Source organism: Carettochelys insculpta, chromosome 1 (genome assembly GCF_033958435.1).
Source record: "Carettochelys insculpta isolate YL-2023 chromosome 1, ASM3395843v1, whole genome shotgun sequence".
Classification (NCBI taxonomy): Eukaryota; Metazoa; Chordata; order Testudines; family Carettochelyidae; genus Carettochelys; species Carettochelys insculpta.
In genome coordinates, this window is record NC_134137.1 from 295,131,304 (window position 1) to 295,203,392 (window position 72,089).

General features: G+C 43.4%; 1 protein-coding gene across 1 annotated transcript; it reads left to right on the forward strand.

Annotated features, from left to right (window-relative positions):
- The first annotated feature begins 35,631 nt into the window (after nucleotides 1-35,631).
- On the forward strand, nucleotides 35,632-40,697 carry KERA (keratocan). Its single transcript, XM_074983992.1, has 2 exons — nucleotides 35,632-36,517; nucleotides 40,412-40,697. Exons 1-2 carry the CDS (start codon nucleotides 35,632-35,634, stop codon nucleotides 40,579-40,581), a joined length of 1,056 nt encoding a protein of 351 aa, XP_074840093.1. The 3' UTR covers nucleotides 40,582-40,697.
- Nucleotides 40,698-72,089: the final 31,392 nt, after the last annotated feature.

The following is a 72,089-nucleotide window of genomic DNA, read 5'->3' on the forward strand; positions in this document are numbered from 1 at the left end:
AATATATGGGCAAGATCAGATGTGAAACAATCGCATATAAAAAAATACAACGCGTCTGTGAAAGGCGGACATATAAATAGTGGTAGTTTTTTAACGTGCTTTTACACTAATGCTAGGAGTCTGTCTAATAAGATGGGTGAACTGGAGTACCTCATATCAAAGGAGGAAGTTGACATAATAGGCATCTCAGAAACATGGTGGAATGAGGACAATCAGTGGGACACTATCATACCGGGATATAAATTATATCGGAAAGACAGAACAGGTCGTGCGGGTGGCGGAGTGGTACTATATGTGAAGGATAATATAGAATCAAATGAAGCAAAAATCCTAAAGGAATCAAAATGTTCCATAGAATCATTATGGATAACAATTCATTCCTCTAATATGAATATGGCATTAGGAATATATTACCGACCACCTAACCAGGACAGTGATAGTGATGCTGAAATGTTAAGGGAGATTAGAGAGGCTATCAAAATAAAAAACACAGTAATAATAGGAGATTTCAATTATCCCCATATTGATTGGGTGCATGTCACGTCAGGACGGGATTCAGAGATTAAATTTCTTGATGCCTTAAATGACTGCTTCTTGGAGCAGCTAGTACAGGAACCCACAAGGAGAGAGTCAATTCTCGATCTAGTGTTGACTGGAACGCAGGATCTGGTCCAAGAGGTAACTGTTACTGGACCGCTTGGAAATAGTGACCACAATATAATAAGTTTTAATATTCCTGTGTTGGGAAGAACACTGCAGCGGTCAAACACTCTGGCATTTAATTTCAAAAAGGGGAATTACACTAAAATGAGGAAGCTAGTTAAACAGAAACCAAAAGGTAGAGTAATTAAACTAAAATCCCTGGAAGCTGCATGGAAACTGTTTAAAGACACCATACTAGAGGCCCAACTTAAATGTATACCCCAAATAAAAAAACACAGTAAGAGACCTAACAAAGAACCACCATGGCTAAACAGCCATGTTAAAAAGGCAGTGAGAGAGAAAAGGGCAGCTTTTAAAAAGTGGAAGTCAAATCCTAGTGAGGAAAATAGAAAGGAACATAAACACTCCCAAATTAACTGTCATAATGTAGTAAGAAAAGCCAAAAAAGATTTTGAGGAACAGCTAGCCAAAAATTCAAAAAACGATAGTAAAATGTTTTTTAAATACATTAGAAGCAGGAAGCCTGCTAAAAAAGCAGTAGGGCCCTTGGACGATAAAGACATAAAAGGAGCGATCAAGGAAGACAGTGCCATTGCGGAGCGATTAAATGATTTCTTTGCTTCAGTCTTCACGGCTGAGGATGTTACAGAGATTCCTAAATCTGAGCCAGCCTTTTTAGGTGACAAATCTGAGGAACTCACTCAGATTGAAGTGACATTAGAGGAGGTTTTGGAGTTAATTGATAAGCTGAATAGTAACAAGTCTCCAGGACCAGACGGTATTCACCCAAGGGTTCTGAAAGAACTCAAATGTGAAATTGCGGAGTTATTAACAGTGGTTTGTAACCTATCCTTTAAATCCACTTTGGTACCAAATGACTGGAAGACGGCCAATATAACGCCAATATTTAAAAAAGGCTCTAGAGGAGACCCTGGCAATTATAGACCGATAAGTTTAACATCAGTACCAGGCAAATTAGTAGAAACACTAGTAAAGAATAAAATTGCAAGGCACGTAGAAGAGCACGATTTGTTGAGCAAAAGTCAGCATGGTTTCTGCAGAGGGAAGTCGTGTCTAACTAATCTATTAGAATTCTTTGAAGGGGTTAATAAACATGAGGACAAGGGGCACCCAGTGGACATAATATACCTAGATTTCCAGAAAGCCTTTGACACAGTCCCACACCAAAGGCTTTTATGTAAATTAGGTGGTCATGGGATAGGAGGAAAGATCCTTTCATGGATCGGGAATTGGTTAAAAGACAGAAAACAAAGGGTGGGAATAAATGGTAAATTTTCACAATGGAGGAGGGTAACTAGTGGTGTTCCCCAGGGGTCAGTCCTGGGACCGATCCTGTTCAACTTGTTCATCAATGATCTAGAAAATGAGGTAAGCAGTGAGGTGGCCAAGTTTGCAGATGACACCAAGTTGTTCAGGACAGTCAAAACCAAAACAGATTGTGAAGAACTACAAAATGATCTCAGCAAACTGAGTGATTGGGCAGCAAAATGGCAAATGAAATTTAATGTGGGTAAGTGTAAGGTAATGCATGTTGGAAAAAATAACCCAAATTACACGTACTACATGATGGGGTCAAATTTAGCTACGACAGATCAGGAAAGGGATCTTGGAGTTATAGTGGATAGTTCTCTGAAGACATCCACGCAGTGTGCAGCGGCAGTTAGTAAGGCAAATAGGATGTTAGGAATTATTAAAACAGGGATCGATAATAAGACAAAAGATATCATACTTCCCCTATATAAAACTATGATACGCCCACATCTTGAGTACTGCGTGCAGATGTGGTCTCCTCACCTCAAAAAAGATATATTGGCATTAGAAAAGGTTCAGAAAAGGGCGACTAAGATGATTAGGGGCTTGGAACGGGTCCCATATGGGGAGAAGCTAGAGAGACTGGGACTTTTCAGTTTGGAAAAGAGGCGATTGAGGGGCGATATGATAGAGGTATATAAAATCATGAATGGTGTGGAGAAAGTGAATATAGAAAAATTATTTACCTTTTCCCATAATACAAGAACTAGGGGACACCAAATGAAATTGATGGGTAGTAGGTTCAAAACGAATAAAAGGAAATTTTTCTTCACACAGCGCACAGTCAACCTGTGGAACCCCTTGCCCGAGGAGGCTGTGAAGGCCAGGACTCTATTAGGGTTTAAAAAAGAGCTTGATAAATTTTTGCAGGTTAGGTCCATAAATGGCTATTAGCCAGGGATAAAGTATGGTGCCCTAGCCTTCAGAGCAAGGGCAGGAGATGGATGGCAGGTGATAAATCACTTGATCATTGTCTTCTGTTCTCCTTCTCTGGGGCACCTGGCATTGGCCACCGCCGGCAGATGGGATGCTGGGCTGGATGGACCTTTGGTCTGACCCAGTATGGCCATTCTTATGTTCTTATGTTCTTATGACATTAACAAGTAGCCATTGTGGTAGCTCACTTGTAAATAAGTACGGTCCCATGAATACTACAGGGTGAAGTCTGGCACTCTAGTCTGGCACTTTTTATCTGGCAACATCCATGGTCCAGCATGATATTAATTAGTCAGATAGCCACTTATGGCGGGTGTGGCCAAGTTTCCTGTAGTTGGTTTACAGTCACGAGTCCTGGCTCTCAGTGTTCTGTGCTGTTATTTAGCTCTTATTTACCCCTAAATGTCTTCTAAGAACCCCGTAAGTAGTGGATGTGTTCCTAATACTCTTAGACAATATTGACCTCCCATAGTTAGACAAATGGTTTGGCAACACTCAGATCCCAAAGGTGCTGAACTAGAGAGGTTCAGCCTGTATCTGTCTTTTGACTTCTTGATTAGCAAACACTTCAATAAAAACTATCCTAATTTTCATGACAGAATCAGGCTTTTCACTACCACCACCCAGAAAGATAGTCCTTAAGTACTTCCAACACTACACATTCAAACGTATGCAACAATTATGCAAAATCATGAATTACACCAAAAATGGGTTCTTTCTGTTTGCCTTCTTTTAAAAGGCCTTTGATGTTTGTGATTTTAAGTTTTTCTCCACAACACTGAGGACTGGAAACTTACTTAAACAATAAAGTGGGATTTGTCACATAATCATAGAACTCCAGGAGTTGAGGCTTTATGAAAACACCATAGACACCAGGATGTGCAATACATTTTCCCTGTGCAGGATTTGAATTGGTGTGTGTTACTGTTTTGATCCCTCTAGTACTGGCCGATCACTTGAACTATTTCTGTTACGCTTTTTTTGATGATCAACAACCTGATTGACACAGGGATCTCCAGGGCAAAAAGTGTGAGACTTTACAGATTAAGTTAAAGGACAATTTCTTGTAGGTCAGAGGTGTAAGATACATACCCTTTGTGGACTGGGCACCAAAAAGGATCTGTAACATACACCAAACAGTGGGTTACATTGGCTTTCTCTGTCACCCATTATTTTCCATATTTCATTTTATTATCTACCACTGTGGCAACCTGGCATCATTACAGCATACCATGGGGTATTGTAGAGGGCACCCTTGCATCAAGCTAAAACAGTAACCCCTACAGCCATTGGAGAATAGTCTCCTCTCCTCTTTTGCAATGAAAAATGGATAACCACCATCATATCAGAGAAGGTGGCTGTGAAAAGTAGGCATTCACCCTACTGCTTACGCTCTGAGCTTTGGAACACACTCTTGCAGATCTCCAGCACAAAAGTTCTCCTGGACCCAAGGGGGAGGGATTGATGATGCAGCACCAGAAGTCACTTCTCACTTGGAATACATGAATACAATCAGCAGACCCATCGCTAGTGAAAGAGAAAGGAACCAGAAGCCTCCTTGCTTTCACATTCTGGTCCCAGTCTTCACAGAATGAAGAGCCAAAGTCCATATCAACTCTCAACTGTCTGTTTTTCGTTGTACCCAGATAATTATGCACAGTTGTTTTAACTTAAGGAATGTTATCAGCATCCACTGCCATTGTTTTCAGTAGCAATAATCAACCCTGAAATAACATTTCCATTACAAACTTGTATATTAAGGAAGTAATCAAGGAATTAAGGAATTCATTTGCAAACATCTGGAAGAAAATAAGATGATAGGTAACAGTCAGAATGAAGAATAAATTATGCAAGACCAATCTGATAGCTTTCTTTGACAGGATAACAAGGCTTGTGGATAAGGGAGAAGTGAGGCAGGTAGTATACCTAGACTTTAGTAAGGCATTTAATACAGCCTTGCATGATCTTCTTATCAATAAACTAGGCAAATACAGCTTAGATGGGGCTAGTATAAGGTGGGTGCACAACTGGCTGGATAACTATTCTCAGAGAATATATATTAACCGTCCACAGTAATGCTGGAAGGGCATAACTAGCGGGGCTCTGCAGGGGTCTTTTTAGGGACCAGGTCTACTCAATATCTTTATCAACAATTTAGATACTGGCATAGAGAGTATGCTTATTAAGTTTGCAGGTGATGCGAAGTTAGGAGAGGTTGTAACTGCTTTAGAGGATAGGGTCAGAATTCAAAATGATCTAGACAAACTGGATAAATAGTCTGAGGTAAACACGATGAAGTTTAATAAGGACAAATGCAAAGTACTCTATTTAGAAAGGAACAAGCAGTTTTATACACATAGAAAGGGAAGTGACTGTCTAGGAAGGAGTACTGGAGCAAGGGATTTAGGGTCATAGTGGACCATAAGCTAAATATGAGTCAACAGTATGATGCTGCTGCCAAACAAACAAACAAACAATGATTCTGGGCTGCACTAACAGGACTGTTGAGAGCAAGATACATGAAATCATTCTTCTGCTCTACTCAGCTGTCACTGCACCTCAGTTGGAGTACTGTGTCCACATTTCAAGAAAGATGTGGAGAAATTGGAGAAGGTCCAAAGAAAAGCAACAAGAATAATTAAAGCTCTAGAGAACATGAACTATGAAGGAAGACTGAAAAAACTGAGCTTATTTAGTTTCGAAAAGAGAAGACTTAGAGGGGACATGATAGCGGTTTTCCAGTACCTAAAAGAGGGTGACAAGGAGGATGGATAAAAATTGGTCTCCTTGGCCTCTTAGTATAGAACAAGGAGCAAAGGGCTTAAACTGCAGCAAGGGAAGTATAGGTTGGACATTAGGGAAAACTTCCTAACTGTCAAGGTTGTTAAACACTGGAATAAATTGCCTAGGGAGGTTGTGTAACCTCCATCACTGGAGGTATTTAAGAGCAGGTTAGATAGACATCCATCGGGGATGGTCTAGAGAGTGCTTGGTCCTTCCATGAGGGCAGGGGACTAAACTTGATGACCTCTCATAAAATCATAGAATTCTAGGCTTGGAAAGGACCTCAGGAGATCATCTAGTCCAGCCCCCCCTGCCTGAGGCAGGCTCAACCCCATATAAGTAATCCGAGCCATGACTGTCAAGCTGGGACTTGAAGATTGCTAGGGATGGAGAGTCTACCACTTGTCTCACTAATGCAAACTAAATAAGACCAAATCTCTCAACCTCTCCTCATAACTCATGTGCTCCAGCCCCTTAATCATTTTCGGTACCTTCCACTGAACCTTCACCAATGTGTCCACATCCTTTCTATACTAGGGGGCCCAGAGTGGCTGTAATACTCCAGATGTGGTCTCACCAGTGCCAAGTAGAGGGGAATAATAACTCTTCTGGAACTTCTGGAAATGCTTCTCCTACCATTAGCCTTCTTGCATACAAGGGCTCACTGTTGACTCATATGGTGTCAAGTATCGGAGGGGTAGCCGTGTTAGTAGTCAGCCTCTCATCCACTTTAATCTCCAGATCCTTTCCTGCTGTACTTCTTCTTAGCCTGTCAGCCCCCATCTTGCTACAGTGCTTGGGATTCTTCCATTCCAAGTGCAGGACTCTGCACTTCTCCTTGCTGAACCTCATCAAATTTCTTTTGGCCCAATCCTCCCATTTGTCTCAATCACTCTGGAACCTATCCCTACCTCCTATGTATCTACCTGACCCCCTAGTTTAGTGTCATCTGCAAGTCTGCCGAGGGTGCAATCCATCCCCTTATTCAGGTCATGAACAAAGATGTTGAATTTCACTGGCCCTAGAATCAGTCTCTGAGGCACTGCACTTGAAACCAACCGCCACCCAAACATTGAGCTATTGACAACTATCCATTGGGCCAATCCATCAAGACAGCTTTCTATCCCTCTTAGGCTACGTCTACACGTGCCCCAACCTTCGAAATGGCCATGCAAATGGCCATTTCAAAGTTTACTAATGAAGCGCTGAAATGCATATTCAGCGCTTCATTAGCATGCGGGCGGCAGCGGCGCTCCGAAATTGACGCGCCTTGCCGCCGCGCGGCTCGTCCAGAGGGGGCTCCTTTTCGAAAGGATGCCACCTACTTCGAAGTCCCCTTATTTCCATGAGCTCATGGGAATAAGGGGACTTCGAAGTAGGCGGGGCCCTTTCGAAAAGAAGCCCCGTCTGGACGTGCCGCGCGGCGGCAAGGCGCGTCAATTTCAAAGCGCCACTGCCGCTCGCATGCTAATAAAGCGCTGAATATGCATTTCAGCGCTTCATTAGTAAACTTCGAAATGGCCATTTGCATGGCCATTTCGAAGTTTGGGGCACGTGTAGACATGGCCTTACAGTCCACGTATCCAATCCATACTTCCTTAACTTATGGACAAGAATGTTGTGGGAGACTCTATCAAAAGCTTTGTTAAAGTCAAGGTATATCACACCCATTGACTTCCACGGGTATATCTCCTCAAGGTATATCACATTCATTGACTTCTCAGGGTCCCTTCCAGTTCTAGGCTATGTCTACATTGGCCAAAAACTTTGAAATGGCCATTCAAATGGCCATTTTGAAGTTTACTAATGAAGCGCTGAAATACATATTCAGCGCCTCATTAGCATGCAGGCAGCCACGGCACTTCGAAATTGATGCGGCTCGCTGCTGCGTGGCTCGTCCAGACAGGGCTCCTTTTCAAAAGGACCCTGCCTACTTCCAAGTCCCCTTATTCCTATGAGCAGATGGGAATAAGGGGACTTGAAAGTAGGCGGGGTCCTTTCAAAAAGGAGCCCTGTCTGGACGAGCCGCGCGGCGTCGAGGAGCGTCAATTTCGAAGTGCCGCAGCCACCCGCATGCTAATGAAGTGCTGAATATGTATTTCAGCGCTTCATTAGTAAACTTTGAAATGGCCATTTGCATGGCCATTTCGAAGTTTTTGGCTAGTGGCGACATAGCCATACTTCCAGCTGTAGACACTGTGGGTGCTCTGATAATCCTCTGAGCAATATTTGAATCTCTCCTGTGTGGCCGCTGAAGTGCTCAGCTTACATGGAACACTTATGTATTGTAATAGCTCCTTGATAGACAGATCTTGGTAAGCCTAGCCTTGATCCAGAAATTAATTTAGTTTGTAAATAGACCAATATAAACAGTTTCAGTTTTTAAAAATGGATTAAATTATAAAATGATGCACATATTTGTAATCAATTTGTGCTTTGTGATGTTCCCTTCAAGAGGGAGAGGGTAACATTAAGTATGTGTCTACACTTGCATTCCTCTTTCGAAAGAGTTATGCAAATGAGGTAAATTGAAAATGCATATAAGGTATACATCTGCAAATCTGAAACCTCATTTGCATATTCTAATTTCAAAAGAGCTTCTTTTGAAAGAAGAAAGCCAGTGTAGATGCTGCTCTTTTGAAAGTAAATCCATCTTCAAAAGAATCCTTTTTCCCCTTATTTAATGGGAAGAAGGATTCTTTCCAAGAAGATGTTTACTTTCAAAAAAGCAGCATCTACACTGGCTTTCTTCTTTTGAAAGAAGCTCTTTCAAAATTAGAATGTACAAATGAAGTGCCAAATATGCAAATTGATAGCTCATTTGTATTTTTGATTTACCACATTTCTATACCTCTTTCAAAAGAGGAATGGAAGTGTAGATGCACCCGAAGAGACTGGATTTGTTTCAATGAGGCAAAGCTCCAAATGCACAAAATGTTTCTATTTCTGTTTAGTAAAACAGATATCCTTTGGCTTTAAGGACAGATGCTCCACTTTTTTGTATTATATAGGAATAAAGAAACAGTATAGGCCACTTGTATCCAGTACATACACAGCAGCTGCAAAGAAAGATATGAGGCTGAGTGGGACAACAGAAGTATGCCACCTGCACCAACTACAATTATTACCTTTCAAAGGGAGCAGTGAGCAGGAAGGACCATGGGCAGTATTCCCTGTAAACTGTCCAAAGCATTTGGACAACCACCCAGGAGAAATTCTGAGGCTGCCCAGCTAATTATCAGAGAACCCACGGTGCTCACAGATGCCAACATATGTTACTATAGGTGGTGAACATCTGAACATGCCTCACTACACATAACAAAATGCATTCTGCATCTGGATGGAAAAAATAGAGAGAACAACGGCCATGGGCCTACTTTTCCTCTGCACGAACCAGAGGCCAGGGTCAGCTGAGGGGAGATCACGTATATGGGTGGTTCAACGGTTGTGTTTTCCCTGGAAGTTCCATAGGGACTTTGCGCATCTCAGATACTTACTGTCATGCCACGTATTCTTCCAGCAGATGAGCACACAGATATGCACAGATATTCTGATCATTATGGGCAATCCAAAGATCACTAAAGTCAACACAGTAGCTTTCGGCTGACCTCAGTGAGACCTGTATTAAGCCAAGTAACAAAGATGTCAACATTTTACGTTCACTTCACCATCTCAGGGGGTTTGGAATTGTGCAGCGAGCTGCTGGCTAACTTGCCACCATGGTTCTTTGGCCTCCACCACAATATTTGTCTTCTGGTGCAGGTATCAGATGTCTGGGGAGAAGACTTAGGGTGTCTTCAAAGAACCCTATGAAGAAGGCTTAGGTTGAGGCACACATAATAGTTATGTCTACAGTACAGCAATCTTTTGAAAGAGTGCATCCAGACACAAAAAAGTGGATCAAAATTGTGATCTGTTCTTTCGAAAGATAGCGTCCACACAGCCCCCACTCTTTCAAAAAAATGGGCCAGGGATCAAAAAAATCAGGCACCATGAGGACTACTCTTTCAAAAGGAAAAAAAAAGAAAGAAAAAGGAAAGGTCTGTGGAGTGTCTACCTACATTTTCTTTTGTAAGAAGCTTTCAAAAGAAGGTGCTCTTCCTATAATGGGAGTGGAAGAACTCTTTTGAAAGGAGCACTGCATTCTTTTGATTTAACTTCAAAAACACTTTTTGTGTATAGACGCTCCACTAGACATTTCAAAAGAACCCCTTTTTTTAAAAAATATTTTGAAACAACTGCTAGTGTAGACTTGACCAGTATTTGGAATTACCTTTCTTGTCTTAATACTTTTTTGACTCTACAATGAATTATGTAACTTTTGCATGTAGTCTTGTGGTGTGTTGACCTATTTATAGTCATTTGTTACAGTTTTTCATTTAGAAAATATCCACAAGATATTTATGTCAATATAAGATTGTTATTGGAAATATACACTTCAGATATCTCATTTGTGTCTCTTTACCCTTTACATCAGAGAAAAATTGAAAAAGAGATGAATCTATCTACTCTGCCTGAATTTTAGGAAACAATATTGCAAAATGTTATAGAGCCTCTCAAATCCAAAGCAACCTAACATTTCATCTGCATTTTTTCAGTTCCAATGCTTACCCGCGTAGCTGTTCCCAAAGATGAAGGAATAGTTGCTGCTCAATGCAACCCAAATCCTTTGGGAAAACAATTGAGTATGTACTCAGCACATATCTATACCTACGTATAAAATGCTTAGGGAAAGGCACTCCAGCTGGCAATGATTATTGTTGAGATCATGGAAAATTTAAGAGGTTGATAAAACAGCTATAAACACTTTTGCCATGTGTATCCCAGAGTCTGTCTACAGCTCTGTCAATTAGTCAGTTGCCACTTGGCATGATTCTGTACACTGTACAGAAAGCTTGTTTAAGTCCAACATTGAACAAAACTGTTCATTTAAGCAAATACACTGTGGGGCCTTTGGTGCTGGAGAAAATGGTCTGGGAGAAAATGAACAGAGCACATTTAACTAGAAGGCAAAAAACTGATGCTGGTTTAATTGCACAATCTCTTATTGAAAATGAAAGAAACATGAGTCTCTGTAGAAAATGGCTATTTCTAAAAACAGCTGGTAATGTAACAATGGTACACACCAAGACTGATGTAGCCGTTTTAGCTTGTATTGCCCAGGGGCTGATTACTGTGATAGGGAAAATATGTTTTGCACATTTAACCATCACATTGATTACTGCAGTGCAAACTGTTCAAAGGCAATCTGAAACTGCATTCAATTCCACCTTACATCACCTAAAACCATTCAGATTATTGATTTTGGAATGTCCATTTTAGGAACTTCAGAGTGATTTGATATTCAGAAAGTGATCGCTGGCTTCTTTTTCTCTTTATTTCTTGTGGTTCAGATTCTATCATTCTCCCAGGGAAAAACTAAGTCCTTCCCCAGCCCATAATTCCCCTCCAACCATACTTACAGAGATGGTTATAGATACTTAGATACTTATAGAGTTAAAACATCATGTTTGTTTTGCAATGAAAAAAGTAATTTTTTTATACGTAATCTCTAGCTGTGTCTACACTACAAATTAACTTTGAAGTTAACTTCGAAGTAAGGGGCTACTTCAAAGTAGCACGCAGCGCACCGACACACGCTTTTCGTTACTTTGAAGTTAGCACTGAAGTAAGGGCAGCTAACTTCGAAGTCACTACTCCATTCCCGGGAATGGAGTAGTGGCTTACTTCGACCTGTTACTTCGAAGTTAATGTGTGTAGATGCTCTGCATTCCTTACTTCAAAGTGAAGAGTCCTCCAAGGAGGGCCTACCCCCCCGGAGAATAGAGACAGTCTGGCCAGCCCAGGAAGAGCTCTGTGGTCCCTGTTGGCTGCCTTAAGGGAAGCAGGTCCCTGGCAACCCCAGGCAGGAAGATGAGAGTGTGTCACAAGCAGGAGCAGCATGAGCTCTGCCCCAGACTGCCCATGCTCGAAGCACCCACCAGCCTCCACAGCCCTTACCCACCATGGCTGCATGACAGGACCCGCCTCCTCCTCCAGGGGCTCCAGAGCAGGGGTCCCAGGAATCACAGGGCACAGACAAGGGCAATGCCAGGAGGGGATCCCTCTGGACAGAGGCAGAGCTTAAGGACCTCCTCACTCTGTGGGGGGAGGAGGAGGTCCTGTAGCAAGCAGAACCTGCCAGCGCAATGCCGAGGCATTTGACCGGCTGGCCAGCGGTCTCGCTGCCCATGGACACCCCAACTGGCCTGGTAGCAGCATCTGAATTCAAGTAAAGGAGCTGTGCTGGGCATATATCAAGGCCTGTGGTGCTGCCATCCGTCTGGGGGCACAGCCCGTCCACTGCCTCCGCTACCAGGAACTGCACAGGCTCCTGGGGCTGAGGGAGGTGGCCAGACTGGAGCACATGGTGGACACCTCCGTTCCCCCTGCTGCAGAGAGCGGTGAGGAGGCAGACCCCTCCAGAGCTACCAACCGCCCGCACGGAGACCAGCCCGCTGAGACCCAGAGCGATGACGGGGGCTCCAATGACGGGACCCTCATCATCACCCTCCCCTGCGGAACACCAAGCCAGGCATCATTGAGCCAGGCCTTGCCCAAGCCCCAGGAGATCACAGCTGGTACATTTGGGGTGAGTGGGACATCACAAGGGATGGGGATGGGGCCCCTCCCAGAATAGCCCCACAGTCCACACACTGGAGGATGCGGGAGGGGGAACACGGGCTGACCCTTGCCAAGCAGGAGCCCCTGCGCATCTGGGATCCCACAGGTCACCGGGCAGCAGGGAGGCAGGGCAGGGGGCAAGGGAGTGAGAGATCCAGCACCCCCCGAGTCTGGAGCCAGCACTCATTGTATATCTTCCTGTCCCCTCTTGTCTCCACGGGTCCCTCACCAGCCGGCCATCCCTGAAGTCCTGAGTGCACCGCGGTTGCAGAAGGCCAGAAGGCTGCCCCATAGCCCCAGCATGCATCCCCCCATGGCCATAGATGGGCTGCTGAGGGGGCAGGAGTCTGGGCAAGGCAGCCAGCCAAGGCCTGGAGCACGGCATCCATGCTGTTGCCCAGCCACCTGCCCCTTCACCAGCCTGTCCTGCAGATGCCCCTCCAGCCATGGCCACCCCTCCAGCTGCAGCCACCCCTCCAGCCACAGCCGCCCTTCCAGCTGCTGCCCAACGTGTGGCGGACCTATCGCCATCTGAGCGGCTTGAGCTGGCCCGGTGGCTGCTGATGCAGGCTGGCTCTCCTGGCCCAGCCCCAGTGGCCCCTTCTGTCTACCCTGTGGAGGCAGATCCTGCAGCACCCCCACCCCAGCCCTACCTCCCTGTGGTCCTGGCCCCATCACAGACCCGCAGGGAACCCTGGTCCTGGGGTAGTAGGGGTGGCTGTGGCCAACATGGCTTCTGGCCCCCCATGCCTCAAACCAACTGACCCAACCCCCATTCCAGCCCTTCTGTCCAGTCCAGTCCCCCACCCTAGTCCCTGAATTCCCACTGCCAACCAGTCCCCCCGTGCACACAAAGGTTTCCACATTCCATTCAATATTACATGTTAGTTTATTTCTCCCATTAAAGCTTCCCGTTCCCACTCTAGCCCGTGTCTGTGGTGCTTCCTGCGGGGGTCGGGTTTATGGGTGGTGTGAGGGGTGCAGGGTGATGTGGTGTGTGGCTGGGGGGGTCAGGGCTGGCCCTGTGTGAAGGCACAGCACAGGGCATCCTGTACGCTCACCCCATCCCTCTGTGCCTCACGGCACAGGGCAGTGGGTGGCTGCTCATAGCCAGCCCCCCCAGTCTGCGGCCCAGCCCTGCATGAAGGGCTCCCGGTGGCCCTCCACAAAGTTGTGGAGGGCACAGCAGGCAGCAATGACCACGGGGGAGTTCGGGAGGCTGACATCCAGCCTAGTGAGGAGGCACTGAAACCTCCCCTTCAGCCTCCCAAATGCCCGCTTGATGGTGCCCCGGCATGGTTGAGGCAACCATTAAAGATGCCCTGGGATGGCGTGGTGTGGCTGGCATAGGGTTGCACGAGCCACGGGTGCAACAGGTACGCGGCGTCGGCCATGAGGCAGGGGGGCATCGTGATGTCCCCAAGAGGGAGCTCCTGTGGGGGAACATACGTGATCTCCTGCATCCGGCGTCCCAGCCATGAATTCCAGAACACCTGGGCATCATGGGCCCTGCACGGCCACCCCATACACTTGTCCAGGAAACAGCCCAATGTGTCCACCAGGGCCTGGAGCACCACTGATTGCCTTCCTTTTTATGTAGGCGCCCCCACTGTGGTCTGAAGCCTGGATCGCAACATGCATCCTGTCCAGGGCTCCAGAACAGTTGGGGAAGCCCAGGTCCACAAACCCAGCAAGGACAGCGTCCAGGTCCCCCAGGGTCATGACATGTCACAGGAACACTTTGTTGATGGGTCGGACAACATGTAGGGGGAAGGGGGGGACATCCATGACCATCAGACTGGGGGCCCCACACCCCCCCCCAACTGGGAGCACCCTGACACCTGCCTGTCGTCCACTCCCCAGGGTGGGTCCATGGTGAGGGCTGGCCATACCTCCTTTACACTGCTCGAACGGTGGCCTTGCCTATGCCAAACTGGTGGCCAACAGTGGCTGTTAGGGGTGGCCAGCCACCAAAGTGCAATGACCACCCTCTTCTGCACCGGGAGCACTGGGCGCATATAGGTGTCCTGGTGCTGGAGGACTGGGGAGAGCCAGTAGCAGAGATCCTTGAATGTCTGCCAGGTCATCCTGAAATTCCTGAGCCACCGCTTATCATCCCAGTCCTCCAGCACCAGCTGGTCCCACCATTCAGTGCTGGTTGCATATGGCCACCGGCTCCAGGTGGGGGGGAATGGGAGAAGGGTAGCATGAGGGTGGCAAGGGCCTCAAGGCTGGGTCCCGTGAGAGCGAGCCGCCTGCGCTTCTGGTCCTCATGGTGAGCAGCATGGCCAGCAGGCTGAGCAGGACCATAATGGCATCATCCTTGCCGAGGCGGGGAGCTGGCATGGTCTCCTGCTGTTCCCCTGTGTATGTGCTGCTGCTGTCTCCAGCCTGTCAGCCTTGAGCATGTGCAGGCTGTGGGTGCTGGGAAGACCCCTTTAAGGGGTTGGCTGGCTGGGAGCCCAGAAGGGCTTGTCGGCCTTGCGACCCCAATGCCTTCATCATTTCCTGTCTCTTTACTTCACAGTAAGGAGTAGTTGTGTGTAGATGTTTAACTTCGAAGTAGGGGAAAGCCTACTCTGAAGTAAGGGAGGGTGCATTTTGTGTGTGGATGCTGTACTTCGAAGTTGCTTACAAGCAAGTAGGCAACTTTGAAGTCATTTTGTAGTGTAGACACAGCCTCAGAGCAGTTACTGAGAAGAAACCTGCTAGAACTCCATTTGAACTCTCTTGTTTGTGAAGCTCAGGAGATCAGATCAATAGGGTAATATAAATCCTCCCTCACCCTGCCGCTCCTTTCCTCACAGAAAAACACCAGATCCTAATGGCATCACGTGGAATTTAGTCTTTTTTTCTGATAGCCTCCAAAAAAATTACTCTTGCATTCCCATGAATTAAAGCTGCTTTATCTCATAATAAAAATGGGAGAAATCTGTCAAAGTACATTTATAAAAAAGCAAGAAAAAGTCATGGGATGTTTCTTTCCTTATGAGAAAAGCTTTGTCACATACAACAGTAGTATAGCTTCAATCTCTGTATTAAGCTTTATAGCATCACTGGATCAAAATGAGAGAAATGCAGCAGCAAGCATACAAATAGCAGCCAAAATTTCAGTTGGTATAAAATAATGTGTCTTGCCTGAAGTAAATGGAGTCAAGCTATTTGAATACAAGCTGGTGATCTGGCCTTTCATAAATAATGAAAGCTGCTTTTTCATTTACTTTTTAAAAGTCTGTCAAAGGACAGAGTGATACTTGTAACAAATGTATTGATTAATTTACTTAATGTGTTGGACCAAATCCTGAGGGCTTTACACAATTTTAATTTAAGCAATCAGATTTTGCCTCAGAACTCAATAAAATCTGAAGAAAGATTTCAAATATGGTCTATGCTTTTTTCACTTCACTGTGTATTTTTAGCAGAGATAATCAAAAAGTGAGATTTCCACTCCATGGACAATTATGAGATTTGAAATTTAATATCACCTGGAAGCAGGATGAAAAGTGCTTCCATGTGTAGGTCTCCTTTGTGAAGCTAGCTGCATAGGCTGAGTTTGTTTGTTTGTTTTTTTTTAATTATTTAGGTATTTCAGTTTATCGAACTGATTTAGAAGCGTAAATCCCATTTTCAGAAAAGACATTAAGGCCATATCTACACTAGCCCCAAACTTCGAAATTGCCATGCAAATGGCCATTTCAAAGTTTACTAATGAAACGCTGAAATGCATATTCAGTGCTTCATTAGCATGTGGGCGGCCGCGGCACTTCGAAATTGATGCTCCTCGCCGCCGCGCGGCTCATCCCAACGGGGCTCCATTTCGAAAGGACCCCACCTATTTTGAAGTCCCCTTATTCCCATCTGCTCATAGGAATAAGGGGACTTTGAAGTAGGCGGGGTCCTTTTGAAAAGGAGCCCCGTTGGGATGAGCCGCGCAGCGGCGAGGAGCGTCAATTTCAAAGTGCCGCGGCTGCCTGCATGCTAATGAAGCACTGAATATGTATTTCAGCACTTCATTAGTAAACTTTGAAATGGTCATTTGCATGGCCATTTCGAAGTTTGGGGCTAGTGTAGACACGGCCTTAGATGCACAAGTGCCCGAAATCCTTTTGAAAATGAGATTTTGTCTCCTAAATCACCTAGGCTTTGTGAAGCTGAGCACAGCAACAGCTAAATACCTTTAAAATCTGGGCCTAAAGATTATGTCGCTTTTTTGAAAAATGTACTTATGGACAACATTTTAAAAGTATTTAGGTCCTAGGGATGCAGACAGTTACTTTGACAGTCCCTTTAAGTGTCTGTGTGTACCTTAGGCACTTTAAAATGTGACCCTTGAGCTCTTTTGAAAACATTACCCCAAGCCTGGTAAATGTACCATAAAGAATAACGGAATTAGCAGAAGAATTAAATAATAATATATATTTTTGCCTTACACAATGTCTTTGTGGTACAGTATCTGTATTCTGAAAGCCTCTCTATTCTGTCTCACACACAAAACAAGCAATCAGAAGTCCACAGCAATCTCAGAATCTACTGAGATCTTTTGGGGAAAAAAACAAAAAAACAAAAAAACAAAAAAAAACAGGCAGCCCTGGAGAAGGTCCTTGTGCTAGTCTGGTTCTTCACTTTAGCAAGGAGGTGGATTTCTGAAGAGGTGGGGCACGCACCCTCAGTGACAGAAGAAAATGCGTGTGTTATTCAGCAACAAACCCATAGCTAACTGTGCTGGAAAGGATCATTTAATATTTGTAGCATCATACTTGAAATATTCAGAATCCCTCAAACCACAAGGTTTTAAGTCCTGACAGGACTGACTCACCCCTTATACTTCTGAAGTAAGGTATTCTGCATGTGGGTCTTCTGAATACTTATAATGCAAGGACCTATTTGGCATTCATGAGAATTAAAGAACACACCAGATTCATCATACAAACATCAGTGCCAATATATTTGTTCACCAAGGCCGTGTCTACACTAGCCCCAAACTTCGAAATGGCCATGCAAATGGCCATTTCGAAGTTTACTAATGAAGTGCTGAAATGCATATTCAGTGCTTCATTAGCATGCGGGCGGCCGCACCACTTTGAAATGGACGTGCCTCGCCGCCGCGTGGCTCGTCCCAACGAGGCTCCTTTTCGAAAGGACCTTGCCTACTTCAAAGTCCCCTTATCCCATGAGCTGATGGGAATAAGGGGACTTCGAAGTAGGCAGGGTCCTTTCGAAAAGGAGCCCCGTTGGGATGAGCCACGCGGCGGTGAGGCGCGTCAATTTCGAAGTGCTACGGCCGCCACATGCTAATGAAGCGCTGAATATGCATTTCAGCACTTCATTAGTAAACTTCGAAATGGCCATTTGCGTGTCCATATCGAAGTTTGGGGATGGTGTAGACGTAGCCCAAGAGTCCTCCTTCCTCTCTGTTCAGCAGTATAAAGTGTTCTGAATAGCCGCTGTCCAAAGAGAACAAATACACGAAAAGGGGGTTGCCCACTCCACAGGGTACGCTCTATGGCTAGACCCCTGCAAATCCATAGATACTCACTTTGTAGCCACTAGTGTCTCCACTGGCTGATGTGGGTGTGAATATCTACAACTCATTTTTGCAGATACCAATTTTGTGTCCGCACTGGGTTCTGCTTCTGGTATGATGTCATGATTCTGTGGATGCAATGGAGCAAATAAGGGAGGATTCTGCTCGGGGTCAATAAGTCAAATGTCAAGGCATAGAGATGTAGTGATAATAACCCTGCTTCTGGCCCTTCAGGAGAGCTTCATGCTTTGTGGATATAATACCCTTCCCCTTCTGTGGAGAGGCAGAGAGGAAAAACCCACATTCCCATAAAGAATATTGGTCAGGCCAATGAAATTTCTTGTCTCATGAGTGAGAATAACCCATGTCGACAACCCATTGCCCTATAGTTTCTAACACACTTTGCAATGAAAAGTGTAATGAACATGTTAGACAATACAAATCAATGGAGCCCCTTTGTTAGTGATCTCCCACCACTTTTCCCCACTTTTCAACAGTGGCTCCAGGGAGGAAAAATCTCCCCTTAAGAACTTTTGAGTTATTAGTTTGTCATCAATTGCTGTAATAGAAAGAGCTCCACTCTACTTAAAATGGCTAATGGAGGTTGGCAAGAAAAAAAAAATCACACAATTCTTTTAAACGAAAACCATCTAGCAAATTTTCCCTGGAGTGGGAGAGAATAAAATGCCAATGAGAAGCCACAATGAAGATTGGGAAATCAGTGGGAACTTGACCATCAGGCCACTTATTTAACTGCCTCAAGCCATGTCTACACATGCACGCTACTTCGAAGTAGCGGCACTAACTTCAAAATAGCACCCGTCACGGCTACACGTGTTGGGCGCTATTTCAATGTTAACATCGCCGTTAGGCAGTGAGACGTCGAAGCCGCTAACCCCATGAGGGGATGGGAATAGCTCCCTACTTCGAAGTTGAACGTCAAAGTAGGGCACGTGTAGACGATCTGCATCCCGCAACATCGAAATAGCGGGGTCCGCCATGGTGGCCATCAGCTGAGGGGTTGAGAGACGCTCTCTCCAGCCCCTGCGGGGCTCTATGGTCACCGTGTACAGCAGCCCTTAGCCCAGAGCTTCTGGCTGCTGCTGCTGCAGCTGGGGATCCATGCTGCATGCACAGGGTCTGCAACCAGTTGTCGGCTCTGTGGATCTTGTGTTGTTTAGTGCAACTGTGTCTGGGAGGGGCCCTTTAAGGGAGCGGCTTGCTGTTCAGTCTGCCCTGTGACCCTGTCTGCAGCTGTGCCTGGAACTCTTATTTCGAAGTGTGCTACTTTGGCATGTAGACGTTCCCTCGCAGCGCCTATTTCGATGTGGTGCTGTGCAACGTCGATGTTGAATGTCGACGTTGCCAGCCCTGGAGGATGTGTAGACGTTATTTATCGAAATAGCCTATTTCTATGTCGCTACATCGAAATAAGCTATTCGATGTAGGCTTCACGTGTAGACATAGCTTCAGTATGGATTTTTTTCAGCTTCAGATGCCTATTACTGAAAATCATGGTCAGCGATTCAGTGGTTATTTAGAGATCTCCAACTTTTGTGTCCTTTGAATATGTGTTTGGATTTATATTTATATGGCAACTGGTTGCAGACCCTGTGCATGCAGTATGGATCCCCAGCTGCAGCAGCAGCCAGAAGCCCTGGCTAAGGGCTGCTGCCCACGGTGACCATAGAGCCCTGCAGGGGCTGGAGAGAGAGCGTCTCTCAACCCCTCAGCTGATGGCCGCCATGGCGGACCCCGCTATTTCAAAGTTGCGGGACGCGCAATGACTACACGGTCCCTACTTCAACGTTGAACGTCGAAGTAGGGCGCTATCCCCATCTCCTGATGATGATAGTGACTTGGACATCTTGCTGCCTAACGTCGAAGTTAACTTCGAAATAGCGCCCGATGTGTGTAGCCGTGACGGGCGCTATTTCGAAATTAGTGCCGCTACTTCGAAGTAGCGTGCACTTGTAGACACGGCTTATAAGTGTTTGGATGTATATTTGCATAAGACAGACAGCTTTATTGGGGATGTTTTGGATGGAAAAGGAAAGCTGGACTTGCGGGTTTTACATGTCAGTTTCTGCACAGTTGAATTGTTTATCCAGAATGTTCTTATCTACAGATTTCCACTTTCAAGTTTTTACCCATAATTTATTTAAATAAAACCATTCAGGGTGACCTGCCCACATTCTGAGTGCTTTCTTTGTGTCCTCTATGGGCTCCTTAGATGTTAAACATTATTCCAATTAAGGTACATGTGTTATTCTTGAGTGTCCCTGTAAAGATTTCTGGAGCAATTAATGTCTGCACTCTGGGAATATGGACTATTTCCCAGGTAAAGTCATTGAACATCCTTCAATCTGGACATACCATCTCAAATAACCAACTCCTCCCGCAAAGTCACTCTGTCGTGCCCCTTAAAGCCTGGGGACCTCAACACAAGAGACACAGAAGCCCTTGCTCGGAAGGATGTATTATATGAAGGAGTGGCACTAATATGCTCCAACGACAGCATTATTCTTTCTGTTTTACCTGAAAAGAAGGTGACTGCAAAAGTAAGATGTGAGGAAAACCATGGACTCTTTTAGGCTGTGTCTACACGAGCCCCAAACTCCAAAATGGCCATGCAAATGGCCATTTTGAAGTTTACTAATGAAGCACTGAAATACATATTCAGCGCCTCATTAGCATGTGGGCAGCTGCAGCACTTCGAAATTGACGCGGCTCACCGCTGCGCGGCTCGTTCAGATGGGGCTCCTTTTTGAAAGGACCCCGCCTACTTCGAAGTCCCCTTATTCCTATCTGCTCATAGAAATAAGGGGACTTCGAAGTAGGCGGGGTCCTTCTGAAAAGGAGCCCCGTCAGGATGAGCCGTGCGGCGGAGAGCCGTGTCAATTTCGAAGTGCCGCGGCCGCCCGCATGCTAATGAGGCACTGAATATGTATTTCAGTGCTTCATTAATAAACTTCGAAATGGCCATTTGCATGGCCATTTCAAAGTTTGGGGCTAGTGTAGACATAGCCTTAGATTCACAGCATAAATACAAAAGCACTTGCTGTGGGGAGAAGCATGTGCAAGGGATGCAATTAGAACAAAGGCTCACAACGTTATATTCAGTCAAATACACCTCATGATTAGTCGGACATGTTTCTTTGGAAGATTTCTGAAAATGGAATTCTCAAATATATGGAGAGTTATCCCATGTAAAAGAACAACTCCGTTGTTTCTTGAATGTGAAGGCATGCAGGGGTAACCAAAGATGGAAATGGAGGCATCATTATAATTATAACCTGCACAAGTCCAGTCTTGGTTACCCTAAAATAACAAAGGAAATTTTCCTATTATATTGAATACTGCATGCAGGAACGCTTCCTTATTGAAGATTATGCTTTAGATGGCTTGTAAGACAGCAGATAGAATTTTTGGAAGTTCCATGTCTTGCAAGAAATTTCAGGATTGAGCTCTCATGAAGATAAAGCAAGGCCAAATGAAAACTTTTGAAATCATGCCTCCTTCATAAATTTTCCATTATCAAATCCTGCACATCTGTCTCCCATCTATTCGTACTGGCGCTTACCAGATTTGATAAGGAATGTTTACTGGACTTCATTTTTATATTATTGAGACCTTTTTATGGGGTGATGTAATAAAGCCGCCTGGGCTCATAAATATTTTTAAGGCCGTGAAAGTGAATTTGAAGGCCAGCATTTGCATATCAAGATGCCTAAAGCTAGGATCCTAAATTGTAAAAGCAGCAGTGCCCATTAACTTTAATAGGAAAAGATATGAATTGAACACATCTGAAAATGAATCTAGTTTTAATTAGGTACCTAAATATGGACTTCAAAAGTACCTCAAAAGGAATTTTATAAGGCTCCCAAGTTACTTAGGAGCACCAGACCACTGACTTTCAATGGGACTTCTGCTTCCAAGTCACACAGGAGCCAGTGTCTTGAAAACTGTGGCTAATAGGGGTAAAGTTTTTAATCCTATATCAAGCAGTATGATTTTGCTAAACATAATTTTTCACAAAAAGGATTTGTATTATAAATACTGTGTAAAATGTATCATAAGCAATAGAGAAGATAATGGAGTAAGGAATGGATTTACATAACCTATGTCTTTTTAAACTTTCTAATGGGAAGAGGAGGCTGGGAATAAGCTTTTGATTACCAGAGGACCCTCTTTTAGTAGTGTGTCACCTGTCATCACTCTTGTTTCCATCTCTGGGCCTCATGTAGCTCCCCATACTGTGGTGACCTTTCCTGGTCACAGCCCGCTGTCTGTGCCCCACTCAGTTCTCTTCCTCACTCCCAAGGGACCTCACAGTCACAAGTACATAATCTCTTCTTAGTGACAAACTCTGGTCCATGCACTGGATACTCGCCTCAGTGGCAGTGGCTAGTGTGTGTAGGGGTGCTACCCAGACCTGCCCACTGTACCATGTCCCATCCCGGGAACCATATAGCCACAACCGTGCATGGTATCACCTCCAGTCCCCAATGCCTCTTTCCCTGCGTCATGTCCCCATTTTTCTAGCACCTTCTCTGCCTTGGTATCAGGGCCTCACTCAGGCATCTCTCTCTTGTTCCCTTGACCCCACCAAACACAGCTCTGTCTATGATGCAGTCTCTCTCAATCCTCCGATAAGGCAGCCAGTCTTCCTCCCTTGACCTCTAGGGAGAGACCAACACTGCTCAGCAGTCCTTCTCATATGTGACAGCCTGGCCCTGACTTGATGCTCCAATAGCTCTCTTCTAATTGACTGGGTTCTGCAAAGCCTCTCAAAAGCTGATTTAACATTCCTGCTGACTTTGTGGGGCAGTCTCCCCACAAAAAACTCGTATATGGATCCTGATTCTCCAGCCTTGCTCCAAAGGGAACCGTTTATATCAGTGCTGAAATTATATACCATGCATCCACTTGCCTGGACCAATACCCAATGTGTATGTGCACTCATGGGAAATGAAGGTATTAATTCTATCTGTTGGTCTTCACATCCCAACTATGTCTAAATCTTGCCATTTCCTTTGACATAACTTTCCTAAGATTTGCCCTTTATTAATTCTCCACACTAACCTTCTGATTCAGTAAAGGCACTTAAGTCCCAATCAGACTATAAAACTGTAAAAGTTACTAAGGTTTTCAGTAAATTGGGTGAAGGGGCAATAAAATGGCTGATGTAATTAAATATTGATAAATGCAATGCAATGCACATTTGAAAACATAATCTCAACTGTACATATACAATAATGGGTTCTAAGTTACCTGTTGTTACTCAAGAGAGAGATCTTGGACTCACTGGCTGTGTCTGCACTACCCTTCCCTTTTTGGAAGGGGCATATAAATACAGTCAATTGAAAATTCAAATGTGCAGATTTAAATATCTCATGCCTCATCTGCATACTGCAGTGGGATCTTGCTTTTGAAAAGGGCTGCTTTTGAAACACAAACAGCCATGTTGACAGGGTTCCTGTGAAAGGAAACCGCAGTTTTGAAAGTATCCTTATTCCTCCAAAAAATTGGGAAGAATGGTGCTTTCAAAAGTGGGGTTTCCTTCTGAAGGAACCTCGTCCACATTTCTGTTTGTGTTTAGAAAGCAGCCCCTTTCAAAAATGAGATCACGTGGGAGTATGCAAATGAGGCATGAGATATTTAAATCTGTGCCTCATTTGGATTTTTGATCTGCTGCATTTCCATGCCCCTTCCCAAAGGGAGGGGTAGTGTGTAGATGCAGCCATTAGGGATAGGTCTCTGAAAACATCCACTCCACACTTACTTTTGTTATTCTCCTTTCAAATTTCTTCAATTTGTCCACATTGTTCTTAAAAGCAACGAGAAAGAAGTACTGTGGCACCTTACAGCCTAACAGATTTTTTGGAGCATGTTATGGGAAGAAGGTTCTTTCGAAGTTGGGGTTTACTTTCAAAAGAGCTGCGTCCACACTGCTTTTCTGCTTTTGAAAGAATATGTAAATGAGGCACCAGATATGTAATTATGCACCTCATTTGCCATTTTTGATTTCCCATATTTGCATGCCTCTTTCGAAAGAGGAATGCACGTGTGGACACAGCCAATGGCCATGGCCACACTAGCCTCTTCTTTCAGAACGGCTATGGTAATGTGGCACTTCAAAATATGCTAATGAGGCACTCCCATGAATATGCTAATGAGGCACTTCCATGAATATGCACCACCTCGTTAGCATAATGGCAAATATGCACGCTTCGAAACTGTCACTTTCGAAAAGCATGCCGCCCATGCAGTCAGAGTCTTTCGAAACGACTCCTCTGATTTCAAAAGCCCCTTCTTCCCACCTGGTTTTGGGAAGAAGGGGCGTTTGAAATCAGGGGGTTGTTTCAAAAGGCCCCCAGCTACACAGGGAGCATGCGTTTCGAAAGTGGCAGTTTCAAAGCATGCGCAGCTGCCCTTCTGTTAATGAGGCACTGCATATTTATGGCAACAACTCATCAGCATATTCTGAAGTGCCATATTACCATAGCCTTTCTGAAAGAAGGGGCTAGTGTGACCACGGCCAAAGAGAATAGAGACGACTGCCAGACCCAATATAGACCACCACCCTACCACCCACCATGGGAATGCGCCAGATATGCCCTCCTAGTTTTTAAAAGTGAACCAATGATAACTACTTTCTGAGTATGCTTTTTCAACCATTTGTATGCACCTCATATCCATTTCATCTAGACCACCTTTCCTTGTTTGCTTATGAACAAAGAGGTATAAAGACTGCGTGGAGGTCAACATTGCTCATGTTCGTTTAAAACCAGATCAGCTAGAGCAGCATGCAAAAGACTGAACAGGCTGGCGTGCTCTCGTACGACATGCGTATGATAACTTCGGAGAGCAGCGACACATATGCTTCATTGATGCTCGTGAGAGGAAGAAAGCAACAGCACCAGCGGCACCAACAGAGCCAGGACAATTCCCTTGTTCCCACTGTGAACGCCCATGCCGTGCAAAGCTTGGACTTCTCAGTCACATGAAAATCCACAACCGATGAGCCTGTGCAAGCTCAAGATGTCATCGTCAGACATGATGAACTACCTACTATGAACAATGCCATGTGGGACTGTCTCAAAAGCCTACTAAAAGCAAGATACATCACATCTACTTCTTCACTGCTCCATTAGGCCACAGAAAGAAATTAAGTTGATTTGTCATGATCTGTTCTTGGCCAGTCTGTGTTGGCTATTACTTACCTCCTTATTATCTGCCAGAGGCTTACAAATTAATTATTTGGTATTTTGTTCCATTATCTTTCCATGTCTCAAAATCAAGCTTACTCATCATAGTTCCCTGCGTCCTCTTTGTTCCCCTTGTTGAACGCAGGCACTGTGTTTGCTCTTATCCACTTCTGAGAGCTTGTGTCTTCAATAGTTCTCAAAAGCAATTACGAAATTTTCCAAGATTCTGTAAGTATCCAAAGTAAAATTTATTAGGGCTTGTTGACCTGAATACATCTAATTTACCTTAAAAAAATACCCTCTAACTTATTCTTTCCTTATTTTGGCTTGTGTTCTTTAGTCTACTACTCATATTCCCCTATCTATCTCTTGGGTCTTGTGTTAAACATGATTCTATGTCCCTTTAGGAAAGGACCATCTTTTTGTTGTGTGTTTACTTCATGCCCACCACAATAGGGTCCTAGCCCATTATCAGGGATGCTAGAGAGTATTATGACAATGAAAATAGGAGTTATACGCAGTGCCTTTTTTTTTAAAAAAAAACAGAAGCCACTTCTCAGCCCGCTCCCTTCCCTCTCCCTCCAGCCAATTGCATGGCTGGGGCAGCGGAGGTGCCAGTAATCAGTACTGGCAAGTACCAGTTCAAAAAAACCCACTGATTACATAAATATTTAGTTAGGCAGTTGTATACCTGACATTTTAATAATCAGTCTCATACTATTTTCCATGGATGGTATCTCTGCAATATTGACAGTTACAGCAACCAAGTGCTGATTGCTTATTGCATGAAGGCAAATTGAGGTAACAGATGCATATCAGGTTAGTTAAAACTAGCCAACCAAGACAAATTCCATTCTCAGTTCCAGACCCTGGAGACTGGAACATTTATGAAGTCACCATGGTAAAGAGCACAGAGCAGAGAAGGCAGATGGACAGGCCATAATGAAGCACATTAAGCTGTCCTGAATACTTCATGTAGAGGGTGAGTGCTTTCCCACAGGGGCTAGGAACACATTGATTTGTTTTCTCATCTACTGTGCTGCTAACCCAGAAGAGTGTCCTGCAGTAAAAAGCTCCAGTTCCACTTGTGAGTATCCAGGAGAGGAATAAATGATATGTGCTAAAGATTTTGAACCTATGGATATGCATGACCTTTGCATAACTGTGTTATAATGTATGAGGATAGCAATTTCACTAGGAATGAACTTTGTACAGTAAAAATTTATCCAGCACTCAGATTACTGGCACCCTGTGTTAACTGGCATGGTGGCCCTGAAGCCAGTTATCCAGCTGGGGCTGGCTGCCATGGGGGGCTGGGTGCTGTGGGGCTGGCTGCCCAGCCAGGGCCATCTGCCACGGGGCCAAATGCTATGGGACTGGTTACCTGGCTGGGGTTGGCTGATGCAGGGCTGGCTAACTAGTCAGTGGCACCAGGCCAGTGGATCGAGGCCACCAGCCCTGCTCGACTATCTGGCATATTTGATTATCCAGCACCCCCAGTTTCCTGGGTGCCGGATAATAGATATTTTACTGTGTATGTGTGATAATGCCTAGGCCCTGACTCTTCCAGAAATGTAAGTCACATGTCAACCAAGAGTCAAGTAAAGTAGGCCATTTTCCCCTCTCAGTAACAGTTGTTAAAACACTCTGAGCTCTCTACATCTTCTAGCTACTCCAACACACATGTATTTTGGGTCTTGAGCTTGTCCATCTCTCATCTTAAAGTTATTTTGCTGTCTTCCATTCATATCACTTTTTCTTACTGTTTCATTATCTATGGATTATTATATGTTGGATAATAAAATGCTAAAGCTTAGCCATGGAACAAAATCCTAACATAAGTAGTTTACAGTCTCTAACAGTCTTAATTGTTAAAATACTGTCAACAGCACCTTTTTAAAATAAAGCTCTTTAGCTGGGTTTAGTGCTAATAAAGGCATTCATACGATCTTTATACTTGATTTTCTGCCGTATAGCTGCCTGAGAGCTCCTTGTGTTTATCACTGTTTCCCATCATTGTATAATAAGTTTTTAGGAGAGGGGACAGTGGGGACAATGGCCAAGGCATTTAGAAGTGATTGTGATTTTGAGTTTGTTGTTTTGTTGCCCAACCTCTGACTTGCTAAAAGTTTCAGAAAGTGCTGGGCATCCATATGCTAAAAACCAGGCCCTTTTATGCAGGGTCACATGTTGGCCTCTCAGAATTGAAGTCACTTCATATCATTTGTCACTTTTGCAACCTTGGTCATTGCTTTTCATTGGTGTATACTTTTCTATGTCCATTTTATTATCCTTTTTAAGCAAGAAACAGTAACAACATGAAGGGATGACAAATCTGTCATTAAAATATGTACATAATGGTGAATTTTAGGCTGAGGAAACTATTCAATATAGATTTGTATTTGTACAGCTTTCAGTATCTGCTTCATCCAAATTTTCCAAGTAATCAATAATTTAACAGCTTATATGAAAGATTGAAGCCAAATCCAGTAAAACTGGGAATCTGAAAACTATGAAAGTTAGGGTTTTCAGCAAAGGAGGAAATTGTAACAAGTTGGAAATCTCATGCTGAAAATTTGGGTTTTCACAGCCATGTCATAACCTCTTCATCATGACCTCACTGAAGCCAAGATATCAAACACATGGAAAGGACAAAGAGCAGGGCTTATAATGCCTGGGGATTCACTTCAAATGATGGCTACTGACTGAGCTGAGCTGCTCAACATATTCCAGCTTCATCCCTGCACCAATGACTATGTTACATGTTATGCTACCGTTGTATCCTTCATTCTGGGTGTATATTACTATTTCTTCCAGGCAGAGGTTAATTAGACGTAACGATCCGGAACTGCGTGGACAGCTCAGAAGCAACCAAAAGGCTATAAGGCTACTTAAGGCGTTCCACCAGTGGCTAGAATACTGCCCCAGGTTTTACCCCGCAACCTGTGTCGATGTCAACGGGACCTAGTCCAATGAGGTTTTTCAGGGTGTGTGACGAGCTGCCCCGTTCCCCAGAAGAGACGACAGACAAGGGATCAACTTACCCACAAAAACGTTTTATTTCAAGAAAAGGGTTCTTTTATAACAGGATATTTCTTTCTATATCAAGATAAGCTATTTGTATCTATTTATGTTTTTATACTATGAATACAACTATTTATCTCCCCTACTTCCCTAAGCCTAGCACAGGATTTGAATGCTTGCAGACTAGTAGCCTTGAATATGTTATAATATCGTGATAATCAGCACTGCTCTAAACCCTCCTAACACTTACTTGTGTTCCGGAGATATGCATAATGCTCTTCAGCGTGTGCTGAAAGGAAAAAATTATAACAGAACTGTATATTTATATATTTATATGTATGTATTATATTTAACTCTCCAGCTCTTCCTGTGGTGGCTGAAGTCGCTCAACCCTAAGCCCAATTACTTTGGGGAGCAGATGTTATAACATTTGTATAGAATTTGCCTAAGCTATGCTATAGGACTTATATTAAGTGAGTTGCCCTGCTGGCCAGGCAGGGGAGAGCTCAGTAAATGTAGGGGTTTCCCTTTAAGGTACTCTCCCTTTATTATTGTATTAAATATGGGGTTTTCCTTTTTCCAAGGTTATCCCCTCAATTGAATGATGGAACTGCCTATTTCGACCCCCGACTACAGGAAGCCCTTTATTGCAGAACCAAACCAGTTCTACCCTTATGGGGTTTAAACGTCGGGGTTATCCCTTTAACGGGTTGTCCCACGACTGCTCTTACCTCTACTTAAAGTGAGGGAGCTAACAGTTCTGTATACAGTATCATTAATGACTATAGACTATATTAATCCTATCCTAGTCTTCTGTCTGCATGTATAATATTAAGGCGAGGTCTAGTAAGACCGCCTCCTGTGCTTTACAATATGGCTATAGGAAGTGGGGGTTACAAATTATATAGCGCACCCCAATTAAACAATCTCAGAATCCCTAGCTCTACAATAGACGTAGCAACAACAAGGGATAGCAATTAACAATGTAACTACCAACAATGTTACAGATAACAAAAAGAACACAAAACCTATTTCCATGACTAACAATCAAGGTCTAGCTAATCTGAATGCTCATATGTGTGTGGAGGATTGATGGTATTAAATACGTATGCACTCCTGATCTGTCCATCCGGGCGCTGGGCCTGTAGGTCTCTTCACGGGATGCTAAGAAAAGAAGCCCTCACGGCGCGCTTTTACAGCTGCCGTGGACAGGCAGATAGGAGAGCAGAAGAAAAAGAAGAGAGGCCGGGGGAAAAGGCCGGCGTGGTATACAAAAACCCCCTGGCTAAAACGGCCTGCAGTTCCACCGCTGGCCCGCAGGGGTCGGAGGCTAAAGCAGCAGGATCGCTTCTATGGCTCACCCAGGCAGGGCACCTGCCAGCGCGGTCTGCTAGGTGAGCCTGCCTCAGGCAAAGCTCTGAGGTCTTTGGTAGTGAATTCAGTTCAGTTCTTCAGGTCTTCTGGGCTGTAGCTTTTCAAAAAGGCTTCGTAGCCGGAGCTCTTCGCAAAGACTTCGGCGTCCCGCAGCGGCTGGGGAGCGATCACTGACTCTCAGGTCCGCTTCAGCTTTCTCCGCTCCGAATCTTCAGCTACAAGCAAAAGTCCAGCTCTTAATGCAGTCCTTTTAGGTCTTCTTGGTCCGCTCCTCTCTTCGTCCTCCGGAGGACTGGGTTGCTGCGGGCTGCGCTCCTAAATTTATGGAGCCAGGGCGGACCTGGTTGAACACCTACACCTGTCAGGTCCGCACCTGCATTGCCCCAGCAACCAAGATGCACTTTCCAAATGAATATTTATGAGCATCTTTTCTTACCCTATCAGAGCCTAGAATTTCAAACTTACGCTCATGAGTATTCAATTACCTAATGAATATGTATTTTTAACCGGAAACCCTAACGGCTGCTCCCTATACCTTACATTATACCTATGTTACCTAAGCACTTTTACACTATATTTTAAAATAAATTTCCCTTTATTTCTATTCTACTCTTAGGTGGATTGATAGAGGATATGGTTAAAAAGATAAAAGTAAAAACTTTTTATTTTTAAATTGCTCAATTTCTCGAGGCTGCCTGGAAAGGGTAGTGGATGGCACACAAACCTCACAGCCCATGGCCAGGGACATGTTCTCTTAAAAGAGGAATTTACAACAAGACGGAGCAGAAGGTAATGACTATAGCCCCTGTTATTATCGTATATAAGCATCTGAAGATCATTAATATATATGTCTTCACAGGACAATGCAGAGAAATACTACTGTCTCCATGGTGACAAGTATCAGAGAGGTAGCCATGTTAGTCTGTATCTTCGAGAACAAGAAGTCCTGTGGCATCTTATAGACTAACAGATATTTTGGAGCATAAGCTTTTGTGGGCAAAGACCCGCTTTGTCAGATATATGAGCCCACGAAAGCTTATGCTCCAAAATATCTGTTAGTCTATAAGATGCCACAGGACTTCTTGTTTTCTACTATCTCCATGTTACAGATGGGAAGCAGAGTCACAGAGAGACAAAGTCACCCAGGAAGTCTGTGACAGAGCAGAGATTTGAACAAGAGTCTCCCAAGTCTCAGGTAGGGACCGAGCTATCCTGCCCTTGTAATGTGAAGGGACTCCTAAAAATTGGACTCTTTTGTAGAAAACTCAATCTGGCTACCCACCAAAATCTTTTTATGATCCCAAGTTATAAGCAGAGGGGAATATCTGGTTACAAACTGCTTGGCCGGATTGTGCCTTCCTTCTCACACTGATGGGCAGTTATTCACATAAGTAGCCAAGTCTCTTAAAATTTGGAGTCAGACTTGAAAGACAGTAGATCTGCAGACCAATGTTACAGCAGCACAGAACAGAGTGAAATCGCTGACATAACTGCCCCAGTGGGGAAGAAGGGACCCAGAAACAATCAAAGGCTATGGCTACACTACAGACGTATTTTGAAATAAGCTATTTTCAAACAGCTATTTCAAAATAACACAGCTATGCATGAAAAGCATTTTGAAATAACACCCAGCTATTTCAAAACAGCACTCCTGGACACATAGTGCTATTTCGAAATGGTGCCATTCTATGTTTTAACAGCGCCCATTTCAAAATTCCCCCTGAATTGAGGGTTACTGATTTTGAAATAATACACCCGCTACTTCTACTTTAGTTCAAAATAGATGGTGGGTTGTGTAGATGTTAGCAAAATTATTTTGAAATAACCTCTGTTATCTCACAGTAACTCTGTGGGGTAGACCTAGACAAAGAGGGAAGTATTCCCCTCTCTCATGTGTGCACCAGAGACATTGGTAATCTCCTTTCACTTTTTTTTAATTTGGACTCCCCCTTCACAGAAAAGCCTTGAACTGCTTCGAGGAGGGTGGGGGTGAGACAGGGAGTGGCCCAGAGAGGGCAGCCTGAAGCAGCTTTGGTTGCCAGACCACTTGTAGCCCCAAAGACTCTGAATTGGAGCTTGGTGGAGTGGAAGGCTCCAGGCTCCCCTACCAATAACTGGGCCCACTGGTCCCAGATGGCGGCCTGACCACTAAGTCATGTTTCCCAACAAACCCCCAAGTGAGGGCTATACCGGTGAAACAGACTAAAAGTTTCTCTGCTGTTATGAAATTCTTCAACAATATGTAACGAGGGCCTGCTAGTGTTTAGCAAGTTAAAGGTTACTTTTAGGCCCCATGGAAAGCATAATACAACAGTCAATATTTCTTTTCTTCTACAGTGCACCACATCTGGCATCTGGCAGTTTAGTGACTATCACAATAGATATTTGCCTCCAGGACTCTGTAGTTTACTTCTCCATAGTAAAGAGATGTTGATATTTCCAGTTCAATCGTGAACAGACTTCAATATACTTAAATACATTATGCAAAAGCTTATTATAAAGTCAAAACAGATTTACATTCCATTGGCTAGCGTTGACAATCACCATGAACATACCTTTCACTGCATATAGCCCCAACACACAGCACACTGGTAATAAAATAATGCTATACATACAACTCTATTTCTGATTCCTCAGTTACTTTCTCCCATTCACTGCAAATGTGAAACAACTGTGTTTTTATTCTCTGTCAGAGGAATCTTTGGCCAACATTGGAGATGAGACAAACAGTGTAAGGCATATATATTTAAAGTGACATTCATGGGGATGAGAAAACAATGTGTTATATTCAGTTATTGTAATCTTATTCATCATCCTGGCTGCTAGATGTTTAAAAGAATTTTAATCATAGATCTGCATATACAAAATGGCATATATGAAAGAATACATATTGTTATTAGCTCCAATCTAGACTACACCTGTATTCCCAGCTAGGGGAGTGATTTCCTTGCTCATGTCCATGTTCATGCGCTAGCACCGTAACTGGAGTAGCACAGGCTGCAGTAGTAGAGCTGAGCTGTACCTAGGTGATTGCTATGTGTTCTGCCATCTCTACATCAGTATTTACATTGTCATTAGCTCAGTCAGGTCAAGCACAAGTACTTATACACAAGCAGGGGAAATCACACCTCAGCTTATTGCTCCCTTAGAAAAAATAATTGTCTATGAATTACGAAAATGCCTTTAGGAAATCTGAGCCCTGATTAAGCGAGTCACTTAAGCTTGCATTTAGAATGGTACCTAAGCTTACGTCCCATTGAAAAACAGGATTTAAGCATGGATGTCAATGTTTTGGTGCATCAAGGCCTTAAGCACGTGCTCCGCTTTAGGGATGAACCTAAGTTTCTTTGAAGTTACGTGCATAATTAATATTTTGCTGAATCAAGGTGACTGTGAAAAAGTAAGAGTTCATAATGAATTTTTATTATAAACCTTTGTGTTTCTTTTATTGCTAGGTTTCTTTCTAGTTCACCCTTTTTGTAAGAGCCAAATATTCCATGTTATAAAAGCATTATGTTTTATTGAACTGAATCAGTTGAAAGTAAAACTAAAGGGGCACTGTGTCAGCGAGATTCCTATAAAACAAAGCCCTACAAAGATGGTAGAATGTTTTCTATGTTAGCAGTATTTCACATTAGCTTTTCCTCCTAAAATATTTTTATCATTACATTATCTTTGATAATTATTAATTTTCATGAAATCAGACTGGGACTTTACACTTCAAAAAAATTCAATGAGAGAAGCGTGCATCTCTATTCTGGATAGCATAATGTATGGAGAACACTTATTTAAGACAAATTAGAAACAAAACACTTTATTGGTCCAATAATTATTAAATACAATGCTCACAGCAGGAGGTACAAAGTACAGTCTACCAGACTACTCCATCCCTGTAGAAGAGCATGTAAAACATCTTTGTTAAAGAAGAGGTCAAATGCATTGTCTAATTTGCATATAACTAAAACCATATTTGAGTAAAAAGTTCATAACAAATCCTCTTACTGTCTAAGGAAGTAAGTCTTACCCATGAAAGCTCATGATCTAATTAATTTGTTAGTCTCTAAGTTGCTGCCAGACTGCTTGTTATTTGTGAAGCTATAGACTAACCCAGATACCCCTTTGAGACGTCTTACTATCTGTTTCACCTAATCAAATATTCCTGTCTTTAAATGGCATTCGTGCACCTGGTTTTCAGCAGAATCAAATAAAAGACTTCCATAAGACCAGATGGCATTGGTTTTAATTCTGGAGCCCTAATATAGGTATTATGAAAATGAAGTATGATGTAAGCAAATTTAATATATATAGTGTCACATCACATAATATTGTGAACAAGTACACATTTTCTTTTACTTGTTTCATCTCAATCAAACCTGCTCATTTTAATAAATCTGAGCTCAGACTGAGCAAAAGTATCCTTAGCACTGTTGCTCCTTGATGTTAGAGTCAGGATTTCCTGCCTTTTTCTATCTAGGTGCTGAGGTGCCTTAGTTATTTTAGGGGTTAAAAGTTGTAGGCACTGATGCGTATATATTAGGCTGTATTCATAAAACACAGCGTGTAGTCTGAGTTACAGTCTATTACAGTCTAACAACAGTGACCAATAGAAAGAGAAGAGCCAAGAAAGCTGAGGTAAGCTAGATTCTGAAGCATTGTCAAGTTATAAAGAATAGATAAGGTGTATATGGCAATATATCGAGGATGCTGGTATGTACATTAGCTTTTACAGGCAAATAATTGTCTGGAAGACAGGATGCAATAAATTGCTAGCAGCCAAAGCTTTGCACGGCAAAGCAATTTCTAACAGGCTTCAGATATCTCCAGTAACTTTACTAAAAAGGTAAATTATTTTAATTACTTTTAAAAATATTTTAAGGCTATACATATTTACATAATAGGGGGTACCATTTCAGTGTGTAAATCAACTATGACATTCCCTAGAAATCTTTTGTTTGTCTTCTTTGGAATACTTCCAATATCCAGCAGTTTCTGAGGCTGTGGGAATATTGTACTTTCTTCTTCTAATAAATCGTAATAATAATGAAATAACAATAAATGGTCACATTTTGCATAAAAATAACAGACCCCTCTTGCACCAGTGATATCAGATGTCTTTCAGTCTAAGTTTTAATTTTGCCAAAGTAACTTTTCATATTTCATCACAATTTTGTGCTGCTTTTTGTTCTGATATTCCAAAAACGCTATCTAATCATTGTCAAAAAGCCAAACATACAGTAGAGGTTGTGAGACACGGTTACTATGCTAACCAAACATTATGCATGGGAACAAATTATCCACGATGATGTTTCTTTCATAGTTTAATAGTGGAACATGTCAAATTCAGAATAGAACTGGATACACAACAAGCACATTTGTGCGTTTCATGACTTATTCTTTCACTGGATTTATTCTTTGCATTATCTACCAGGAGGTGAAGTGGGAATGAAAGAATTAAAACTGTAATTTGGGACAGGAGAGAAGAAGGAGGGATGGGATTATTCAAGCAGATTTCTTCAGGCTTTTTTGGAACATCAAAAACAGCTGATCAAATCCTCTTTGATCTTTCTTTTTTTGTGTGATGAGCAAATCTGTATCAAATTACCTTTATAATTGAGGACTGAAAGAAAAACATATGACTACTTTCAAGAAAGATCAGAGTGGAATTGAATTAACCATACTGGCATTTGTAGATGTCTTTACTGTGATGCTGTGTGTAACCTTTAGTTTACATAAAAGTGGTTCTATACAGAATGCTACAAATAAATATTTTCAGATGTATTGGAAGCATTAATGTAATATAAAAAGGACTATCTGCAGATTTTTGGAATGATCATGCAATGTAAAACCTAACTTGAATGAGGAATATATTGTGCCAAGTTGAAAATCTGTAATACTTTAATATTACTGCCAAATTTTTCCCTAGTATACATAGTGATGTTACAAAGGACAGAATTTGGCTCCTTTAAAACAATGAGTAATATTTTTTCAGTAATGATTAAAATAGCTAGTGTGCTGTTCAAGGGTACAATTATTGATATTTGTCTGCAATACATTATTTTGGCATAGGCTACTCTTTTTATAGAGATACCTAATATCTTTTCTTCCTTTGTAAGGCAAACAATGACTGTAAACATCTATCCCAGGCTTTTGGTGCTACTCCTAACTAATACTGTGTGGACTCGGAATGTGAGACAAGTCTATAATGTGATGGACCCAGAGGATTGGTCTCTCTTCACCTTTGAGTGTCCACGAGGATGCTTCTGTCCTCCCAGTTTCCCCAATGCTTTATACTGTGATAACAAAGGACTTAAAGAAATACCTACAATCCCAGCAAGAATCTGGTACCTTTATCTGCAAAACAACCTTATTGAAACAATTTCTGAGAAGCCTTTTGTGAATGCCACTCATCTGAAATGGATAAATTTAAACAAGAATAAAATCACCAGCAACAGAATTGAAGAAGGTGTGTTCAGCAAAATGAAATGTCTACTTTACTTGCTTCTCGAAGACAATGAGTTAGAAGAGGTGCCTGCTCCATTACCAACAAGCTTAGAGCAATTGAGACTGGCTAGAAACAAGATCTCTAGGATCCCTGAAGGTGTCTTTAGCAATCTGGAGAACCTTACGATGCTAGATTTGCAACATAACAAGCTTCTGGATAGTGCTCTCCAGAGCGACACCTTCCAGGGGCTCCACAATCTCATGCAACTCAACATAGCAAAAAATGGCCTCAAGAAAATGCCACTAAGCATTCCAGCTAATACAATACAGCTATTTTTAGACAACAACTCTATTGAAGTGATCCCAGAGAACTATTTTACTGGCATACCCAAAGTAACCTTCCTTAGACTGAACTACAATAAATTATCTGATGATGGCATCCCCCCAGACGTGTTTAATGTTTCATCTATTCTAGATCTACAGCTGTCCCACAACCAACTCACTAAAATACCACCTTTCAGTGCTCATCTTGAGCATCTTCACCTTGATCACAACAGGATCAAAAGTAAGTGTATATTGTCAATGTGAGATCACACCAAAAATTATAATACTTCACCATCACCACCACCAACAGCAACAAAACCAAACAAGAGAGAACTTCACTGTCTGGTTATATTCAAGAATTGCTATTTCCTTAAATTCAGGAGTCTTTCAACTGGTAAACTGCTTTAATTTCCTGAGAGGTTTAAAACATATTTTATGTAATCAGTCTTTGTAGTCAACATGCAAAGACAATGCTTTTTGGAAGTAAGAAGAGTCAAGACAGTGCTATAAAGAAAAAAATTGTAAGAAAGAGTAAGGAGATCCATTGGACCAGTTTCCAGGCTTTAGATTCTAAGCTGTGCCAATAAACACTTGTATACATATGGTTTTACACATATAAATTGTGTGTTTATACATACAGAGTATTTGGCATGCAAATCATATAATTGAATACATTAAAGGGCACCTGTGCACTCACTTTCCCAGTTAGGCAATTAATTAGCCATTTTGTGCAATCATATGCAGAAGTTTACATAATTAAGATTTTTCAAAACAAACAAGCAGACAAACAAACAAAAATTGGAGCCTCATGTGAGGCAGTCAAATACATGTTTAGGAACTTATACAAGCTGCCAGATTTTCAAAACTGCTGAGCATCCAAGAGTTCCCATTAAGGTTAATAAAAGTTACTGGCCCTTGGCTCTTCTGAAAGTCTGTCCACTTATTCAGACACTGCGATGTGAGATAAACCCTGAGATCATGAGTGAATTCTTTCTCATGCAAAACTACCACTGACTTCACAAAAGTTTCGTCTGAGTCAAGATTTTAGGATTTTGTTTCCTTTGATTTATTTAATGGTTTCAAATGCTGGGTCTACACTAGCCTCCATGTTCGAAGGGGTCATGCTAATCTGGGCGACGGGGGATTACATAAGAAATGATGTGGTGAATATGCAGTGCTTCATTAGGCTAATTCTCCCTGTAGCAACTTCTTAGCTTCAAACTTCGAAGTGCCGGCATGCGTGTAGCCGTGGGCACTTCGAAATGCCTGTGCTACTATGAAGTCCCTTTACTCCTCAAAAGTGCCCACGCTACTTCAAAGTCCCCTTAATCCTCAAAATTTTGAGGAGTAAAGGGACTTTGAAGTAGCATGGGCACTTCAAAGTGCCCGCGGCTACACGCATTGCTGGGACTTCAAAGTTGGAAGTTTCGAAGTTGCCTCAGGGGAGAATTAGCCTAATGAAGTGCTGCGTATTCACCACAGCACTTCATTAGTAATCTCCCATCTCCCTGATTAACATGCCCCCTTCGAAGTTGGGGGCAAGTGTAGACAAGCCCATAGCGTGTAAATAATTAACACCATATTTCATTCCCAAGAAATATAAGTTTATCATCACAATAACTTTCTTCCAGCATCACTCAGAAGTAATTAGGATCTGAGGAGCAGTTATGCCATCATGGTTTCTCAGCCAAAGGATCATGAAAAACTAAAATGATCTCACTTAACGCCACAAAATTAACTTTTTTCACGCCAGTAATCTATTTCTTCTATCAAAACCCAAAGTGATCAATTACTAATACCTCTGCAGAAGAAACTAAATATATAAAAGCCTCCATATATTGACTCATTAATACTTATGTCTTACATACTATTCAATTCATTTTCTACCCTTCCTGTCACAAATAAAATCCTCTAACATGGCAAATGAATTAATGAATTAGTCCTTATTACTATGTGATGTCATGTTACAGTATGAAAATAGCACACAGGCATTTTAAATCTAAGAGTTGGAGTTCTGGGAATGAAGATTTAGCAGTCAGTGCACAGTTAACTCAAAATCAACCTGAGGATTAGCAATCAGAATGATTAAACACTATTTCACTATCTGCACTTACAAAACCAAATGTACAAATTTCTAATTGGGTGTTTTGCAGAGCTGGATGTCATTTAAGTGAAATACAAGAAAAATGAAATTTAATTAGTGTTCATGGCATGTGTCATTACTGAGCAAATTTCATCATCCATCATTTGCAAAGGAATTTATCTTTATCTTTCCACTGCTGTGCTCCAGGTGAACATTTCAAAAGTGCCCAAGTGATTTGAGAGCTTAAATCCCACTTACAAGAGACATAACCTACAGGTCAAAGTTATTTACACTGGGACTTAAGCACCTAAATAACTTTAGCAACCTAAATCCCAAATGACTTGTTGTGAGACAGGCTTCTAATTCACATATATCCTTATATAATGTTATTGAACTCTTAAAATTATAAACTGTAACATTACAGTACAAAATCAGCACTGGAATCTAAAGCAATTAACATATGAGAGAAATGTGTATACATGTTACTGATGCTGCTCAAAATGTAAGTGATAAGAACGTAATCTACTCCACTAGACACTCCTTTTGCCATCTAATGTCTCAGCAGACTTTGGATCAAAGGTCAAAAGACAGAAGAATGTAATTTTGTCTGTCAGAAGTGATGAACATCAACATCAGGCTGCAGATCAGATTTTCCACATGCAGGAGCGATTAGTTTAAAGAGGTGATGAAAGAAAAATAATCTAAACTTAGATCTAGATTTGCCATAAAATGTTTCCAAAGTAAGTTAGTGTTTTCACGTACAGAACTTTTCCTCTTCATTACTTGAGAGAGGGCAACTGAATGCTCCCATGTGCTTGCCAGTACTGTCATGCGTTAGGTAGTAGGATCCGTAGGTGCTCAGACACGAATACCATTTTTTATGCATTTGCTTACTTATTATTTATTTACTTTGCTGTTACACCTGAATGTTCCAGACATAGTCTGAGCCCCATTTTGCTAAGGACTGTAAAAACATAAATATCATGGTGTAAAATCTTGGCCTTATTGAAATCAATACAGGTAACTCGTGTGTACAAAAGTAAGACAAACTCAGCATTCAGAGGCTTTCTTAAAAGACTTTGTGTGAAATTTGAGACATCTGTGTTGGAGTAACAGAGGAAGGAACGAAGAGAAATAGAAACCCCGAGGAGAAGGCCAGGCCAGGAAGCGTGGTTGGACAGGTGTGAGAAAATCTTTCTCTCAAAAAACAAAATCTCTGCAGCTGCTGGCCTATGAGTGCTCAGCAGGCCTGCAGCGTTATGCAACAGTGGAGGCCATTTCCTATTCCAAGGGAATACTTCTCCCAAGCGGGTGCCTCCATATTCTCAGCTTAGTCATTACACAAATTATAAAGACCACTCTTGACACAGGCTGAATGGCCAAGTATGACAGCTATGAAAATGAGAATCCAATCACCAGAGACAGACTGTTGCTGATGAATTCTTCAGCAAGGGCAGACTTTTGAAGGGGGCAAATAGACTGACAACATCCCTTGTCAGACAACTGTGGAGTTGTATATTATCACCCTTGAAAGGACACTTTTAAGGAGAATTCCTCTGTTACAATGCTCTTAGCATTTGTCTGTCAAATATCATGAGTTAGGCAATATTTTAACTGCAGCTAATTCACACATACTTGAAGTGGGATTTTCAGCAATGTTAGGTGTTGGCTTAATTCTCCCCCACTGAAACCCAACAGAAGCAGAGTTAGGCCAACATTGATACTGATAATTTTTTAAAAAATTACTTTAGTAGTTAAATGCCCTACTCTTCCAGCAGTCTAGTCTTTACTAACACTTTCTGATACCTCTCTAGATGACAAAACTTTAATAACCATGGCAGGTAGCTAAAAGAATTAATCTTATTATTCTATATTAGCATACATTTTAACTGAAATTATGACTAATTATGAAATTATGTCTAATTCAGTAGTTTACAATATTGAAAAGAACAGCTAAACACTATGTAAATATTGATAAAATGCATCTTAAAAAGTTAATTTCTTTGCATTTTTTCATGCAAATTAAATTGCATCATTGATTTGTATTTCTAGGTGTCAATGGCACTCTAATATGTCCGACCTCTATTGCTATAGAAGATCGTAGTTCCTCTGGTAATATGCCACGTCTCCGCTATCTCCGTCTGGATGGAAATGAAATTCAGCCTCCAATTCCACGGGACCTCATGATATGCTTCCAGCTTCTTCAAGCTGTTGTTATTTAAACATATCTCACTATCGCTTTTACTTTTTTACACAGTTTAAGAAGCAAGTTTTGCTGGCATGAAACTTGTTGTAATTCACAAGTCAGTATTTTTTTTTGTACTTTAAATACTTAGTTACTAGTGTCAGTTAATATTTGCAAATATTGTTCTTCTTTCAGAAAAGAGGTTTCCAGATCTCTACACAATGTGTTTTTGAAAATTCCTAATGCAAATATACTGCAAATTATGTACTTTTAATGTTCCTACAGTTGCAGTGTAAGTTTACCTACTTTTTACCTATCATTTAAAATTCTATATTAAGTGGCAACTCCACTAGGGGCATCTTGGGTCAAATTATAGATTCCTTACATTCTATTATAATCCACAAATTTGTGAATTCAGGTATACTTGGCCTGAAGTGTATTATAAAAAAAAAATCATGTACTATACCATATTAGCTAGCACAACTCACATTCTCCTTTCTGAAAATAGGCACTGCTGTAAGAGACAGTGAACATCCATTCATTGTATCAATAAATCACATTAATTTAGTTTTTTCTTTACAGACTGAAGTCTTCTAGTGATACTTGTCTAGCTGTCTAGGCATGGCATTTGTTGGTCTCTGGGTACTACCGCACTTCCAGGGCCACCACAAACATTGAACTATGCATATATACCCCTCTGAGACTACTATGCATATGTAGACCTGGCATACAAATACATAAGATGTTATATGAAATGTTCTGAACTCAAAATTGTGGATAAGGAAATCCAGGCTGAAATCCTGACCACTGAAGAACCTTTTGCCTTCGATTTCAGTAGATCTGGGATTCCGTCACAAATATTCTAAGCATGTATCCTTCTGTGGCCTTGAGTAAATCACTTAACTTCTGTGTTTCAGTTTCCACAGAGGTAAAATGAGGACAATATTGCTTACCCACTTCACGGGAATGCTGTAAGAGATATAGTTAATGTTTGAAATAAAAATAACACACAAATGCCCCAAAATATGTCCTGCAGCTACATGACAAGAATGCGTCAAAATAGCCAAATGATTTTACTGGAAAAAAATGTCATTTTTAAGACAAATGTAATCAGATCAGCATAATATTTAGTAACTTATGCACTCATGTAAAGAGACTGGAAAATTAGAGAAATATGGGCACATAAAAATCCATTAATATTGGCAGTACCTGTGGATATATTTCTATAAATCTTACTTTCCCTGTTTTATAGTAAGTTATGTCAATAGTGGAGGATTCAATATGCAATCTGAACAGAAGTGCAAACTGCTCATTGGTAGAAAACTAGTATAAATGATATACCAATCACAGTATTTTAGTCTCGTAATATCTGTAAGTGGAAGCAAACAATTGATGTTTGATGGCCTTCATCTAATTCTGACCTTTTAAGACTGATCTCAAGAATAAGCAAATAAGCAGTATTTATGACATACAGGCTGCGTCTATGCTATCAAGTTCTTCTGAAAGATTTTTCAAAGAAGGGTGCTTTTCTGAAAGATCCCATGGAGTGTCTACACACAAAAAGTGTTCTACTGAAAGTAAATCAAGAGAATGCAGTGCTCCTTTTGCAGGCCCTCTTTTTTTTTTTTTTTTTTGAAACGCAGTCCTTACGGGGCCTGATTTTTCATAACTGGCCTGTTCTTTCGAAAGAGAAGATCACTCTTTTGATCCTCATATTTGTGTGTGGATGCACTCTTTTAAAAGAAGCTCTTCTGGAAAATCTCTTTTGGAAGAGCTTCTTTTGAAAGATCTCTGTAGTGTAGATGTAGCCAGATTCTATTTTTCTGTTTCAAAATGAAACATTTTCCTGACCATTTTAGAAGGGTGGAGAATGTGAAATTCTAAGATGCAGGTTTGCAATATTTCCAAAAATCAGGCTTTCAGAGTTTTTTTCTCCTTTAATGTGCTGTTGATAATACAGGCGGTATAGTGACTTAAGTAGATACCACATTGATTACTGCACTAGCAATTTTGCCTAAAATCTATCATTTTTTAAACAGCATGTCAGAAGAGAAAGCTTGGTCAACGTCTAAATTCACCAGAACTTGCCAAATGGACACTGCCTATAGCAGAAATCATTTTTTAACTTAAAACTTTTGCATAATGCAATTAGCTCTCTCACATTCCTTACTGCAAAAGATTTTGCTCTCATGGTTAGTTCCATGTGCTGGTTGGATACTAAACAGGAGGAAAACAAGCACGGTGGTTTAAGAAATGCAGCTTTAAAGTATATATGCATGTCTAATTAAGTTCTTAACTTTACCACAGGTAGTGCATAGTAATTATTTTTACAAAAGCAATTATGACATTTCTACTAATTGAGGTAAGAATATGTGGATTTATTTGGAAAATAATCCCTAATTGCTTTAGAAGACAAATTATCTCCTATATATTTTAGAGAGTTTCTCTGTCAGCTTGATCAAGAACTCCTCCCAAAAAGTAGGAGCTAGGACCACCAAATCCAGTACTGTAACTTTCTCTTTTCATATTGTAATGCAATGTAAGGGTTTGGTTGTGCCAGGAAAATGGGATGCGCCTGGAAAAAAAGTTGCTTCCCATAAAACCAAACAGAAAAGAGACAGAATCACTTGTTTTCCACCGATGTGCTACCAATGACTTTTCAAAAGCCCCATCTAAGGAAGTTTAATTTTGGTGGTGGAGTGACTAAATTAAATAATACTTCTTGAGTCAGCATTATCTTATATTTCATAACCTTCATGGGCTCATCCTCCAGATAGCAGCAATTTTTGATCCTGCCCTCTTCCATTCCATAAAGGCAGAAAACCCATGGTATAGCCACAAGGAAGATTCCATGACACACATGTCCTTCCTGAGCCCTGTAGAGCTACTGTTGTTGACCTTTCTTGGGTCTGCATTGCCAAAGCAAGCAATCTAGCTTTTCTGTTCTGTATTATTTCTTATACCTCAATTACACGCTAGCATCTGAGCTCATTTCTGTAGCCGATTAAGCAATATGATTATACATCTGCCTTGTGTATGTTTTCTCATCTTCTCTGCAAGGGGAGGATTGTGTGCAGTGAAGTGTCTTGTTTTAGTTACATTTTTTTATGCATTTATGTTAGACAAGACAAAATCAAAGAAATGTACCTGCTATGGTCCCTTTTTCATCTGGGTGTATTAATACTACTGTCTTACACCAGCTGTAACCAACCAGGCTCGGGTTCCCCAGAAGTGAGGCTGCACCCGAAAGGCGAGTGCTATATTTGGTTTATTGAAAGCGCGTGACACCCATGATGGGAGCCCCAGAGACGCCGCAGTCACCAGTGGGGGAAAACCCGACGCGTCGGAGCTTCGCTCGGGGAGAGGCTCTGTAACAGGCCTCCTAACACTAACTGATAAATCTTTAACTCATTAACATAATATTGCTTAAAATTGCCTATGCATTACTTATCACTATCTCTTGTGGCCTACTGCCAACGTAACCTGGAAGTATTGGCAAGCTTGCTTTGTTTTGCAGCTGTTCGCCTTGCACAGCATTACTTGTTTTGCAGCTTTTCACCTTGCACAGACAGGCCTGTTTGGAATTCTCCTGAGGATTCACAGAGGGGTTGGACTGCACCCTCGACTGTTACAAAGTCTTCTCGCACCCTACACCAGCCCTTGGGAATATTCTGTCTCCTACACAGACAGCTGACAGATTCATTGTGCCAAGTGAGCATACCAGGCACAGTACATGAATGAACAGGATTCCTCTAAAAAGCCTCTTTTAGGATAATTCTCCCAATTCTGATTCCAAACCTGGCTATAACCAGGAGAAGAAGAGATATGTAATGGAAAATGGTTTTGTCAGTCCATTTAAACCTAAGGGACTGGTTTAGATCTAGCTTATGGATGGGTCCTATTGCACACAAACCTGTTTTCCCCTCTCTACTTAGAATACCTGAATAAATCATGAAAACAAGCAATTTTTCCCAACCTGTAGTTTGCAGACCAAACTTCATCTGCTTTCAAAGTTATAGATCTACATTCAGCCTTGGAGTGTTTGAAATCATGGATGAGGTAATTGCTGAGGAGATTGAATGTAATACTGAGCTTTACAGGCACTCAAAGCACACCCCATTCAGTCAATGTGTCGGGCTGGCCTCTCTCTCAGACACATGTAACAGAGGAGTGTGAAGGTGAGAAATTAGGTCAGTTCTGGCAAGGAACATTCTGGCAGTAGCTGCATGTGAGGTCTCTGTCTACATCAGTGCTGCTACCTGTGGCAGTGGTATGGGTCCGGGTATTCTCCTTACATCAAGCTCTCTGGTTTTCTTCACTTGACCTCAAAGTGTTGGGCACCATTCTTGAAAGTGCTTCTCTAAGTTACCTGATCCTTCAACTGCCTCTCATCATCATGTTGCACTTTACCAAGGTGTTCTTAAGGACATCTCTGTAGTGCTTTCTCTGCCCACCACAAGAACTTTTCCTGGTCTTCAGCTGAGTGTAGCAAATCTGTTTATGCAGATATATGTCAGGCTTCTTGACCATGCAACCAGACCATTGTAGTTGCTGTGAGTTATTGTTGCCTTGATGCTGAAAGAATCAGCCTCTGCAAAGATGCTACTATTGGGCCATCTGTCCTGCCATGTGATGCCCAATAATCTCCATGGGTATCTTTGGTGGAATTTCTCCAGATCTTTTATATGAAGTCTATCAAGAGTCCAAGCTTCAGCTCCATATAACAACATTGGGATGACTATGATTTGGCAGGCATTGATCTTGGTCTGTGTTTTGACACCATGGTCATCAAAGACTCATCTCCATAAATGTCCATAAACCATACTAGCACTGGAAATTTGGTGGCAGATTTCATCATCAGAGTCAGCGTTGCTGACCAGATAGCTTCTGAGGTAGGGGAAACTGTTGACATTTTCCAGCACTTGGTCATCTACCATGGTGGTTAGTTTAGGAAATGGCATAGTGAAAATGTTGATGATTGCTAGAAGACCATCTTCTGAGGTAACACCAACCTCAGCGTCATTGGCGCAGTGGATTTCTACCACCGAGGTTATTGGGTTCTTGGTATTGGCTCTGAAGCAGCCCAGCCTCAAGAGGCTACATCCTTCCTGCAGGTTATGTTGGCTCCACTTGGCAGGTCATTTCCATTGACCTATAGCATGGCTGCCAGGAAGCTATTAAATAGGTCTCAAAGTTGATGGAGTTGAATTCTTTAGTCAAATAGAAGGATGCTATATACAGAGGCTGAAGTTGCTCAAACGCTTTGCTCTTTAGGTGGGTAGAAAAGATTACTTCAGTCATTCTTTGCCATGGTCAGAAACTGCATTGTGACTTCAGAAGAACTTCTTCTTCCAATGGAAGGAGATGGCTCAGAAGGGCTCAGAAACGTATTTTACCTGTGATTGAAAGCAAGGACATCCCTTGGTAGTTTCCAAAGACCTTCCTGTCATCCTTCTTAAAGATGGTCATTATGATGGTACCTCTGAATGTGCTGAGTATGGTTTCCTCTGTTCACATCATCAGACTGAGGGAATACAGGCACATCAGCAGGGATGGACCTCCCTGTTTGACTATCTTGGTAGGGACTCTGTTAGTGCCTGTGGCATGTTGCCTTTCATCTTTTTTATGGTGCTTGGATCTGACAGATGGAGGGCTCACAATCCATATCAACATGGACAGGTAGCCTGGTGATCATGTTGAAAATGCTATCATTGACAGTTGTGTCATGGTTGAACAGGTGGCTGACGGGTTTCTGACACCATATATTGATGTTATCTTTGGTCTTGACTAGGGATATACTGTCTGTTTATCATAGTATAGTGGAAAATCATGGGAGAGAGGAGAGATTCCAGAAGACTGGAAAAGGGCAAATATAGTGCCCATCTATAAAAAGGGGAATAAGAATAACCCAGGAAACTACAGGCCAGTCAGCTTAACTTCAGTGCCAGGAAAGATAATGGAGCAGGTAATTAAAGAAATCATCTGCAAGCACTTAGAAGGTGGTAAGGTAACAGAAAACAGCCAGCATGGATTTGTAAAGAATAAATCTTGTCAAACTAATCTGATAGCTTTCTTTGATAAGATAACGAGCCTTGTGGATAGGGGAGAAGCGGTAGATGTGGTCTACCTAGACTTTAGTAAAGCATTTGATATAGTCTCTCATGATATTCTTATCAAAAGACTAGGCAAATACAATTTAGATGAGGCTACTATAAGGTGGGTGCATAACTGGCTGGATAACCGTACCCAGAGAGTAGTTCTTAATGGTTCTCAATCCTGCTGGAAAAGTATAAAAAGTGGGGTTCCGCAGGGGTCTGTGTTAGGACCGGTTCTGTTCAATGTCTTCATCAATGATTTAGATATTGGCATAGAAAGTACGCTTATTAAGTTTGCAGATGATATCAAGTTGGGAGGGGTTGCAACTACTTTGGAGGAGAGGGTCATAATTCAAAATGATCTGGATAAACTGGAGAAATGGTCTGAGGTAAACAGGATGAAGTTTAATAAGGACAAATGCAAAGTACTCCACTTAGGAAGGAACAACCAGTTTCACACATACAGAATGGGGAGAGACTGTCTAGGAACGACTACAGCAGAAAGGGATCTAGGGATTATAGTGGACCACAAGCTAAATATGAGTCAACAGCGTGATGCTGTTGCAAAAAAAGCAAACATGATTCTGGGATGCATTAACAGGTGTGCTGTGAACAAGACACGAGAAGTCATTCTTCCACTCTACTCTGTGCTGGTTAGGCCTCAGCTGGAGTATTGGGTCCAGTTCTGGGCACCGCACTTCAAAAAAGATGTGGAGAAACTAGGGAGGGTCCAGAGAAGAGCGACAAGAATGATTAAAAGTCTAGAGAATGTGACCTATGAAAAAAGGTTGAAAGAATTGGGCTTGTTTAGTTTGGAAAAGAGAAGATTGAGGGGAGACATGATAGCGGTCTTCAGGTGTCTAAAAGGAAGTCATAAGGAGGAAGGAGAAAACTTGTTCTTCTTGGCCTCTGAGGATAGAACAAGAAGCAATGGGCTTAAACTGAAGCAAGGGAGGTTTAGGTTGGACATTAGGAAAAAGTTCCTAACTGTCAGGGTGGTCAAACAGTGGAATAAATTGCCAAGGGAGGTTGTGGAATCTCCATCACTGGAGATATTTCAGAACAGGTTAGATATATGTCTATCAGGGATGGTTTAGATAGTACTTGGTCCTGCCATTGGGGCAGGGGGCTGGACTCAATGGCCTCTTGAGATCCCTTCCAGTCCTAGTGTTCTATGACTCTATGGCTACGTCTACACGTGCACGCTACACCGAAATAGCTTATTTCGATGTAGCAACATCGAAATAAGCTATTTCGATGAATAGTGTCTACATGTCCTCCAGGGCTGGCAATGTCGACGTTCAACATCGACATTGGGCAGCACCACATCAAAATAGGCGCTGCGAGGGAACGTCTACACACCAAAGTAGCACACATCGAAATAAGGGTGCCAGGAACAGCTGCAGACAGAGTCACAGGGCAGACTCAACAGCAAGCCGCTACCTTAAAGGGCCCCTCCCAGACACAGTTGCACTAAACAGCACAAGATACACAGAGCCGACAACTAGTTACAGACCCTGTGCATGCAGCATGGATCCCCAGCTGCAGCAGCAGCAGCCAGAAGCCCTGGGCTACAGGCTGCTGCACACGGTGACCATACAGCCCCACAGGGGCTGGAGAGAGAGCGTCTCTCAACCCCTCAGCTGATGGCCGCCATGGAGTACCCTGTTATTTCGATGTTGCGGGATGCGGATCGTCTACATGTTCCCTACTTCGACATTGAACGTCGAAGTAGGGCGCTATTCCCATCCCCTCGTGGGGTTAGCGACTTCGACGTCTTGCCGCCTAACGTCGAAGTTAACTTCGAAATAGGGCCCAACACGTGTAGCCGTGACGGGCGCTATTTCGAAGTTGGTGCCGCTACTTCAAAGTAGTGTGCACGTGTAGACGTGGCCTATGACACCCTGTTTTGACAGTCCTTAAATTTGCCCAAAAGATTAAAGACCTCATGACTGGAAGTAGGGTTACCATATAAAAAAGAAAAGCAGACACCCTTGAGAAGGAGTGTATTTGTATCAGTGTCTACCAACTCACATTACATTAATATTTTATAGTATATATAGTACATTTACGGGGTGTATGGGGTGTCCAGGGAGGGGTAGCACCTCTGATGTGGGGGATTCATGTCTCTTCAGGGGCAGTTCGTGCACCTTTGGTCTCCACCTGGCAATCAGCTCTCATCTGTGGCTCCAAGAAGCTGTAGCATACGCAGCAGCCACACCCCGATAAACTGCTTTGACAAGTGGGCTAAACCAGGTGAGGGTAACCGACAGGTCTGAAACCTTCAGTGAGTAGGGACTTGTCTATCCCAGCATGCAAAGTTGGCTCCGTTGGACTGGACGGATGAGATCAACAGTGAGATCCAATAACCAGGAAAGTGCCTCTGCAATGCTCTGTGAAGAGTGAAGGGCATGACAAGACACCAAAGACTCAATATATAAAGCACAGAGGTTCAAAAATTGTTATTAAGGTTGACGAATGAGAAAAATGGTTATCAAGGTTGGCAAATGAGAAGAGCAAAGAGATGGGGGTAAGGGAGTGGGAGGCAGTTAAGAGTTACGTCAAACATCAAAGTGTGTACAAGAGCCCTTATAATAGGTCAGGTAATTGCTGTCCCTGTTCAAACCACATGTCAATGTGTCAAATTTGAAGATGAATGTTAGTTTGGAGCATTCCCTCTGTGAGTGGTTGTTTAAGTGTCTTTTGAGCAGAACACAAACTCTCAAGTCTTTAACAGAATGGCCCACTCCATTAAAGTGTTGGCTGACAGGTTTGTGCATATGGAGATTCTTGATGTCAGCTCTATGTCCATTCATTCTTTGTCGAAGAGTGCTTGCAGTTTGGCCAATATACATGGCCTGTGGGCATTGTTGACACATATGGCAGACATGATGTTAGTTGAGGAACAGGAGAATGTGTCTGTGATTCTGTAATTAATGTGGTTAGTCCAGTGATGGAATCTCCAGAATAGATATGTGGACAAAGTTAGCAATGGGGCTTGTTGAAAGGAAAAGCTCCAGGATTAGGATTATTGTGGTATAGCCTGTGGGTTGGTTGTCTATTGGAAAGAACAGGCCTGTCACTTAGGGCCTTCTGGAGTGTGGCGTCATGATTTAGGATAGGTTGTAGGTCTTTAATGATGCATTGCAGTGGTTTGACTTGGGGTCTGTAGGCAATGACAAGCGGTGTTCTGTTATATTTTTTGGGCCTATCTTGGAACAGTTGGTTTCTGGGTATTTGTCTGGCACTGTCAATTTGTTTTTTCACTTCTCATAGTGGGCAATTCAGGTTTATGAATGTTTGGTAGAGATCTTGTAGTTCTCAGTCTCTGTCAGTAGGATCAGAGCAGATGCAATTGTATCTCAGTGCTTGACTGTAAATGATGGATCATGTTGTGTGTGTAGGATGGAAGCTAGAAGCATGTAGGTAAGTGTAGTGGTCAGTGAGTTTCCAGCAGAGGGTGGTATTGATCTGACCATCAGTGATTTGTACCCTAGTGTCCAGGAAATGTATCTCTCATGTGGAGTGGTCAAGGCATAAATTGATAGGGGGGTGCAGATTGTTAAAGTCTCTGTGGAATTCTTCTAGAGTCTCTTTAACATGGGTCCAAATGATTAAGATGTCATCGATGTATTATAAGTAAAGGAGGAGTAATAGGGGACGAGAGCTGAGGAATCGTTGTTCCAGATCAGCCACAAATATATTAGCATATTGTGGGGCCAGGTGGATGCCCAATGCAGTGCCACTAGTCTGGAGGTATAAATTGTCCCCAAATCAAAAATAAGTGTGTGTGAGAACAAAGTTACATAGGTCAGACACCAGATTAGCTGTCATTATGTCAGGGATGGTATTCCTGATTGCTTGTAGTCCATTTTCATGTTGAATATTAGTGCAGAGAGCCTCAATATCCATCCTGGCAAGGATAGCGTTGTCAGGAAGTTCTCATGTTTCGTAAATTTCCTCAGGAAGTCAGCGGTGTCTCGGAAGAAGCTGGGAGTGTTGGTGGCATAGGATTTGAGGAGGGAGTCTGCATAGCTAGATAGTCTGGTAGTAAGGGTGCTAATGCCCGAAAAGATAAGGCGTCTGGGGTTTCAAGGTTTAAGGATTTTGGGAAATAAACAGAATAATCCAGGTTGGGATTCAGATGCTGTGTGTGAGTGAATTAGGTCCCGAGTAGAAGCAAATAAATCCTTAAGTAGATGGTGTAGTTTCTTTTGGACTTCTAAAGTGGGTTCAGTGTTTCAGCATGCCACTATACACTTATATGCATGTCTATTGCATGAACACACATCTTGTGTGTGCATAGTAGTGATAAGCTACTTACATGTGAATATATATTCTTTCATGCTAGCAATAATGTATGCCTGGTTCACAAGGACATTATATCTACCAACTTTGGAGCACAAAATTAAACTGTTTTTAAGTCACCCCATGGAGAAAAAAATGCCTGAACAATTTACTATAAGTAAAGTGCAATAGCAAGGGCTGGTGACGTAACCTAGGATACCTAGTAAACATGGTAGTGTTTGAATAGCTGAGAGTGATTAAAAAGGGACAGTCCTATATGAAATGGGCTATGGTGTTTGTGTCTAGGAACCATAGACTCCCATGAGATTTTAGGATCAGCCTTGGTGAAGAAGTGTGTCATGCCCACAGGCATGCCTATGGTAGAAGCAGGCACTGGCAAGAAGACCTGTTGTTTGCTTTTTCCTCAGACGCTTGGAAGTCAAAATGGGTGAATAGAATGTTATCAAGATCTCAATAATTAAAAAGGGGCTCCTTAAAGAAGGAGAGCAAAAGCATGCAAAATAGATCATTGCAAAGGGACAGTGTTACTGTTTGTTGAAAAATGTGTGTATGAAAAAGGTTTTTAGCATTCTTCTTCAGCCATCACTGTTGTACCTCCTATCAACACTGGAGGAAATCCAGCAAAATAAAGTTGAAAAGTCAGAAGTCTGAGAGAAGTGGCATAATAGTGAATACAAACTATGATGAATCAAAGGCAATATTTTCCAATTTGAGCAGGTTTTACTTAAGGAATTATGAAGACTTTAGCCACAATCAATGCTTCAAGCTATTCTGGAAAGTATCCAACATAAATGAAATGAGAGTGGGGCACATCAAAGCTTCTGCATTTGCAGTAGTAACAGCTGTGTCTAAAAAACTTGAGCTGGGGAGAGGATTTGTTTTTCAAACAAATATGTTTGAAACACAATTTTGAATTCAAGTGTGCATTATTTTCTACTAAAACAAAGGGAAAGTATCAGGCTATAAAACAAAATGGCACATGATTTTAATAAAGAGCTTTCACAATCATATGCCACAAAATTTATGCAAGAATTGAATGCAAAAATTTGGTGCATTTCTATTAAATTTAGCCTTATGGAGTTGCAAAAAGGAATGAACATTCTGGGAGTGCTACACATTTATCCTATTCTGCTCCACATGAAAGAAAATTGTATTAAACCAAGTGCATATCTGGAAAAAATTAAATCATCATCATCTATCATTGGCAAGCCTAAAGGAAAAGTTCACAAAAAAGCTCAGTTTTGTGTAATAAATGCTCTCATGTTTCTTGGTCAGAATGGAAAAGCATCACTGCCAAAAGGAACATTTTTTTATTGCCTTCAGTTAGTCTCCTCCCTGGGTAGCATATTTTAGGGCTCTCCATTGAACCCCTTTTTCAGTCATGCAGTGTTCAGTATTTTGTACTCAGTGTTATCTAAACAGTGTTCTCTAAATGGAAACTGTTGGCATTACCCCAAGTCCTATAGGAATGAAGCACTCTAGCAGCTGATATGGTGATATCTAACGGCATTACTCATTAGCAATAAAAGTTAACTGCCCACCCTCGGCCCCAGTTATGTTCCTTTTTCACTTTTGAAAAATAAAGGCAGTTTTAACCAGTCTAAAAGTGTTTGATCTATTCAATGCTTTTCATGGGCTGAAATCTGCCATTAATAGTTTGGGTTCAATGATTTTGAATGAGAAACAGATTTGTTCCAAGGGACTAAATTCACCACCGGTTCAATTAAGTTACTGCAGCAATGCATGTGGTTCGGCACTCATCTGTGGAGGGCTGGGGGATGCTGTGCTCGATAGAGTTACAGGTCACAGCTGAAATAAGTTTAGTGGTTTCATCCTGTCACCATAGAACACTGGCAAATATTAAGCCACACACAGTTTTCATGGCAAGATGTTGAGCTGGTGTCAGTGCTCCTCTGTGGAGATAATTTACACCAGCTAAGGATATGATCCTCAGTCTTTACACAAGAGAAACCCATAACTATAATATAAAACACACTGTGGATCATGATTGAGCTTTAATAACAGATGTGTAAGAAAGTTTGGTTGTAAATCTGGCATGAGAAAATGAGTTGATTTACCACTGATGTGCAGCATTAAGGGTTTTAAAATAAACATATGCACAACAGCAACGAACAGTGATTTAATTTTGCTTTTCATGAAAAAAATTACATCAATATGCAAATAATGAACTTAGCAGCTGGTGAATTACTCAATAACTTGTCCTCCCTGATCTTTCAAAACTCCATCTAGCCCTGGTTCTCCTACCACCACTTTCATCATTCCTCCCCTATGTCTTTAAGGCTATATCCACAGTGTGATCTCCCTGCTTAATGTACACATGCCCACACTAGCTCTCAGAGTTAATAAGTATAACTAGTTGTGTAGCCACAGTAGCATGGTTAGCAGAATGGGAGGCACAGCCAAGCTCTGCAGAGTCCAAACATGCTTGAAACCAGTGGGCATGTATCTGCTCTACCCTGCTACCAGCATTACTACGAATACACAACTATGGGGGGTGGGGGAGGGATGGCTCAGTGGTTTGAGCATTGGCCTGCTAAACACAGGCCTGTAAGCTCAATCCTTGAGAAGCCCATTTAGGGGTTGGGGAAAATAGACATCAGGGATGGCACTTGGTCCTGCCAAGAGGGCCAGGGACTGGACTAGATGACCTCCCAGGGTCCCTTTGAGTTCTAGGAGGCATGTGTGCCTCCAACTTATACTCATGTTAGCTTACTGAGAGCCAGTAGTAGGCATCCTTCAGTCTGCATAGACTATGGATCACACCTTATAGTTTCAATTGAGGACTTCATTTACAGCATCTACTGTGACTATGAAGACCCACCTGAGAGTGACAGTCCTTGCTGCATCTCTTGCAGATGTGGTCGGTGTCTGGCAAGTCCTTAGTGTGTTTTCTGTGCGTTCGCTTCTCCTCTGCTAGCTGTCTGATCCTCATCTCACCCTTCTGAAGGCCCTTGTGTAACCCCTGCCTCCATCTGCTGCAGTCATCTGCTAGTTCTTCCCAGTTGTCCAGCTCAGTGTCTACCTCTCTGAGGTCTCTCTTGCAGACATCTTTGTAGAGTAACTGGGGGTGTCCAGAAGGTCTTTTGCCAGAGGCTGAGTCCCATAAGCCCTGGTTGGCTGTCAGAGGCCAGCTGTGGATTTTTTATTTGCTTTGTAGGCAGCCTCGGTAAGTATATGCCTATACTATGAACTAGTATAGTACATATACACTGGCTCTCAGTCCAAAAGACATCCCCACCCCATGGGATCCTACAGCCCAGTCTCTAGCTCAAGCCCAGATAGCTACACAGAAGTGAAACAGCCTGAGAACTACCTTGACTGGAACAAGCCAGCTGCATGCATCTACTTGCTGTGTAGACATACCCAAGTCCTTTACTTTGTTTTCCCTCTGTCTGGGGAGTGTGTTTTTACCATTGCTGCTCTCCATCTATTCCTTTTTCTTAGGTAAACTCATTTTATCCTAGGACTTAATTCAGTTTCTGTGGTGATGACTCAAAATTTCAGTCTCTCTCTCTGACATTTACTGAATCTCACACCAATGACCTAAATTAAATATGGACAAAGGGTACTCCTGTTTTTTTTCTTGAAACACTCCCTGAGCTCTCCTCGTCTGTCACAGCTGACACCACCTTCCTCCTTCCTTCCATTCAGGGCTCAAAGTCACTTTTGATTCTTCCTTCTCCCTTACTGTGTCCATTCTTACTACTTCTTCTGCTATGCAAAGTTTATCAGATCTGAACATTTCCATCCATACCATGGAAGCTCTTGCCATCTCCAGTCCTCATTATGGTAAATGCCTTGTCTCTGGACTCCCTAATGGCCACATCATGTCACGCTAAGTCATGCCCTCCCCTGCACTACTAAGATCAGGTCACCTCCTCTCTTGGGCTATGCCTACACGACAGCCTAACCTCAAAATAAGCTACACAATTTGCGCTATGCAAATTGCATAGCTTATTTTGAGTACATTTCAAAATAGGCTATTTCAGCATGTAGTGCTGTCTAAACAGCACCCCATGCCAAAATAAAGCACTATTTTGAGCATCTTTGTACTTCTCCTGTGATGAGAGGTACAGGGATGCTGGACTAGAGTGCAAGTTTTCTCAAAAACTACTTCGAGACAATGGGTGTATTTCTTAATTTGCCGTATCCCAAGATAGCACCTGTTGTGTAGACATACCTCACTGACCATATTACTCCCGATTTTCATCGTTCCATAGCTCTCTCCCATAGCTCTCTCTTTTCCACTGCATAATGTTCAAACTTATTTTCACATTCAAGGCCCTTTCTAGATCAGTCATCGCCTGCTTATTCATCCATCTCTTTTGTACACTCCACTTTCTGCAATGGGATGCCATTGTGCACTAAATCTCTTGCTACAAGTTTCAACTGGCCAGGAAATGGTTTTCCTGTACAACAGAACTTCTCAGGGTATGAAAACATTTTCCCATCCCAAACAGGATGATAATTAAGTAAGTCCTAAAAAATGTTAACAAAAAATTTCAGTTTGGGTAAACTGCAGTGTTTCTGATAATTTCTACATGTTTCCCTCCAATTTGAAATATTTATTTTTTAACAATAATGAACAGTTTTAAAGGCAATATTGTTACTGAAAATCAGAAGTTCTCATTTGAAGCATCAAAATGAAATGTTTTTGACAACTAAAAAAATATGAAATTTTCCAAGTTGAAAAATGTGTTAAAACCAAAGCTTTCTCTCTAAAAGTTTCAGTTTTCACTAATCACCATTGTCTGGCAAAAAGGTTCCCTAAATAAATTTCTGACAATCACTATTGCAAATGAACTAATGGTAATCAACGATTCATATGTACAAAGCCTAGAACAGAATCTGTCTCATAAATATCCAGAAATAAAAGGCTGCTTACCTGCTGCTAGCTATGTAAGAGTCCTTATGCTGTCTGTGTAACACAAGCAAATATTTGAATTCAACACTGCCAAGTTGTAGTGGATAAGGTCCTTATGCCACTTCTGTGCCACACACTATAGCAGTGGTTCTGAAACTTTTTGGCCATGGCTCATCCTGCTCAATACAAACCTTTTGGTGGATCACCAGCCAACCACCCATGATGACAAAATGCATTTGCTTATCTCTAAATAGCTATATCTACACTAGCCCAAAACTTCTAAATGGCTATGCAAATGGCCATTTCAAAGATTACTCATGAAGCATTGAAATACATAGTCAGTGCCTCATTAGCATGTGGGCGGCCGTGGCACTTTGAAATTGCTGCAGCTCACCACTGCACAGCTCATCCAGACAGGGCTCCTTTTCAACAGGACCCCACGCACTTCGAAGTCCCCTTATTCCTATCTACTTATAGGAATAAGGGGATTTCAATGTTGCCAGGGTCCTTTTGAAAAGGAGCCCCATCTGGACAAGCCGGACGGTGGCAAGCCGTGGCAATTTTGAAGTGCCACAGCCGCCAGCATTCTAATGAGATGCTGAATATATACTTCAGCACTTCCTTAGTAATCTTCGAAATGGCCATTTGCATAGCCATTTAGAAGTTTGGGGCTAGCGTAGACACAGCCACTATCTTAAATAATAAATTATTCATATTAATCTACTGGCATATACTACATCATTTCCTGCCAGCCTACTGACATGGGACAAACGACCTTGGAAAAGGTATATTTACCTAGGGTAATGGTATTACTTAGTAATCTCCAGCTGCCACAGGGTGCCCTGGGTCCGTTGAACAAACCTATTATGAAGATTTTTTACATATGACTTGTTTTGTGTCTCTAGTAAATGAAGCTATGTTAGGTACATTTTGGGATAGCACCACCATTTCCTCTATACCAATCCCTGACTTTTCTAAAAGAGCTGACTACAGACCTTCATCCTAGGCTGATCTATCTCATTCAGTTAGATCTAGCTAATTCCCAGTTTTAACCCTGTAGGGCTTCCCTTCTCTCCCTCTAGTCCACCCACCTCAGAGGACCACCCAGATTTTTCCCCAACTGGTGCTAGTGAGACCTACTTTGTCTAGATACCCAAGGAGTCAGCAAAATAACTCTATGCATAAAAGCTGATATCCAGTCAAACAATACAAATGCATATTGTAGTAATTATTTAAGAACCATGAAAGCAGGAATTTGAGGAATATATTCTTTACAGATCATTTACATGGAAGGGGACAAGTTTCAGGATGCGTCTATGTAAATAAATAGTTGCTTTGTTTGCAAGACCTGCTGGGTAGCAGATGAAGCAGTGGTGTTTCACCTATTGTAAACAACTTGTTCTTGTAAAGTCACAACTTAAGTTATTACCCAGTGTAAGAATTGTGGAATATCATTGATGATTGAAATTATTGTGGGGGCTACAGGTCAATCATCATCACTGTGTAAGTCGTGGCTCACACAGGGCTTCCCTCAGCAGAGCACTGTGGAACAGAAGCTGGGGGAAGGTGTACTGGTTGAGCCAGCTGGCCCTGTAGCCTTAAAGGTGGTTTGACTAGTCCTCTCCCAACTGTTCAAAGAGAGAGCTAAAACCCAGACTAACATTGGGGTCTGTAATTTTTTCTTCAAGAATCTATTTGGTGGATACGGACATTACTATGGCTGGGTCCAGAGCTGAAATTACATGTGCCAAATCCACAAAGTGGCTGGGGGAGTGGGCAAGTCCTCAAGCAGCTGGCAAGATGCAATCAGCTGTAATGGCCAGTGGTGTAGCAAGAGTATTGGAAGTCAGGGAACTTTGAAACTGCACGGATATGTCGAAGTGCCCATGGCTACACTACTTGCCAGTACTTCGAAGTTAGCAACTTCAAAGCCCGCGTGGTGAGAATTATGCTAATGAAGTGCTGCATATGCAGCACATTACCTCATTGAATAGTAACAGAGAGGAAGGCGTGTTAGTCTGTACACTATCAAAACAAAAAGCAGTCAAGTAGCACTTTAAAGACTAGCAAAGTAGTTTATTGGGTGAGCTTTCATGGGACAGACCCACTTCTTCAGACCATAGCCACACTGAAGAAGTGGGTGTGTCCCATGAAAGCTTACCCAATAAACTATTTTGCTAGTCTTTAAAGTGCTACTTGACTGCTTTTTGCTGTGATTACCTCATTGCTATTCACTGACTGGGCTCGTTTACATGCCCCCTTCAAAGAAGGAGGCGAGTGTAGATAAGACCTTTGAAATTTCCTCAGGTAATGTTTCCATTAAATAATACCTAGATGACAGCTTTCCCTCATAGAAAAAAAGTACATGGTAAGGGATACAGACAGTAGTTCATTAACATTTCAATGAATGCAGGTGGCAGACTAGTTCTCAGTAGAGAAAGTAAACCACAATGTGAAAGCAATGAAGAAAAAAAAAAAAACCCTACTAACCCTTAACAAATAAGACCTTTTAAAGCTACCTGGTATGAATCATTTTAGGCTCTGTCAAGTGTGCAGAGTCATAGGTTTACATGAAAACACATAGAAAAATCTTACAATAACTGGAAAAATGCGTTATGAAATGATAGTTCAACAAAAAAAGTGTGCAGCACCAATTTAAGTGTTTCCCCCGTAATGTTTATTCCTCTGAGATGTGGCTATTGTCTGATCTCCATCACGGTAGCAGAAAGTCATTATTTTATTTCTGAACCAGTTTTATCCTCCACGTGGTTAGGCAGCTAAAAATCTTCACGTTTGCTCATTTGATACCTGTGGTGATCTTTTCTGAGAACCAACATTTTGTTAACTAAGGCCAGTGGACTAACTTACAAGAGGAGAAGCAGTCCCCAAAACCAGAAACAGCCATAAATCAATTATGGCCAGCTGATCCCTCTTGAGACTGCCACCAGCCTTTTAAAAAGCCTTCCATTAGTAGGGAGAGAAGGTTGAAGTGATTCATACAGGCAAGGAGATGGTTAGAGAATGGAGAAGGTGAATAGCTGCAACAGCAGGGAATATGAGCAGCTACTGCAGGGAGTGTCTGGGGCTTCCTGCCCCTGGTAATCTCAGGGCCGGCCCAGCTGAAAGATGGGGGGACTAGTTACTCAGCCCGGTCAGACCATGGGCTTCTACCTGCTACTGTTTGAGCCCTGGCAAGTTCTTTCAAAACATTTTTTGAAAGAAGGGGGCTTTTTCAAAAGAGCCCATGGAGCATCTACACACAAAAAACATTCTTTCTAAAGTAAATCGAAAGAATGTGGGGGTCCTTTCAAAATCACTCTTCCTTTTCTATGGTCTGAAGAAGTGGGTCTGTCCCACGAAAGCTCACCTACTAAACTATTTTGCTAGTCTTTAAAGTGCTACTTGACTGTTTTTTTTCCCCCCATTTCAGGAAACGCGAGCCCTTTCAAAAACTTCTTTCAAAAGAAAACTTGTGTAGATGCTGTGCAGGGGCCTTCTTTCGAAAGAACAGTCTTCATTTTCAATTTGTGACCCATTCTGTCAAAAGAGTGGGGCCAGTATGGGCACTCTCTTTTGAAAGAGGTGATCACTCTTTTGATCTGCTTTTTTTGCATGGGGAAGCACTCTTTTGAAAGAAGTTCTTTCAGAAGATATCTTCTGGAAGAGCTTCTTTCAAAAGATATCTGTAGTGTGGATGTAGTCATGGTGGAACCATAGATTAAGCAGAAGTTTGGGGCCTGGGAGTGACACTGATTTTGCTATGCTAGGTTTAGAAATCTGGTTAATGTGATATTTTACTTCAAGCGTCTCATATAATATTCCAAATTATATTAAAAAGTCTCTGAAAAATAGTGCTAATTTTAAAATGTAACCATTTTACCAGGTGATGCTGGCAGCAATTAGAGTCAGGTTCAGTTATTTAGGCCCTAGATAGATTCTAGGGATTCCTTCTGAAAGCTTAAACTACACCAGCAAAAGCCCCTATACAGAAACTTGGGAAAACTAAATTATCTCCCTGGAGTGCCTTGACAGACTGTACCTCCCCACTCACAAGCACTAATAACTTTAGTTTTGCAGTGAAGGGAAGGATATGGAATAAACGTGGAAAAGCCAACTATTTCAAATAACCTTAAACTCATTTTTCATCTCAGTTACGGGTATCTCATGAAGTAATGTATTTTTCTCCCCCACTCTGCACTCACTGTTTGTTGCACAGGGCTGGCAGAGTCCAAAATTCAGGCAAATCCACCTGTGAAGGGAAGTGCTGCCTCATCTGATTTATCTGATTTATTTATTTTTCTGATTTATCCTCCTTGATTACTGTTTTTGGTTCTCTGTGCCTTAAATATTGAGTCTGTTCTGGTATGGCTATGGTCTGAAGAAGTGGGTCTGTCCCACGAAAGCTCACCTGATAAATTATATTTTGTTAGTCGTTAAAGTGCTACTTGACTGCTTCTTTGTTCTTGAGGTAAGTGAGACACTCGTAACGACTCCTTCCCTTGGGAGTCCTTTTTCTCTGCCTTTAGCTCTGTGCAGTCTCCTTCATCTAAAAAAGAGATGGATTTTTTTAAAAAAAGTGAAAAAAAATACACACACTGATTTCTGTAATTGTGAATATGTTTCTCCATTTTTAAAGCAGCATAACCCCAAGCCATTTTTAAGCTTTCCCATAGCTGGTGTTTAACACAGCCTCCCCTTTTTCCATGGTACATCTTTGCTCAAGCATTCTACCAAAGAAAGGTGCCTTTCAGTCAAGACTGGTGCCATAAGAAGTTATTTTAATAAAGACAAATTGTTGTTCAATAAGTTGGTCAATAGGGACACATACTTCTCTTAAAAAAAAAAGTCCAGTAGCACTTTAAAGACTAACAAAATAATTTATTAGGTGATGAGCTTTCGTGGGACAGACCCACTTCTTCAGATCATAGCCATATCAGAAGTGTGTCTGTCCCACAAAAGCTCATCACCAAATAAATAATTTTGTCAGTCTTTAAAGAGCTACTGGAATGCTTTTTTGTTTTGATAGTATATAGACTAGCACGGCTTTCTCTCTGATACTTCTCTTAGGGCTAGTCTACACTTGCCCCCCAGCTTCGAAGGGGACATGTTAATCAAGGTGATGGGAGATTACTAGGCACTTTGAAGTAGTGCAGGCACTTCAAAGTGCCTGTGGCTACACGCATGTCAGCACTTTGAAGTTTGATGCTTTGAAGTCACTGCGGGGGAGAATTAGCTTAATAAAGTTATGCGTAGTCACCTCAGAACTTCATTAGTAATCTCCGATCACCCTGATTAACATGCCCCCTTCAAAGCTGGGGGCAAGTGTAGACCCAGCCTTAGGGAGGAACAATTGGTTTCACACACACAAAATGGGAAGTGATTTCCTAGGAATGAGTACGGCAGAAAGAGATCTAGTGGTCATGGTGGAGCACAAGCTGAATATGAGTCAACAGTATGATACTATTGCAAATAAGAAAAAGAAAATATGATTCTGGGAATCATCAGCAAGAGTATTGTGAACAAGACATCTCAAGTAATTCTTCTGCTCTACTCTGCACTCATTAGGCCTCATCTGGATTACTGAGTCCAGTTCGGTGCATCACATTTCAGGAAGGATGTGGAGAAATTGGAAAGGGTCCAGAGAAAAGCAACCAAATTAATAAAGGTCTAGAAAAATATGACCTATGAGAGGAGATTACAAGAATTGGGTTTGAAAAAAGAGAAGGCTGAGAGAGGATATGACCACAGCTTTTGAGTACCTAATTATAAGAAGGATGGAGAAAAATTATTCTCCTGAGCCTCTGATGACAGCACAAGCAGCAATGGCCTTAAATTGCAGCAAGCAAAGTTTAGGTTGGATATTAGGAAAAAAATTCCTACCTGTCAGGGTGGTTAAACATTGGAATAAATTGTCTAGGGAGGTTGTGGAATCTCCATCACTGGAAATATTTAAGAACAGGTGAGATAAATATATAACAGGGATGATAAAGAAGGTGCTTGGTCCTGCTATGAGGGCAGGGGGCTTGACTTGATGACTGCTCAAGACCCCTTCTAGCTCTAGTATTCTATGATTTGGCACCCAAGAGATGACCTGAACCATTTTGTTTCTTGAATTCCCAAATAGAGAAGGAGTTGCAGATTCTTATGCCACTGTGCCCTCCCTTGAGGTGGACTTTCCACTGCACTCCTGCGACCTGTCAGTTGAAGAAGTCACTACAGCACAGTATGTATAAATATTGTTGGGCTACTTACTAGTGTTATAACTGCCATATTGTCTGACACACAGAAGATGGACCTGGTGACCTCCAAAGTTAAAAAGCATGAGTTGCTACAGGTTGAGCTGAAGAGGGCAGGTTTCATATCAAAGTGTTGTAACTACTCATATCCCCTGTAGAGGAACACATGTGAGGCCCTGAAACACACTCAGTTGGTTACGCGATCACTCCAACTCACACAAATCTCTGTTACTATCTCATTGAAATTCACCTGATTTTGAAACAAATGATATGAAATCAGGAGGCCTTCAGGTTTGAATTTTAGAAATTAGATACAACTAAGTTTGTATACTTCTGGTCTTCACCTTGCAGGTATTTTAAGAGTGACAGTAGAGGACATTAGGCTCTGCAAAGATACTGAATGTACTTTCCAAACTAAAAAAAGCCATAATTTCATAGTTAAACCTTATATATAGGAAATAGGAGTTCCATAAAATGTATGAAGATGACAATGTGTAAAAACCTACTTATTTAAGCTTTGTTTTCCAAATGTCAAAGTTGCTCTGGGTGGTGGTTGACACTAATATCCTGGTGCTATGTAAAAAGAATGGTACGGACTATGTTCTGTAACTGCAAAAAACACACTTCTTGAATATGTGCATATCAATTTGGAAAGGAGGTAGGACAAACTGCAACATATGGTATTTCTCATGGACAGTTTCAACTTCTCACATTATTGAATCCTGCTTCTGGTTTATTACTGTATCCCAATTGAAACTGTGGAGTACTTTCAGTGAAGAATACAGTAACTCACATCTGAACTGTATTTATTGAGTTAAGCAAGAAATTTCTAAACTAAAGTTTTCCATCTTTGTGGCCAGAAACTGCATTTTGCACAGAGGGTCCAACAGCAATCCACAAGCTGGGCAGGAACTACGAACCATAACTCTGAATGTTAGTACATAAACATTCGCTATACCACACATTTGCATGCTCAGCAGAGCTACCTTATGCTCAGCTGGGATTAAAGAAAGATCATATATTCCTTTTTCTGCTCTCAAATCTGTAGCAAATTATACCTTTTCAAATGCAAATTGTAAATTTGGTTTATAAAGAATGCAGTCTGTAATTTGAATGAAGTTTGAGCTAAGAGTCAGATCCAGCAGCTGTTACAGAGGCCATGGGCCTGTGTGGGATTTCTGTCTGATTAAGGACTTTAGGACTTGAACCTAGAAGATTTCTACACCCCTCCCTCCCAGTTACATACTAGATATTGCAGAAGAAGTTTTGATAAAAGTCAAGTACCACTCCACCCATGCCAAAGCAAGAACTAAGTTTATTTCTGAGGTTCAAAAGAGCACATCTAACTTGTTTTTGCCCCTTTTAATTGTTTTCTCTCCCTCTGTGTTCCCAGATTTTGACAGAGCCCAGCACTAGAGATGACAGAATCTCCAAGAAAAGGTATTATCAAGGAGACCCCTAGAGAGGCAACAGGTACAGCTGAAAGACCTAACACAAAAAAGACTTTGCAACACCCCATGACCCCCACATCCTGGGCAATTTTAGTCTTTGCAACACCGCCCCCTGCATCTTTGGCAATTATTGGCCCACCTTAGGCATCAGTGTCCAGCCCCACCTTCCACTCAGTTTCCTTCTTTGGCTTTTGCATGACCCTTTCCTCAGTGGCTGGTAGGGGATCCCAAAGCCACTCTTGGTTTGACTCAGGGACCCTGTACCAAGCAATTAGGTCTGTTCCTTCTTTATGTATGCTAGTCTCTTCAAGTACTCCTGTGCTTCTTCCCCACAACTGTAGCACAGCCGGCCTTTGGCTCTCAGGGTTCCATTATCTCCCAAGATCCTCCCAGCTTCTCCTTTCTCTGTGGACCGAAGCAGGCTTTCCTGCGCTGCTTCCCCATAGACCTGACAGCTTGTCCTAGGGATTTCTCTAGTTCATCAGCCCAAGCTCAGAATTTATCCTGTAGGATCTGTCAGCCGAGGAAATGGCTAATCAGGGTAATATTAGTGCCAGAAGGAGTCCCTTTTACACCCAAGTCTTTAACGGCTAGGACAGACTGTCCCTTTGCAGCAGGCAGCCAGAGTGGCTGACGGATGCCCCAGGGGTTTGCCCCTTGGCAGGCGGCCAAACTCAATGCTCAGTCTCCTGCACACTAGTACCACTGACCTGAAGAGGTTAATTAGCCAAAACCAGCTAAGGTTCTTTTGGTTGTGTTTGGCTCAACGCAGTTACTGGAGGAATCAGGCGTATGCGTAATGGTTACTATGATTTATTATAAAAAAATGTTTAGCATGTAAGAGATGTTAACTTACAGGTGATTTGGACTATTAAGCTTAGGTTTAGTTACCACAATACAAACTTAACTCTGGTTACAACAACAACGATTTGATTATAACAACATTAATTCAATACACTTAGCATATTAAATGCATGCAAAAGAATACCAAGAAGGTATAACTCTCACCCCTGCATTGTCTGACTCTGGTGTTACCAGCGTCTATCACTCAATCCCTCAGGAAGAAGAGTACGAGGAGGGCGTCCCCTTACCTCGAGAAGCAAAGGCCCGTCCTGACCAGCAGGTTAGGCAGTTGCAGCTCAGCTTGTGTTTGCTGCCAGGCCCTACTTTACACCCCACTGGTTACGTACACCTTTTCTTATCTGAAGACACCAATTGTGCTGATACGTTTCAGTGACACCAGTCTTAAAAGACAGTTACTAGTTTAATTTGCGTTTGTTAGGTGAAGATAGATGAATGTTAGCCGAATAATTAAGACAGAACATTCTTTTCTCATGGGCATAGGATTCCTCTCCTGGAATGTTATGTGGGCGTATCACATTATCAGTACTGTTCAAGGGTAGCCCAAGGCCCCCGGTTCCAGGAACAGCCTGCTTGTCCCCTTTATCTACTTTCTTGTGCTTCTCATGGTTTCAATAACTTAGCACATCTGTGCTTTGAAGTAGTTACAGGGAAAGAGGAGAGAGGGGCGGGGTTTGTCTGGCTACAGGAGCCAATGCTGATCGCTATGGATCCACCTCACTAACTTCTTACCTATTTAAGGTCTTTTTCAGGATTCTTCAACATGCCACTCTCTATGATTTTTCCTGCCTACAGGAGAGTCCTGCTTTCTGTTCAGTTTCTCCCATTGTCCAAGTTCCCCACTCAATCTGTTTCGTAATCCTTCCACAGCTGGAATTACTAATTATCCTTCAAATGCCATATCACCAGGGGCTGGGGGCAGCTGTTAGGTGACAGGCAACGCAGAGCCTGGCTTGCCTTAAAGGGACATCCAGGCTGTGAAGTGTAAACACAAGTGAATCGAGAAGGGGATTAGGGGCAGGGTGGATGGGTGGGATAGAACCAGTGTTCCCTCTAAGTTTTAACTTCCATGTGCAGAATGCATTTTATTACATATGCTAAGGTGTGTGTGAGTGTGCACCACCAGCAGAAACACATACTGCTGACTGCTAATCCATAGGGTGGCATTTGAACTCTCCTGGGTCAATCCTCTCTGGCTCAAAAGAACTGCTGTAATAAAATATTTCTGTAGCAAGTGAGAATAGGGCGTTTCCTCTTCATCATGTCCATCTCTTCTTGTATCTTATACTTAGCTCACCTAAAATCAAATAAGTTCTTTTGCCCTATGTAGATGGGCAAAAGGGAAGTTACTCTCATTTGAGTTCAAAGCTGCACTGAGCATCATTTAAAAATTTACCAGCTGGTCTTGTTTTAGCCAAATAATCCTCTGTCTCTGGAGTCTCCCTTATACAGCCCCAAAAGTAGTTAGTAACCACTTTTCTCCTAAATTATTAATAACATATTGAAGGTTCAGGAATTTCATACTGATATCATCTCCCCCCCCAGAGAAATGCACAAACACATAAACTGTTTGATTTAGTATTCAGCGAGTGAGACAACAAGCACACACTCCACAGGGAGATATTCTCTCTTGTTCAAGATCCTCCCCTAGATTTTTGTGCTGCTTATAGCTGACTATTATAGTAGTGAATAGGGAACTGGATGGGAGTAAAGAGACATAGGTGTGGTCTACACTAGGGATCAAAGCTGATCCCAAATCCACAATTTTAGCCACTTCATTTGCTCAGCTAGAACTGACATATCAGGATTGACTTTCTTCCCTGCTGTAGATCAGGGATCTTCAGGCTGTAACTGGCATCCTGTACTCTGTGCATCAGCATGGAGTACCAGGGTCGACAGCATACCCCAGAGAGAGAAATTTTGATGCATCTTCATGCACACGGCAAAATCTATTCCCAGAAGATCGATCACAGAATGCTGAACTTCCCCACCTGCCCCTCGCTGTAAGTATAGACATACTCTGAATCTGCCACAGACCTGATGTTTAATCTGGGGATGTGCACATCATATCAGTAACCCTATTTGTAATAATACTCACTCTCCCTCGTAAAGACCTATGCATTCTATGGATGAAAGGTACTATACTAGGGCTGATAATTCTGGTTTCTGGCACTTAATTAACTAGAAAGCTCAGTTAACCAGCATTTCTGTTATCTCTCAGTACAAATCTCCAGTATAGGAACTGGGTCTAGGATATGGCCCAGCATGTTATGCAATTTCATATTCTACACTCTACTTTTATGAAAGAGAGGCAGAAGACAAGTAAGGAAGCTGAAATCTGCAATTTATTAAAAAAAAAAGGTTTTAAGGTATGTCAAAGGATCATTACACAGTCAATTGAATCTCCTACACCTTCTACATCTGCAGTGATAATTGATAAATAACAAGCAGTCCTGTAACACCTTAAAGACTAGAGAAGGAATTCCTTCTTGGCATTAGCTTTAATTAATAAAGGATGTGTGTGTCACCAGAAAAGCAGAAATCCAAAATAATTAGGTCACAGTGGAGTTATTGACAGATACTTAAAAAGAGAGCAAGCATTTATAGAAAGAACTGTATCTCTAAAACAATAAAGTGACGCAATACAAGAAGTATTGCCACTTAAACTATGAATTTGTGTCTACTACATTCAACATACTCTATAAGAAGTAGTGATGCAATCAAACTTTCTGTCAAAAAAGTAGCTCCTTGTATGACTCTGTGTATGCCAACTGTCTGCCTAATGAAGAAGTTTAGAAATCAGATTTAAAACTAGCAAGCAAGTTTTATAATTGAAATGGTGGCACACTTACAATAATAGCCTGATACTCTGGGACTCTGTTGAACCCCCGCAGTGTGATCTGTGATGATTTTTAGGCAACCCAAGGGAGACATCTATACAGAGATAAAGACTTCTGGAACAGCTGCAGGTGACCCAAGTCAGGTGACAGGCTCTTGGTTCTTGGGCTGAAGGACTAAAAATTGGTATGTAGCTATGTGAGCTTGGGCTGGAGACTGGTGATCTGTGACCTTCCCAACTTTCAGGGTCCCAGAGTTCAGCTGTAGCCCATGAGTGCATAAAGCGGTTTTCAGCTCTGAAGCCTGAGCCCTGCTGCAGGTTTTTTCATCCCTGTGTAGACATAGGTCCCTATTGTAAATAGACATGAACCAATGGCCTTTTCAACAGAGACCAGACAAATGGAATTCTCCTCCTGTATGTAGTTTAGTTCTATGGAGGGGACAAGGTGTTCTTAGTTGTTCTAATTTTTTATGGACCTTTTTAATGCTCTTGCTATGTGATGAAAAGTTTAGGGGAAGATCATGCAATCTTTACTTTCCCAGTTAGATCTTCTTTTCTCATGTGATTATTCCTGATAAACTCAAAGGGTGCCTGGGGCACCTGGGGTGCCATTCTGCTCTCCTAAGCTGAATACTACCTTACTCCACATGAGAAAGTGGAGAAGAGTTGGGCCCTTAGGGTCACATATAAGCCGTGTCTACATGTGCACGCTACTTCGAAGTAGCGGCACTAACTTCGAAATAGCGCCCCTCACGGCTACATGTGTCGGGCGCTATTTCGAAGTTAACTTCGACGTTAGGCGGTGAGACGTCGAAGCCGCTATCCTCATCGGGAGATAGGAATAGCGCCCTACTTCGACGTTCAAAGTCGAAGAAGGGACCGTGTAGTCGTTGCGCGTCCCGCAATGTCGAAATTGCGGTGTCCTCCATTGCGGCCATCAGCTGAGGGGTTGAGAGACGCTCTCTCCAGTCCCTCAGCTCAATGGTGGCCGCGTGGAGCGGACCCTTAAAGGTCCCCTCCCCCTCCCTTCCTGTGCAGGAAGCTGGGGGAACGTGCAGGTGGCAGCCTAGACACGCGGCCAGCCTGCACGTCCCTCAGCCACCCAGAACAGGGCCAGCACCTGCCATGGCTGCCTGGCAGCCCCCCCAGAGCCCCCAGGGGAGCCTCCCCAAGGGGAGCCAAAGCAGCCAGGCCAGTCAGCCCGGCAGCCAGGCTGGGAAGAGGCAGCGGGGCCCCTCCTGAACGGAGGCCGAGCTGCGGGACCTGCTGGGGCTCTGGAGCGAGGAGGAGGTGCTCCAGGTAATGGGGAGCAAGAGGCGGAACGCGGATGCATTCGCTCGGCTGTCCGCGGGCCTGGCTGCCCGGGGTCACCCTGCCCGCACTCTTTACCATGTCAGGAGTAAGGTTAAGGAGCTGCGGCAGGGTTACGCCCGGGCCCGGGATGCGGCCAGCCGATCTGGGGCCGCCCCCGTCACTTGCCCCTTTTACAGGGAGCTCAGGGACATCCTGGGCCCCCGGCACACCTCCTCCCCTCCGACCACCCTTGATACCTCGGCCGACGAGCCCCAGCAGGAGCTGCAGCCGGAGTCCGCCCCGGAGGTAAGCCCCGCACCCCGGGGGCCCCCCCTGGAGCCCACCCCCGGGCCATCGCGGCAGGAGGAGGAGGAGGAGGAGGAGGAGGGGGGCTCCTCCTCTGCAGAGTCCGGGCTGCAGATCCTCCTCCCGCCCTCTCGGAGCAGCAGCTGGGCGTCTGCCTCCGGGGATCTCCGGACCGTGAGAGCGGACCGACAGGTATGTACCCCTCTCTGGTGTACACCCCTGGGCTTGAGGGGCGGGGGTAATAGATATGTGTCCAGGGCCCCTCACATGCCCACATGGCCATGGCCCCAAGGACAGCAGGGCCATGTCCCTCACAGCAGTGCATCAGCCCCTGCCCCCGCGCCCCCCCCATGACAGTGCCATGGCCCATCCCCGGGGCAGGGGGGAGCGGAACCTCGAGGGTCCCCCGGGAGGAGGGGGTGGGACACCCCACAGCAGCAGCAGCAGCAACAGCAGCAGCAGCAGCATGTGATGGAGTGGGGGGAGTGCAAAAGGGAGACTCAGGCTAGGTATGAGCAACCAGCCGAATAGCTCGCAGGGGCAAAGGATGATCCTGGGGCTACAGCTGGCAGGTGACACCTCTGCCCTGAACAAAGAGGAGGGAGGAGCCGAGCTGGCTTTGAATCGGGGCGGGGGCAGCAGGTAGAGGCTAGGGGAAGGGAGAGCTGGAAGGCAGCCAGCCTGAGGAGGGGGAAAGCCACACCCCAGAGGGGCACCACTTGGGGTCTTCTCCCCAGGACGGGTTGGAAGGACTGTCTCTGACTGCTGTGCGGTCACTCACGAGAGAAACCAGGCATCTGTGGCCTAAGAAACCTCTCCTGTCAGACCCTGCTGAGCGAAGTGAGAGTCACTCCCACAAGAGGACGGGGTGCAGTGCAGGGGCACCCCTGAACCCCATCCATCCCAGTAGCATCTCCCGGGGACGGGGATGGGGAACCTGCAGCACAGGGGTGGGGGGACAAGGGTCACGGCTTGGGGCCCACACTAACGCCTGTCTCCATTCTTCTTCCCCCCCTCCTCCTGTGTTCCGCAGCTGCACCATCGGAAGGACCAGAAGAGAGTGCCGGCGAGGCATCAGTGGTCCCGGAATCCCCTCCGGGGCCATCGCTCCAGGCAAGCCCCTCGGCGGAGGACCGACCAGCCCCACGGCGGGCTAGACGGCAGACCCTGCAACAGCACTCGACGGCGACGGACCCCCAGCTGCTGGTCATCCGTTGTCGGCAGCTGGAGGTCGCGGAGCAGTGCCTGCGGGTGGACCAATGCCGCCTGGACCTGCAGGAGCGGGCACTGGCCTGGCGCCAAGAGGCATGGGGGGCCTACATGGAGACATTCAACCATCTGGTGGACTACCTGGCCCCCCATGCTGCACCGGCTGCCGCAGCACCCACCCTGCCTGCTCCACCCGCCGCACCACCTGCTGCTCCGCACGTCGCCGTCCCATCTGCCATCTCCCCGCCATCCACCAGAGAGGGCCGGACCGCCGAGGGACACCTGGGGCCAGCTGAGACTCGCCGGTCATATCTTCCGGTCTTCCCGGCCCCCAGCCAGCCCCGGACAGGGCTGCGGCCAAGGCGGGGCTCCCACCCACCCACCCCCAGTGCCGGACTATAGGGGTGTGGGGCCCGGGATGTGCCCCCCCCCGCTTTGTATATAGTTTATAAGACTGTTGTGACATTTATTTGTGCCCCGCGTTTGCCCCGTCCCCCCATGTAAATAGTTCTCCCCTTCCTTATAACCCCTGGTTTTTTTTATTGAAGAACATAACCATTCTATGCAATCTTTTTTATTATTGTTTTATTTGTACAGAATACTTGTGTTAGAAGAGGTATTGTATATAGTTTGTTCTTGTTTTAATTATCGTTAAAAAAAAAAGTTCTAAAAGAAAAACCAGTTTAAGTTCAGCCACACATGCGTGCGGTTATTTGTCCAGGAAAAGTGTTGGGGGGGGGCGGTTGGGTGCTCCGTGGTGTGGGCGTAGGGGCAGGGAGTGTTGTGGAGGAAGGGGTGGGCAGTGGGGGGCCTGGCAGAGTTCACCCCGCGGCCTCATCATCGAAGTGGGCCCGCAGGGCCTCCCGGACCCGGGTCCCTTCAGGGTCCACCTGGCGACTAGGGGCAGCGGGTGGCTGCAGGTCGGCCCTGCTGGCCTCCACAGCCCAGCCCTGATAAAAGGTCTCCCCCTTGCTCTCCACCAAATTGTGCAGGGCGCAGCAGGCACCCACAATCTGGGGGATGTTGTTGGGGCCTGCATCCAGGCGGGTGAGGAGACATCTCCAGCATCCTTTCAGGCGGCCAAATGTGCGCTCCACCACCTGGCGCGCGTGGTTCAGGCGCTGGTTGAAGCGCTCCTGGCTGGCGGAGAGATGGCCCGTGTACGGGTGCATGAGCCAGGGCCGGAGTGGGTACACCGCATCTGCGATGACGCAGAGGGGCATGGTGGTGTCCCCCACAGGGATCTCCCGCTGGGGGATGTAGGTCCCCGCCTCCAGCCGGCAGCACAGGCCCGAGTTCCAGAAAACCCGGGCGTCGTGGGTGCTGCCAGGCCAGCCCACATAAATGTCCTGGAAATGGCCCCGGCTGTCCACCAAGGCCTGGAGGACCACAGAATGGTAGCCCTTGCGATTGATGTAGCGTCCTCCACTGTGATGCGGAGCACGGATGGGGATGTGAGTCCCATCCAGAGCCCCGAAGCAATTGGGGAAGCCCAGTGTGGCAAAGGCCGCGATGGTGGCATCTGGGTTCCCCAGCCTCACGAGCCTGTGGAGGAGCATGGCGTTGATGGCACGTACAACCTGCAGAGAAAGCACATGGGAGAGTACCAATGAGGGGTAAGCAGGGTGTGCGTGGCCCTGCCCTGCCCTCCCCTCCCCTCCCCCGCCCTGCCCTGCCCTGCCCTGCCCTGCCCTCCTCTGCCCGGGCCCCCCTCCCCTCCCCTGCCCTGCCCTGCCCTGCCCTGCCCTCCTCTGCCCGGGCCCCCCTCCCCTGCCCTGCCCTCCCCCCGTGGGTCCTCTTACCTCCATGAGGACAGCCCCGACGGTGGCCTTGCCGACACCAAACTGCTGTCCCACGGATCGGTAGCTGTCTGGAGTGGCCAGCTTCCAGACAGCGATGCCGACCCGTTTCTCCACTGGGAGGGCACGCCGCATGGCAGTGTCCTGGTGCCTGTGTGCGGGGGTGAGCCACTGGCACAGCTCCATAAATGTCTGCTGGCTCATCCTGAAGTTCCTGAGCCAGCGGTCGTCGTCCCACTCCTCAAGCACCAGCCGCTCCCACC

What these genes read in the sequence shown, in the direction of transcription:
- KERA (XM_074983992.1), top strand. Translation starts at nt 35,632, where the DNA reads ATGACTGTAAACATCTATCCCAGGCTTTTGGTGCTACTCCTAACTAAT. An exon ending in TGATCACAACAGGATCAAAA is followed by an intron (nt 36,518 to 40,411) that starts GTAAGTGTATAT and finishes TTGTATTTCTAG; the next exon opens with GTGTCAATGGCACTCTAATA.